Below are 69,934 nucleotides of genomic sequence, written 5' to 3' on the forward strand. Positions count from 1 at the left end.
ACTCTGTCTCAGTATTTGTTGTTTGAAAGAGAATGGAAAAGATTAGCAGTTGAAGAAGCAAATAAACATTTAATAGTAGGAGACCCTCTGTAAGGTATACAGGCAGACATGCTAACTGGGCAAGGACCCTATTCTAACACACAGGTTCAGCTACCATATCCTATTCAAATGCACCAAATTGCCCAGACTTTAGCCCACTGAGCTCTTTTGTCTGTACCTGATAAGAAAATCCTGCACCTTAGACCGCTGTCCGCCAGGGAAGAACAGAGCCCTGTGGACTATTCCTAGACCCTTTGTCAGCAGCAATAAAAGATAATGCAGATTTGCCTCCTGAACTCCAGGAACATATGTTCCGCACTCTCGCTTTTGAAGGAGCAAATCCCAGAACGAGAGCAATCCTGGCAACATTACCCCAAGGGAGCCCAGCTGACAAAATGCTTATGAGAGCCACTCGGGCAGAACAGAATAATCAGACAGCCGCCTTCACGGCAGCGATGGAAGAAACATTAAAGGAACAAGGTCATGTAATTGCAGCTTCTCTGTCTGGAAACAGAGGCAAGCAAGATAAAATAAAAGGTCAAAATAACAGAAAGATTAAAACTGCTACCTGCTTCTCATGCGGTGAATTTGGGTATATGTGGCGAAGCTGTTCCAAAACCGTTTGGTGTCATGTGTGTAACTCTGACACTCGTGCCACCGCTGCCTGTACTCACAAACCGTCAAGAAACATACAGAGCAGCGCGACCTGTCTCCGCACAAAGACACAAGTACAGACCCCTTCAACCCAACACAGCCCTTCGACACAGATGAAAAATACGGTTTCCTATACCAGCGCGTCCCAGCCACCCGAGGGAGTCTCGGAGTGGACGTGGCAACCACAGTAGAGGTAACCCTGAGCAACAAAGAGGTAACATTGATTCCAGCTGAAGTAAAAGGCCCTGTGCTCAGGGCTGAGTCTCCAGCCGGAGGGCTTTTACTTGGCAGGTCGTCAACAAGCAAACAAGGAGTAATTGCATTACCCGATGTAATAGATGCAGATTTCATAGGGCAAGTACAAACCATGGCCTGTGCTTTACAACCACCTGTAACAATTCCTAAAGGCAGCAAGATTGCACAAATACTTCCTTATGACAACTTTCTTACACATCGAGAATATTATGAAAAACTCAGAAAACAAGGCCAAGTAGCTAAAGTAAGAGGAAATAAAGGTTTTGGATCCTCTGGATATGATGTGTTTTTCACATTGGACCTTAATCAAAGACCATATCCAAAAATTCAACTGAAAAAGGGCAGTCAAAAAATTAGTTTAGAACCATTACTAGACTCTGGAGCAGATGTCACCATCATTAATCAACATATGTGGCCTCAGACATGGGAATTACAATCTCCAGTTGCCCAGGCAGTGGGGTGGGAGGAGCAAAAGCACCAAAACAAAGTAAAGGCTTAATTACTTTGCAGTTTGAAGACGGCCAAATAATTGTAATTAATTGTAATTGTAATGCAGCTTCCACACACTTTACCAGGATTGATTGGAAGGGATGTTTTGTCACAACCGGGACTGGTCCTGACAACAGATCAGCATTTTGTGCCACAGCCACTGGGCGGCAGCTGCCCATCCTAAAAATTACATGGTTAACTGAAAAACCAGAGTGGGTAGACCAGTGGCCGATGACCTCAGAAAGGCTGCGCATTGCAGAAGAGTTAGTGCAGGAACAGCTAAAAGCAGGTCACATTCAACCTTCCACAAGCCCGTGGAACACTCCTATATTTGTCATCCTGAAAAAAATCTGGCAAGTGGCGACTTTTGCATGATTTACGAAAAGTTAATGATCACATGTTAGGTATGGGTGCACTGCAACCTGGCCTTCCTGCTCCTACAATGATCCCACAAACTTGGCAAATAATAATAATAATAGAGTTAAAGGACTGCTTTTTCACAATTCCTTTACACCCTGATGATACACAGAGGTTTGCATTTACTCTGCCATCTGTCAACTGTGCAGCCCCTGCCAAACACTATGAATGGGTAGTTTTACCCCAGGGGTCCAGAAAGAGTCCAAGTATGTGTCAAATCTTTGTGGATTGGGCACTTCAGCCTGTGCGAAAGCGATGGTCTCACATGCTCATTTATCACCACATGGATGATATTTTGTTTGCTGCCAAATCTGCTTTAACAGATAGTGAATTTGAGTGGATCATCAACCATTTGCACTCCTGTGGACTGACTGTCGCCCCTGAAAAGGTCCAGCGTTCTGTACCATGGAAATACCTGGGTTGGCTCATCTCGGACGCTCAGATCAGGCCACAAAAGGTAACCATCACTGCACAGATCGGTACCCTGCATGATGCTCAAAGGCTTTTGGGAGACTTACAATGGGTTCGTAATCTAGTTGGCATCACCAGTGATGACCTCCTCCCCTTCCAGTCTTGGCTGCATGGCACCGAGGCACATAGTCCCCGCACCTGCTCACCAGAACAACAGGCTGCCCTGCACGCAGTAGCTCGTAAGATTCAAACAGGATGGAGTAATCGCCGATTGCCAGATCAGCCATTATCTCTTCTGATCTGCAACGCCACCACTTCTCCCCTTGCCATTATCCTACAATGGCAAAAGAAAAAGTGGGAGGACACGGCCATCATTCTTGAGTGGGTGTTTTTGCCAATGCAATTATGGCATCGTATTTCGTGTCGGTCAGAAGCATTAGCAGCTTTGGTAAGGAAAGGGAGGGACAGAATCATTGAACTAGATGGAGCTGAGGCTGCAGACATCAGCATCCTGGTCCATGGAGATGATTTGGAATGGCTCCTGTGGCATTCGATTGAAGTACAAGAAGCCTTGATAGGCTCTACAGGAACTGTACATAATAATCGACCAAAAGGGCCTCTTTGGAAGATGCTTGAACGATACGGGTCAAAAGAACACTCTGTTCTGAAAGGCCAGTCAAAGGGCCAAGGTGTTTACAGATGCAGGGCGAAAAATGAAGAAGGCTGCATGTGTGTGGCAATCAGAAAATCACTGGCAGAAGCACATCATCCTTGGGCAACAGAGACACAGCCTCCAAACCTTAGAACTGAAAGCCATGTGGTGGGCTTTGGAAACTGGAAAGATACGCCTGTAAACATAGCATCAGAGTCATTGTGTGTAGTCGGCGTAGTGCAGTGCATTGAAGATGCTTTGCTACGAGAAACAAAAAATCAGCAGCTTGGTGAACTGTTTGTACAGTTACATACCACGCTTCAGCAAAGAGAACAAGAATTCTGCATGATGCATATCAGAAGCCATCAGTGGAACATTAGATTAGGCGAAAGCAATGCACGAGCAGATGAAGCAGTCAGTTGTTTTGCAATAACACCTCCAAGAAACAAATTCGAAGAAGCCCAAAACAGCCACGAAATTGTGAAAATGCATCTTTTATGACTGGCTTTTCACAAATATTAAAATGAATATGATATGCGTAATAGTAGAAAGTTATGCTGTATTAATTCTCTTGAGTGGTGTGTTAAATATATTCAAAACATAATGTTAACATGGAAACTCTGCAATGTAAGATTTTTTACTAGCTCAAGAAAGGGATAAGATAATGGGGACACCAATATTTCCTGTGGGAACACGCCCAGGCTTGCCCCATTGCTGAGCTCAATGGCAACGCTGGGGAAGGGCTTATACATCTAGGAGGGAGAAGACACACCACAACAATAAGGTAATCAAGAAACTCCGCAGAGAGATAGCAGTGACAGGACACAAAGAGTTACGGACTCCTTATTGGAAACGACAAAGATCCTTCTACCTTCTCTCCATCTTTATGGAAGCACCAGGATTAAGGGGAAGAAGTTGACAAAAACCAGAAAAGTTCTTAATTTGCAAGGAATTTATGCATCATATATGAGATAGATGAATATGCAACAGGCTGTTGCTTTTAAGGGTTATTCCTTTGTTCGCAAGGCATGTTTTTGGCAGCTTAGTGCCCAAGAACATCCGGATGTCTGTAAGTCATTGCTTTCAATTGTCTTGTAATTGTCCCAACCCTAAATTTTTATTGCTCTAATTGCATTGCTATTTTTATAACCATTTTATTATTATTATTAAACTTTAAAAAATTCTAAAAACAAGTGATTGGCATTTTTCACAAAATGTTTCATCCAAATGCAAAATCATTGCATCGACAGAACAGAATCCCTTTGGCAGATGCAAAAGGAATTGTTCGTTCCTGTCCTCCGTGTAGTCATCGTGGTTCTGGTATAGCGTTTAAACCCAAAAGGTTTAAAAGCGTTCCAAATTTGGGAAATGGATGTAACACACGTTTCTGAATTTAGAAAGTCTAGATGTGTCCATGTAACAATTGATACATACTCTCACTTCATTTGGTCCACTGCCCAGGCTGGAGAAAAGGCAGTTCATGTTGAAAGACATTTAACAGCCTGTTTTGCAGTTATGGGAGTGCCTGCAGAAATCAAAACAGATAATGGCCCTACTTACAGTAGTTTATGGGTTGCTAGATTTATGAAAACATGGTGGGTGAAACATGTCAGGGGAATTCCACACTCCCCTACAGGACAGGCCATAGTCGAGAGAGCAAATCGCACAATAAAAGAATACTTGAGGAAAGAAAAGACAACAGAGATGGATGCAAGTAAACGGTTAAATAAAGTAATTTTTACATGGAATCACTTGTCTCTAACAGAAGGAAGAGAGGGGCCTCCTGTTGTTATACATCATCAGGCTATTCAAAACAGTCAAAATCAAACCATTCCAGGGATGCAAGTTCATTATAAAAACATGTGACTACGGGCAACTGGGAGGGACCAAGTCCAGTGTTCTTTATTGGTCAAGGATATTTCTGTATTTCCACAGGTAAAGAACCTTTGTGGGTCCCTAGCAGATTTGTCTGCCCTGCATGTCAACCTCAGAAGAATGAAGGGAATATCGATATCAACTCTACTTCTTCCCAATCTTCAAGAGACTCCACAAAGAACTCGGACCAATCCCACCTTCCACAGAAGACGTCATGTCAAAAGTCATAGCAGGACAATCATTTGGTCTGCTGGCTTGTAATGCTGTGTTAAGGAAGTGCTATAAAAATTCTGCTTGTGAGAATTGTGGAAAGCAAGCTGACATAGTGGTACATTGCAGTAGTTGTAGAAAGAATTTTGTTATACAGTGGAACCTCTTGCAAAATGATCATGCTTTGTGCTCAGACTGCTGAGATGTAATTGTTAGTATTACCTTTGAAGAACCTGGTAGGGCATTTCTGAACCTTGAGCCAGATCAGCCTTTTCCAGAAACATGGATACCAGAAAATATTGAAGGCCTATACGAAGCTTTCTTTTGGCATCTTTTAACCAAGGCTTACACTGTTGTCTTAGCCACAAAAAGAACGCAAGCTCTTAGCCTGTGGTGTTCATTTTGCCAGTTAGGAACAAGAATTACAAAATTCTTGTTTCATTTGATTATAGGGCTGTTAGGACTGACAAAACTGTCCTTGGAGAAGACAGCATGGATTAACAACCAAGAACAAATATGTGGGTTACCTGGGCCAATCAGACAGGGCAAAAATCATTCTGTTTATCACTAGCTACCCCCTCTGATCCCTTTTGTACTTGCTTAATCAGAGTTCCTTTGAACAATCTCACAGAATTCAGGCCTTGGACAAAAAGTAAAGTATATCCCAAGCCTGAACAAGCAGCAGAAGAGTTTTGTACTACCGCCTGTTGTTGTTGTTGTAGCAGGACAGGAACAAAGAACTCCAGTTCAGAAGGCGAGAAGGAAAACTGATTTATTTCAAATGCACCACTCTCTTTAGAGAGAACATTGTGCAGACAAATTTCATTGGTCTTAAAGTAAAATCATCTCACACCATTGGTGCGCTCTGAATGACGCACGGTGGCAGAATATATCTATAAACAATATGAACAACAAGAGACATAGTGAATTGTTTACATTCTTTTCCAACTCTCTCCCAGGCCCAGCCTGGTAGAAATCTCTCTTTTTCTCTCTGACTGAACTAAGAATATCCACAACAATGAAATGAAACAAAAGGCGTTCCAATTAATTGCTGCAAACAACTCAACATTTCGACCAACCCCCCTAGGGTCCCGAGCATTCTTAATTGCAAAAAGGACTGAATGTTACAGGTATAAAAAGAACCTCAGGAGCTTGACATGTTAGGGTCTGCTCCAGGAAATTACTGTCTAGTTTTTGGATTTCAGAGAAAGGACATTAGCTCCGAAAACCTTCAGGCATTCAAACCAAGAAGTAATAGTACTTGCATTGCCCCTGGATCCCCTTGGTACAACAACATTCCTGCTGTTTGTGACAATTGGATTTGGCCTGTTCCATGGTTTAGGGCCACGGCACAGATGTAACCTCCAGGAGTATTCCTCATTTGTGGGGATCGTGCCAGGCCTGCCATACCTGCTAATGCAGCAGGAGGACCGTGTTACTTTGGCAAATTAACATCATTTGCCCCCAGCATCCAACAGGTACTCAACATAAGTCACAAGTCTCAACGTGTTAAGCGTAGCGTACACCAATTAGAATTAGGACCTGACTGTAGAGATGATGTTCAATTGTGGGGACGACCATCTGTCATTTCAGCATCAATTTTTGCACCATGAGTTGCTTCTGCTCGAGCTTTTGAACTAATGAGACGACTGGCTTGTTGGACAGGGAAACAAAGTAATATCACCTCCAAAATATTAAGTGAGCTCACCACTGACGTTGGCAGTAGACGACACGCTGGATTACAGAATCGTGCCGCAACTGATTTCTTGTTACTGGCTCAAGGACATAGCTGTGAGGATTTTGAAGGAATGTGTTGCATGAATCTTTCTGATCACTCTGCTTCCATTCACAAGAGACTTTCCCTACTTCAAGAGAATATGAAAAAGCTTACTATTGTTGAAAATCCTTCTGACAAATGGCTCAAGAAATGTGGAATTAGTGGATGGCTGAAAACCTTCTTGATGGAAGGAAGTAGAATCCTTCTTGTCACTTTTGCTGTGCTTATTATCTTTGGCAGTATTTTTTTGTGTATGAAGAAAAGTTTAGAGTCTATTCTAAATAGAGCCTGGCTTGTCCAGAAAGAAAAAGGGGAATGTGTAGGGGAATTTCTCGTGGAACCAGGGCATGATATCCTAGATGATATTCATTTGCAGGAAGGTGCTGGCAAGAGCGTCCTGCAGGAACAAGGCTCTGGGCTCTGGCTGGAACAGCCTGGTTTTGCTGCCGTGACCCCAGGCAGGAGTTGAGGCAGGTGAAAAGGCAGGGGGCAGCTTGTGTTTGTAGAGGGCCTGGGGCTGCACCTCTGAACCTCCACCTGGAAACACACTTGGGGGAATAGGAGCTACAGCTGGAGTGCCTGTCCTGAAAGGACCTGAAGTCATTCAGCCTTGCCAGCTTTTCTTAAGAGTGTGTTGGTGTTCCCCAGGAAAGCTACATGTTTGGGGAAATGGCTTTGGAGGAAAGGGGCTTGCTTCTCAAGGGAAGTGCTTCCCAGGGAGGCAGGTGCAAGTGTCCCCCTTTGTCTCTCTGTGGTCCTTTCAGTCTTTGAGGCTCGTTGCACTTGGCAGAGGGGCAGGGCAAGGGAGAAGGCTGTGAAGAGCAGGTTTGGCATCCGCCTGGACCTATGGAGACCAACCCAAGCACCTGCAGCAGGGTGTGTTCCCCCCTTTGGACAGAGGTGTGAGCAGGAGCGCCTCTGTCCAGCCACGAGCCCCAAAGCTCTCTTTGAGAGCTGTGACTTAAAAGGCCTTTATGCACACACTTTTCACATCTTCCCTGTCTGCTGGGTTTCAACTCTTGGCAATATGCATTTGCCTCTTGCTTGGGGGATGCTGCTGTGGCCCAGGGCCAGCACAGAGCTGGGCTGTGTGGACCACGCAGCGTGGAGAGTCTTGTTTGATCTTGGTGTGTCCCTGGCCTCAGAAAAGGCTGGGAAGGTTTGCCTCCCAAGGCGTCCTGCTCATTGGCTCTCCCTGTGCATCTTGGAGAGAGCAAGGTAGGCATTGCTGGCAGCTGGGCATCAGCAGGCCTTAAAATGGGGCTGTGTTGTGGAGCGAGCCCAGCTGAGATACCCTGAGAGGAGCCCAGTGCTCCTTGCTCCCCTGTGCTGACACGTGAGCGTTTCTCTGGTTTCGGGATGACCCTGGCTGTGTCAGGGGGTGCTACGTGGACACGAGACAGCCGGTCCCGTCCCGCTGGGTCCCAGCAGTGCCTCGCAGCAGTCCTGCATCCACGTCAGGATCCTGGCCAAGAGAGGTCCTGCAAGCTGGGGCAGCTGATTTTAAGCTTGTGCAGGTGCCTACAGGTCAAGGCCAACGGTGTTCCCTCAGGATACAGCAGTCCTGAGGGGTCTCCCTTATTCAAAGAAATCGGCAGACAAATGCACTGTCTGCCAAAAGCCCTTTTACTGACCTGGCAGGAGGGCAGGGCTCTGCACCCTCCGAAATGTTTCTCCACCACCTATAAATTTCAGGGGGTTGATGTAGGAATTGTATCAAACATACCATCCATCTTTACACTGCTGAGGTGATTCGATAGGCAGGGGGTTAGAAATACATTGTGTCAGATTGCTGTACTTGAAGCTGATGTCCAAGCCCTGGCCAGGAGCCGTCTCCATGCCCCAAAGCAGCACAAAGTCTTCCTCATGGCTTCCCTGCACAGGGCTGACTCCACACTTGCCCTTAGTTCTTCTGGTAGACTATGGCTAAAGCTTTTTGTCAAGTCACTCAGGTCAAGTTAGGCCTGCCAGGTTTTTCTTATGCTAACTGGTGCTAAATACTTCGGTATGTCTGTGCTCATTACTTGTTTACTCATGTGAATTGCTTGTGCTTCCTTCTGTCAAACAAAGGCCTTGTTTCCTTGCCAAAGGTGCCTGAGGCCACCCGCTCCTTGTGGCAGCAGTTGCTTTCCTGTGGAATGTTCTACCTCCCCGAGAGTAAAGAGGGAGCTGGAGAAAGAGCTTGCCAGGCTGCTCTCCATCCTTCCCCAGCACTCGTGGTTCAGTGGAGAAGTCCGAGCTGAGCACAAAGGTGCAAATGGAACAGCCGTGCACAGGAAGGCTCGGTGGGAAGGATGATGCAGGAACCATAGGCCTGGCAGCCTGAGCTTGCTCCAGGGGAAGGCCTTGGAGCAGATCCTCCTGAGTGCCATCCCACGGCACCTGCAGGGAACCAGGGCGTCTGCTGGAGGCTGGGAAAGCTCTGTGGAGGGACGGGGACAGCTGGGGCTCCTGGCAGGGTGTTGAGGGCTTCTGTGCGGGAGTTTGGGGGGGTTGTTGCTGGTGGGGTGTTGGAGAAGGAGTTGTGTGGAAGGTGAGAGGTCTAGGCTGGAATTGGAGTCAGTTGGAAGGCAGCATCTGTGCTTTGGCACAGCTTTGGTTAGGGAGGGCAGAAAGAATATCTGTGACTTTTCCTCTTCATGCTCCTGATTCTGCTGCAGGGAACAAGAGGAGAGAGCTGCACTTTACTGGCCACTTTGATATCTGTACCAGGGGGAGGATTCGCCCTTTTGCCATCTACTCATTTCTCTGGGCTAATTTTGTACCACTGAGTGGACTTTGATTTCTTGAGAGCTTTTATTCCTTAAGAGAATTAGGATATTATCATCCCTTCATAGAAAACCAAAGAATGGCCCTTGTTTTTGCCCTTTTTTTGTGTAGTGTTAGGTTCTGTGAAGTGACCCTCAGTGGATGAGGTTAAGGCAAATGAGTTGCTGCTTTGAGATGGGAAGCAAAATTCCAAATCTTCACCTCCTCAGGCCATCCCAATTAATTTGGGAAGCTTGCAAATTTTTGGAACTACTTGAGTTGAACAATGGGAAGGAAAGCTTTCCTGAACAGAGGATTCTTACTTGCCAGATTCTTCCGTGCCTTGGCCACTAAGGTGTTTTTGTGCAGAAGGCAAGAACTTCAATGAGAAAATAATTTCAGCATGGAGTAAGAGCTTCTGACAGAGACCAAGTGTTGCCAGCAGTTGCTCCAGGTGCTCCTGCCAAGAGCCCCTGCAGGCAGGAGCGCAGCCCCCAATGCACGTGGGCTTTGGCTCCCTCTGGCACAGAAGCCCCCAACGGGCACAGGTCTCTGGGGCAGGAGAAGGGCACCAGAGCTACCAGGGCCCGGGGGGTGGCAGGTCTGCTTGGGCAGGGACTCTGCCACACCTGCTGATGTCAGCGGTCCCCGGGCCCCAGGGGTCCAAGCAGCATTGGTGCTCTGGCCCACACGTTCCTTGTCTGTGTCACACCCGCGGGTTTAGGATGGCCACCAGCCGGGACGTGTCCCAAGGAGGCCGTGCCAGCTTCTGTGGAAGGCCCCGTGCCCTTCCCAGCACAGCTGCGTCGGCAGCCCTAGGGGCTCCTTCTGCTGCCCTGAGCCCACAGAGCAGGGCAGCGTTTGCTGGTGGTTTCAGCCGTTCCTAAAGACCCTGTCGGGCTGTCTTAGACACTTGGGGCGAGGAATTCCTTCCAACCTGAGCCACTTTGGGTGGGTCAGGGGCGGCCCCAGGGCAGGGGGCAGTGTGTGCAGGGGCCCTTTGTGACACGGTGCAGCGTGGTCACCGTGTCATGGAACGGGACAGCGTGTCCAAGGGCCCTTTGTGACACGGGGTGACATAGGAGCTGGCGGTGACAAGACCACGCCAGAGTGCTTGGAGCACGCGACGGGACAGGACGGGACAGAGCGGTGCCGTGAGGAGCCCCCGCACAGCGCACTCGTTCGTGTCTGACCCGGAGCTTTTCCCAGGCGTTATTCCTGCAGCTGTCCTCAAGGCCAGACCACAGGACTTGGTGACCTGTGGCCTTCCCGAGGCTTCTCTTCTGCAGGTGCCCTTGAGGGCAGACCGTGGGACTTGGTGCCCCGGAGGCATCTCCCATCCCTGCCACCGGTGCCCTCGAGGCCTGACCACAATCAATCCTTGACAGGAGTCTCCTGTCCTTGTGGCAGCAGCCCTCAAGACCAGAGTGCAGGACTTGCTGTCCTGTAGCCTTCCTGAGGCTTCTCTCTTGAAGGTGCCTTCCAGGCACGACTGCAGGACTTGCTGACTCGGAGCTTTTCCGAGGCATCTCTCCTGCAACTCGCCTCAAATCCAGTCACTGCCATGGAGCAGAGATCCCTGAGAGGGCCCAAGCTGGCCTGGGTGCAGGAGGAGGAAGAAGGCCCTGGAGCTGCCGCAGTAGAGGAGATGAAAGAGGTGGTGCAGTTCAAGACTCTACAGGAGGGTGAGTGGCAGAGCTGGGCTTAGGGTTGGTGCCTGCAGCCAGCTTGGCACCATTCCATCCCATCCCACTGCATCCCATCCCATGGCATCCTATCCCATCCCATTCCATCCCATCCCATCCCCTGGGGACATGCCCACGGACAGGACAGAAGAGGGGCCGGGCAGACACCCCGCAGTGGCCGTGCTCCATCCCCTGGGGCATCCCGGGGCTGTCCCTGCCTGGGGAGCTCAGGGCTGGGCTGTGTTCTCCGGCCTCTCCCGCAGCCCCTCAGCTCTGGCTGCGCTTGCTCTTTGCCAGATGCAGCCGTGGACCGCACACAAGAGCAGGACCCCGCCCGTGGCCTCTTCCGCAGAACAGTGGAGGTACCTGCAGCCATCCCCACCTGGGCTGGGCCTGCTGGCACCGCTCAGCCGAGCACCGCGCTTGGAGCATTCCGTGGAACATCCCTGGCTTCCTGCCCTTCTCCTACACTTGGTTTGCAAATTCATCAAGAGGATTCAGGAGGAAGAGCCCAGCACCATGGGCAAAGGGCTCAGAGCATATTCACACACCTTCAAAACCAAGACCTCTGCTGCCCTGCTGGATATGCTCGTAGAGGGCGGGTTTTGCAATCCAAAGCAAATAAACGGCCTGTGGTTTGAGGGTTTGATCCTCCCAGGAATTGCCTGGCCTCCCAAGCCACATCCGCTGGTCCCTGGAAGCCTTTGAGGCCATGGCAGTGTGGTGGGAAGGGAAGCACTTCTCTGGGGAAGCTGGGGACATTCCTCCCTCTGGCAGCTTTCCAAGTCTCCCCGTGCCTTCTCCAGGTGCCCGCCATGGTGAGGTACATCCACGAGTGGCTCATGGACAATCAGTTTGCTGAGCAGAGGCTGATCAGGGCCCTGCTGGGTCTCACCGAAGAACAGCCTGCTGATGTAGTAATGACACTCCTGTGTGTGGCCCCATCCTGTGACAGGTATGGGGCCACCTGCCCAGAGGGCTCACGGCTCCCCAGCCCATCAGCCTGTACAGCCTGTGCCAGGTGTCTGACCAACAGAGAGTCCCCAGGGCCCTCTGGCTGCTCCCTTTGCCAGCCCTGGCACCTCAGCCCCCGAGCCTGCTGCCATGCTCCCTCGCTGCCCCTCAGGGGCCTGTCCCCACAGGCCTGGGCTGCCTGGGTGCTGCTGGCAAGGGGCAGTGGCAGAGGCAGAGCCGGCAGCCAGCTCAGGTCCCTGCTGCTGCCCAGGCCACGGTGCTGTGTCCCAGACCCCCCTGAGACAGAGCTCTAACCCCACAGAGCTGCTTTCACCATGTGGAAGAGCATCATGTGCTCGCCCAGGACTGCCGAGCCAGTGCAGCTGATACTCCTCGATGTGCTGGGGAGTTGGCCAGAGCACAGCACGTTCACCTCTGATGGGGGCAAAACGGGTGCCTTTGTCCTGGCTGTGAGTTTCTACAACTGGCCTTTGCTGGCCCCAAGGCCACCTGTCCAGCAGCTCTCCATCCTCCTTGCCCCACTGCATCTCCCTGCCTCAGGCGCTGGGCTGAAACCTGGCCTCGGGGCAGCTTCAGGGGCACCAGGCCCGCTGCTCCCCCTGCGTCTCTCCGGGCCTCTCCCTCCCGTGCTCGGGCCCTGCCACACGGACACCTCGGCACTGAGCGCTGTCTCCGGGGGCTCTGTCCTTTGCAGGCAACTGTGGTGATGTGGGAGATCCTCCAGGTGCCCTGTGTCCCACAGATGGTGACGGTGTATTTCCCCCACCTACTTGTGCATCTGCTCTTCCAAGTGTTCTTCAGCACTCTGGATATGCCAGAGGAGGTCGATACCTTCTGGAAGGGATGCCAGCAGCAATACGGCCTTGCCACCAGCCCCAACAGGTACTCCATCCCACTCCTCTGTCCCTGCCACATCCCTGGGCAGGAGCCAGTGCTCCCAGCCTGACCTGGGCTTTGCTCTGCACGCAGGTTTGCAGTGCGGACCCTGAAGTCCCTGCTCTGCCAAATGGAGCACGAGGATGTGGTGCTGGCAATGGAACGCAAGCGTGGCTGGGACACGCTGCTGTGTGCTGACACCCACCACTATGCCGTGGGTCTGCTGGCCAGGTGAGACCCCCTTCTTCCCGCTGCCTCTGACATTTGTGCTCTGTGCCCAGGGTGCCCCACACAGTCCCAGTGGTCGTGGGCCAGAGGGCCTTGTCACCGAGGCACAGCCAAGCAGACTGGAAAAGGCTGGCAGAGGAGGGTACCCACAAGGAGCCGCCTCCCAAATAGCCCAGGGCCCCTTGCAGGATGCTGGGGAAAGACCAGACCTCTGTGAGTCCGTCCTGGGAGAGGTTTGTCCCCCGATCCAAAGTCTTGGTTACTTTTTCTCCTGCCAGGGAGATATCCCGTGTCTCCATCCCCTTGTGCTCCCGGATCGCTCGCTACCTGCTCCAGCTGCTCAACACACTGGAGCCACGCTGGGAGCTGCCCGCCCTGGCGTTCCTTGTGGAGGTGAGCCTGATGGCCAGCGCTGCCTCGCTCAGCTGCCTCCCAGCTCTCTGTCCACTCGTAGCCGCAGTTGCCTGGGACGGGTGCCCGCGCCCTGTGCTGCTGCCTGGGCCCAGCCCTGTGCGGTTCCGGGCTCCTGCCGGCCGGGTCCCCTGTCACTGCCCTGTGCCTTTCAGGTCCTCGAGTGCCTGAACTTGAGTGGAGGCAGTGCTAACAGAGTCCTGCAAATCTTGTCAAGGCACCTGCACAGCAAGTGCAGGGACAGGCGTCGCCTGGCGCTCAGGGCCCTTCTCAAGCTCATTGACAATCCCTCGATGGTGAGAAGGGGGCAGCGGCTGAGGCTGCGCTCGGGAATGCAGTCGCTTGGGCTTTGCTGGGCTTTAGGCACTGGGGCAGCTGCTCCCAGCTCTCCTGCCTCCTGCTTCAGCTGCCCAAGTGCTCCGCAACAGCCCTTTGGCCTCTAGGCCCTGCGGCAGCAGGATGGCGTTTCACAAACTTGTGTTCCGCACAGAGTGAAAAAATGGGGAGCCTGACTGAAAGTCTTGTGGAGCTCCTGTGCGACGCAGATGGAGAGATAGTTAGCATGACAGTCACGCTCCTCAGCTTTATCTCCCGGGACAAGGACATGCTGATAGGCAGCTCCATTGCACTGCGGCTGGTTGAGGCGCTCCTGCCACTCTTTGACCACGTAAGGCTCGCTGCCTCCAGCTACAGCCACTGGCTGCTGCCCGGACACTTTGTGCCCTGTGGATTTCCAGGCCTGAGCCAAGCTGAGCCCCATGCAGCCGATGCTCAGGTCTTTTTTTCTTCCTTTCATACAGGACAATAGCCAGGTGCAGCTGCTCTCCATCCTGCTCTTCCAAACATTGGTGTCTCTTCCACTGCAAAAGGACAAAAAGGTCCTGAAGACACACGCGTGCCAGAGCCTGCTGCCACTCTTCTTCCACTGCCATGATGAGGATGGGCGTGTGGCACAGGTGAGGACTCGTGGGCTGCTGCTGTCCCCCTGGGAGGCGGCTCAGCTGCCTCTTGCCCTGGCTCCTGCTGGGCTGCAGCCTCCTCCAGGCCTTGGCACAGGGACACAGGTCCTGCGCCCTGGGCTGTGGGGCCATCTCCGTGTCTCTGCTGCTCTCCAGGCTTCTCAGGAAACGCTGCTTTGTGTGGCCCAGTTCCTGAAGAGGAGGGATCTGGAAAAAGTGGTGAAGAAGAAGAGGCTGTGGAAGTTCACCGAGTGCCTGGTAAGGATGGTCTGGAAGTGCCAGCCTCAGGCAGGAGAACCCCCCTGAGCGCGGTGCTCAGTGTGCGGGGCTGGCAGCTGTGCCCCTGCCCGCTGCTGCAGCCAGAGGCGGCGCGGGCTCTTCTCCAGGCTCCTGTGGGCCCGAGCTCACGGCGGTGCGGGCAGGGGAGGCTGGGGCTGGGCGCAGGGAGTGCCCGGCCCAGGGGCTGAGCCCGCGCCAACCCTTCCCTCCTGCCGGTCTCTCCAGCTGGCAGACGACAGCAGCAGAGCGGCCGAGCACCTGCGCCAGGCCATGCCCTACCTGGAGAGCCCAGAGGAGCCCCTGCGAGAGGCGGCCATCAGGTTCCTGGGTGAGCCGCGAGCCCGGGCTCCCTCCCCGCCCCGCCGCAGCTCGGCCCCAGCCCCGCCTGCTGCCCCGGCAGCGCCATCCGGGCCCGGCGGGGTGGAGCCCCGGCTGGCCTGGGCGCTGCTGCCGCCCTCTCGCAGCCGTGCCCTTGGGCGGCAGCGTGCGGCAAGGGCCCGGCTGAGCCCTGCCGGGCCAGGAGGCCGTGTGGCCACAGGGCTGGCAGCGCCGCTGGCAGGGAGCTGTGCCGCTGGGCCGTGACAGGCTCTGTGTTGGCAGGGATGGCCGGGCGGCAGCTGAGGGGGAAGAAGGAAGAGCTCCAGCTCATCTGTGAGGGTGAGTGAGGGCAGCGGGCTGTCAGCGGGGGCTGGCGGGGGAGCTGCAAGCTGTGCCCCGGCTGCGCAGGGCTCTGCTCCCTGTGCGGACGAGGGGCGGCGTGGGCAGAGCACACGGAGATTTCAGGGCCACCTGGGGGATTTGTGGCCAGCAGCTTCGGGCTGATCCCATTTGTCCCTTATTCCCTGCTGGCCATGGCCGGAGCCGGCTGGGATGGCCCTGGCAGGGAGGTCTCCTCGGGTCCCCTCAGATCCGGGATCTGACCACGGCTCTGTTGCTCTCTCTTTCAGCCCTTGAAGGCACGGCAAATGACATCAGCGTCGCCGTTGGAAGCCTGGCAATTCAAACATTGTACATCCTCCAGGCAGTAGAGAGAGCTGGATATTCCATCTTGGACAGCCTGCATGATCAGCTCCACAGGGCATGGAGGACACGGCCTCGTCTCTTGGGGCTCGGCTGGCTGCGCTGCTGGAGCTGTGCAGAGTGCTGATCCCAGAGGCTCTGTCTGCTGGGGCCACCTGAGCCAGCAGGAGTGTTTAATTTCGTCAAGATTGTTCTTTCGTTCTTTTGGCTTTTCTGTAGGATATAAATATAGGATGTGTTATAATAGACAGACTCGCAGGATCTTTCTTTTGCTGCCCAGGCTCTGCAGGGCATAGGGGAAGAGGGAGCAAAGGGTGCCTGGGCTCAGCAAGCTGCCCAGGCACGTGCAGGCTTGCAGGGAAAATGGCCAGAAGCCCCTTGGCCTTTGGTGGTTCTGCTGAAGCCTTTGTGCTGCCAACAGAGCCGGTGGGCAGGGGCCGGAGTTCCAGGGATCCCTGTGAGACCGGTGCCTGGAGATGGCCACAAGCCCTGTCCCAGGCAGGAACCGCCATCTGTGTCCTCCTGCCCGTGTGTTGCTGGCTGCATTGCTGAGGGCTCCGAGGTGCCTCTGGATGGGGCTCCTCGGGAGCTCCTGTGGGGCTGCGGCACTGCTGCCGGGCAGGTTGGCCGGGCTGAGGGAGACCCTGAGGGGATGGGGCCACCAAGGGATGAGGGGCTGCGAAAGCCCTGACAGGACAAGGCAGTGGGAAGGCACGGGGGGGATGTGGGAGGCAGTGGGTAACGTTGGCTTGAGGAGGAAAGTGGATTGGAGCCAAAGAGACCACTCAGCCCGATGTTCATGGGGTAATCAGAGAGGGTTTGTGCTCAAGCCCTTCCTTCTAAGGGGCCTTTGAAAAAGCCAGTCTGGATAATTTCACTGGTCTGACCTCTGCGCCCCTTCAGATTCTGGCCTGTGAAATGTCTGCAGCCTTGGGAGAGATGTGATGGGCGAGGCCCCTGTCAGTCAAAGCAGGGGCTGGTCCATTCACCCAGTACAAGGCAGCCTGCACTGTGACACACGGCAACAGAGTGCCAGGCACAGCTGCGGGTGCTCCCCATGAACCTCAGCTCTGGGACCACTGTCTGCCCCAAGCTTCAGGGCTGCAGTGGGAGCTGGGCTCTGCCCTGGGGCCATCCTGCAGGGACAGCTGCAAACAGGGAGCATTCCCTTGCCACCAAGAGCCAAGCCAGGGCTGCAGGGCAGCTGCTCCAGCCCGGACGGCACTGTTGGGTGCTGCGCTCTGGGGCTGGGGCTCCCCGCACAGGGGACTGGACTGGTGTGCCAGAGGAGACAGAGAAGCTGCAGCTTCAGCCTAACTGAGGTGGGTGCATGGGCTGGGAAGAGTGGGGAGGCCCAAGGGGATTCACAGAGCTCATCCTGCTGAAAGGACAAGGAAAAGGGAGTGGGAGCTCAGCAGTGAGGAGAGTTGAGGGCTGGAGAGCAGCTCTGAATGCCACTAAAATCCAACCAGACCTCTGAGACATTGCTGCTCCTCAGCCAGTGACAGGATGAGTCCCTAAGCTGGGGGCTCGGCCTTCCTCGTGGTGAGGGGCATCAAGGAAGGCAGAAGTTTGATGGAGACTGCCACAGGCTGGGAATTCACTGGGGGAAAAGAGGGAGCAGTTGGGAAGTAAAATGCAGGTGGGGGAGAGAACTGTTCAGAGAAGGGCTGAGCTACAGCTTGAGCAAGCTGCAAAATGTCATTTGGGGTCATCCCAGATTGATTTCATCTCAGAAAAGTATTGAACAAGTTTAATTTTTGGGTGGTGGCATGTTTTCCCTTGGAGGTGTACACTCTGCAAACTTGAGCTGTGTTGCTGGAACGCTCAAGCAAGTCTGTGCTGCAGGTCACACCATTTCTTCTTTGGCTGATTCTGGCCTGGTGCTGAGCCCAGCAGAGCCCTGGCAGAGCCCAGAGCAGCCTCAGCACCCGCAGAGCCCGGCTGCAAGGAGAGAAACCAGAAAGTGCCCCTCAGCTGAAGGCTCCTGTCCCCTTGTCCCAGCCGCCCGCGGTGCCCAGGCCATGCTGGCCGTGCCCAGAGCGGTGCCCAGAGCTGCCCATCACTGCTGCCTTTGGCAGCAGAGCAGGAGGGCAGGACATGTGCCCAGCCTGCAGCCAGCCACGGCACATCCAGCCCTCAGCAGCTGCCCAGAGCAGGATGCTCCTGTGCTTGCTGCCATCTCCCCAAAGCTCTGATCCCACCATGCCAAGCAGACGGGACCCACCTGACGCCATCCATCGCTGGAAGAAAAGCTGGTCCCAAACGATGTCCTCAGCCTTCTCCAAGGGCACGGCCCATCCACGCCGCAGCTGCTCCCAAGCACTTCCCCATCCAGACTGGACCCCACCTAGAACGCTTCCTCTAGAAAAACACACAACAAATGATTGAAAGTAGATTACAGACAAAAAGGGGAAACAAGAAAAAAGGTCAAAAATCATATCTCTCTCTGGGGCTTGAGGAAGGCCCAAGCCCTGCATGCCAGGGAAAAACCCACCCACGGGTGAAGGAAGCCCAGGCTTTCTCCCTTCCCCCTGCACTGCCCCCCAAAATAAGAGTGATCCCAAAGCAAACAAGGGCAGGGGAGCAGCCCAAGCCCTTCCTTGCCTGCAAATCAAAGCAGCCCCTGCACAGGTTCTGGAGTCCCACCTCTGCTCCCACCATGGGGGTTGGTTTGTGTCGGGCTGGCTGCCCCAGCCCCAGCCCCAGCCCAGGGCACGGTGGGTTGTGGGGGCTGTTGGCAGGGCCAGGAGCCCACTCCCATTTCGTACCCACCCCAGCCCATGCCCCGAGCCCTGCCAAAAGCAGCTGGGCAGCCAACTGAAGGATCCCAGCAAAAGGGGAACCTTCTGTTCCCGGCCAGGCTGTGCAATGCCCAAATCTGGGAGCATCCCCTGTGTGTGGACTCATCTGCAAATTCCCTGTGGAGCCTGGCTTTGGAGAAGGTGCCAGAATCAAAGTGACGTCATCTTCAGCTTGCCGATGACCAGGTGGAGCAAGAGGTTGTCATCCTTGATGTTGTCCTCGCTGTCTCCAGCAGCAGCAGCCCCACCTGGTACAGCTTCTCCAGGGCCTCCTTCTCCTTCCCTGGGGCTGAGACCAGGCTGTCAGGGTTCTGCCCAGGGCCCCAGCTGTCAGGGAACCAAGGACAAGCAAAACCAGCTCAGATGGCGGCCACCAGTGCTGGGCAGAGCAGCTCCGCTCCAGCACAAGGGCTGCGTGTTCCCATCTGATGAGCCCTGGGCAGTGACACAGGCAGCACAAAAAAGTCTGGGTTCCTGTGCTTCTGATTGCCAATGCGTGTGTGGGGCTGTAACTTACCAGGTCCTTGCATCAAAGCGTGCCTGTGGCTCTCTCCCTTCTTCTAGGGCAGATGAACATCCTGCATCCAGGGATCACACAACAGCTCTTCTAACGAAGGCCTTTCCATGTCCAGCATGGATAAACACCTCCTGATCAGATCTTGGCACTCTGGGCAGAGAAACCAGAACCCGCCGGTCAGTTGGAGAAGGCTCCTGTTGGCTTTGCCCCACTATTCCCGTGCCCAGGCCATGCTGGATGCGCTCAGAGCTGGGCCTAAACTTTCCCATCAATTCCCTGTTTTGGAGGAGAGCAGGAGAGCAGGACATGTGCCTCCTCCTCAGCAGCTGCCAGAGCGGGATGCTCACGAGCTGCTGCTGTCTCCCAGCACTTGTATTGCCCCTGTGGCCAGAGATGAGGATCCACCTGGAGAGAGCCGTTGTGGCAGCGAGAGCTGATGGTCCCAGCTGATGTTCTGGCAGCCCCTGAAAGGGTGCTCCCCGCAGACCATCTGGTGCAGCACGATGCCCAGGGACCAGACAGTAGCTGGCTTGCCGTAGTACCAGCCAAAATGCATCCATTCCGGGGGGCTGTATGACCGTGTTCCTATGGAATAGAGATGGGCTTCAGCAGGGGGATGCTGCTGCTCCCAGAGCCTGGCCCCAGCATCCCTGGGCATGCAGGGGCTGCCCCAGTGGCACACGGAGTGACTGCTGCCCTCTCGCCAGCACCTGGGACTTGTGTACAGACTTGGGGTTGGAAAAGAAGCCACTGGTCTTGAAAGAGGGCAGCTGAAGCCCTGGCAAGGCCCAAGTATGACAAGGAAAAACCCACTCAGTGCTGGGGACAACCATGCCTTCATCCTCCCTGCCTGCATTGCCCCAAGAAACATTATGAATCCAAAGCAAACCAGGTGAGTGGAGCAGTCCAAGCCCTTTCTCACCTGCACACCAAACCGGCTGGGGCACAGGTTCTGGCCCCCCCTCTCTGCTACCCCCACCCATGGGTGTTTTTGTTGGGCTGGCTGCCCCAGCCCCAGCCCTGGGCAGAGTGGTGGGCAAAGGCTGCCAGCAGGGCTGGAAGCTGGCTCCCCACCCAGCCCTGCTGAAACGCAACTCGGCTGAAATCTCAGTGCCATCAAGGGCAGCAAAAGGGACAATCCCCGATGCCACAGCCAGCTTGGGCTAGGAGATGTTGGGCCGTGAGATGCTGGGACCGGGAGCACACCCCTGTGTGGACTCACCTGCAAAGTGAGTGTAGGCTGTGTCTTGCAGGTAGGTGCCACAGCCAAAGTCGATCAATTTAGCCTCCCCGGTGGCCAGGTCAACCAGGATGTTCCCTGGTTTGATGTCCCTGTGGAGGACCCCGCAGCTGGTGCAGTGCCGCACGGCCTCCAGCACCTGGCGGAACAGCTCCCGCGCCACCTCCTCGGACAGGAACCCCCGTGCCCGAATGAAATGGCGCAGGTCCTGAGACCGCTTTGGGCGCTCCAGCACCATCAAGATGTCGTTGGGGAGCTCAAGCCACTCCAGCAGCTGGACGACACCGGGGAAGCCAGTGGACACCTTGGCCAGCAGCACGACCTCCAGGGGTGCGCTGGTGCCGTCGGGCTGCGGGAGGAGCGCGATGCCGTCAGTGGGGCTGAGGCCGTGCCGGGGCTCGGGAAGCCCTCGCCCGGGATGCTCTGCGCCCTGCGCTGGCCCCACGCCCGTTCTCCCTCCAGGCGTCCCGGTGGCTTCCACCCTGCCGGGCCCCGGCTCATCCCCGCCCGGCACGCCCCGGCTTCTGCCGCTGGCCCCGCGCACTCACCAGCTCGCCCCAGTGCAGGACGCGGTTCTGTGGCACCCTTTTGATGGCCACCTGCAAGCCAAGAGAAGCAGCGGGCTCAGCTCGCCGCCTGCCCTGCCCAGCCCCATCCTCCTCCTCCTCCTCCTCCTGTTCCTCCTCCTGTTCCTCCTCCTGCTCCCGCCGCCGTCCCTGCCGCTCACCGGGGCGCCGTCCGAGAGCCGCGTGGCCGCGAAGACGCTGCCGAAGCCGCCGCGGCCCAGCAGGGAACCCAGCCGGTACTGCTCCTTCAGGCCCTGCTGCGCCTTCCTTGCCGGCGGGACGCGGCTGTCAGCGCTCGGCCCGGGGCCAGGAGCGGCCCCCGAGCGCCCCTCAAGCGCCCCGGGCCGGCCATCCCCAGGCGTTCGCTCCTGGCAACGGGACAGCGGCGGCTCGGGGCCAGCAGCCGCGCTGCCGAGCGGCGGAGCTCGGGCCGGGGAAGCCGCAGCGGAGGCGGCGGCAGCGGCCGCGCCTCCTGTGTCCTCCGCGGGGCCCGGGAGGAGCCGGCGCCGGGGCCGGGGCCGGGGCCGGGGCCGGGGCCGGGCTCGGGCCAGGCGGAGCCAAAGGGAGGCGATGCCGCCCCAGCCCCAGGCACTGATGCCCGCCCAGCAGCGCCAGCGCCAGCACGGCCAGAGCCGGGCGGGGGCGAGACGGCGGCGGGACGGCCGGGGACGGGGACGGGACAGCCCCGCCCGGGGCCGGGGGCGGGCCGGGGGCATGGCCCGGCCGGGCATGGGGAGAGAGAGACCGGGAGAGGAGGGGACAGGGGGAACGGGAGAGCGGGAGAGGCTGCGGGACAGCGGGAGAGGGAGAGGAGGAGCCAGAGGGACTCCACAAAGTTGCTGCTTTCGCTGCTCTGCTGCTGCTGCCGCTGCTGCCGCTGCAACTGAAGCTCCGGGGCCGTTTGTCCCCGTGTCCGTTTGTCCGTTGCCCGCTCGCCCCCGCGCCCAGCCCCGCGCTCCCCGGGGGCAGCCCCTGAGCCTGTCCAAACACGGGAACTTTGCGCTGTTCAGCCCAGACCCAGAGTCTGGACTCCTGCACAGGGGCACAGGGATCCCCTCGGTCGCTGCTGTGCATTGTCCCTGCTGAGGATCAAACCCTGTCGGGGCACATTCCCTGAATGCAGAATTTGTACCTGACCCAAGCACTGCATTTAGTTTACAGCATTGCTTTCCAAGAAAACCAGGGGAAGGCACACTGTGTCTAGCTCATGGTATTTGCCAGTGTCTAGACCTTGCCATGTCATGGATCTTAGAGGTGAGATGCATTTGGAATTCATGGCATAGAGAAGTAGTGCAAGATGGAAAAGGGGAGCATGAAAATAAATAGAGAAAAACATCTTGTATTGTTTCTTTCCATTTTCATTTCATTTCCTAAAAGCTGTTTCAGTTTTCCCGGACTCTACTCCTGGGAGTCCTGTTTGCTCTTTCCAAGAACTTTTCCTGGGGAATGAGGTGCAGCTTCTGTCACAAGATGTGCCACCAACTGCAGCTTCTCTTGACTTTCCACACTGTGTGTGCAGCACAACTTTTGCAGCAAAGCAGGACAAATGTTTGCGAAACTTGACAGCTTGTTCTTTCTCTTCCTTGTGGGCTGGGCAGCTGTGCCAATTCCTCAACGCGAGTCCACCCCAGCCAGGCCAGAACTCCTGTCAGGGGTCTGCAGGGTCCTTGTGACGGCCGTGAGGCAAAAGAAGGAAAGTTTGGACTGTCTCTTACAGGGGGATGGCATGAGGTGGGTCCTGTCTGCTTGGCATGGTGGGATCAGAGCTTTGGGGAGATGGCAGCGAGCACAGGAGCATCCTGCTCTGGGCAGCTGCTGAGGGCTGGATGTGCCGTGGCTGGCTGCAGGCTGGGCACATGTCCTGCCCTCCTGCTCTGCTGCCAAAAGCAGCAGTGATGGGCAGCTCTGGGCACCGCTCTGGGCACAGCCAGCATGGCCTGGGCACCGCGGGCGGCTGGGACAAGGGGACAGGAGCCTTCAGCTGAGGGGCGCTTTCTGGTTTCTCTCCTTGCAGCCGGGCTCTGCGGGTGCTGAGGCTGCTCTGGGCTCTGTCAGGGCTCTGCTGGGCTCAGCCCTGGGCACAGCTGGGCTGGCTCTGCCCTCACATTGCTCTGACAGCTTTGTATCAGACGAGCCCCTTCTGAGCACAGCCCTGAGCTTTCTGCTTTGGCAGGTGAGCGAGACTCTCCTGCAGGCCAGGAGATTGCGCTTGGGGACACACATCCCATTGGCAAGGACTAAACTCTCCATAGTCCCAGCTGAATGCCTGGATCTCCCCAGGATGTTTTGTCTGTCCCACTCTTCATTCCTTTTTGGCTGGAAAGGTGCAGTTGCACTTTCTTCCTCCTCTAGAAGTGCCATGAGTGGGCCAAACCTGGCGAGTGGGCCGTGTTCCTGAGGCAGTGCAGGCTGGAGCTGATGGATGGAGAATTGCCCTTCCCACTTCCAAACCAGAGCAAAAAGCTCTAAGTGGGACTTTGTGTCTTTAAGAAACCCCTGACAGTTTCAAAGGGAATGTGCAGCTCATTCATTGGGTGAGAAGGAAGGGCATCTTCTGAAGGGTTTGTGATTTGATAGAGTTTAGATTCCCAGTCCTGCTTGGAGCTGGAAGGGCACAAAGCAATTTCCTCTTGCTTCAACCACAATTTAAAATAACAATGTTGGAAACAAACCCCTAAAACTTTTAAAAAGTCTGCTGAGGTCAGTTAGATGGATCCATGCCATCAGCTCATTCATAAAGTAAATAACTGAGTTCTCTTTTTCATAAGATCAGTTACCCCTTAATCCTAAGCTAGAGAAGTTTTTTCACAACACACTTAGGTTTTGTTTTTATCTTTCACATTTATATAGTTTTTTATTGCTTTTTCTTTTTTTTTTTTTTTTTCTTTAAATAGAAAACATGTCCTATAAAAGGAGTGTCCTTTGCTCCTGGTTCCCATGGGGAGCAGCTCCCTTCAACCTGGCTGAGCTGCTCAGGCAGAGCCCGGCAGCTCCTGGCCCTGCAGGGCTGAGGCTTTTCCCCGTTGCTGGGCACAGACTGATGGAGCAGCACTGCTGAACACGGGCACACAGAGGGACCAGCAGCAGCTGCCTTTGGCCACCTGAGGCTCCAAGGCCCAAACTCGGAGCAGACAGGGCTGGAAGAGACTCGCAGGCTCCCCGCTGGCTCTGCTGCCCCCCTTGTGCCTGGCCCAGCTCTGGGTGAGGCAGGGGGAGAACAAGGGGCAGCTCCCTCCCAGCCCCAGCCCAGGGACCCCTCTGGCCCCGGGGCTTGGGGCACTGTCAGCACCCGCTGCTGCAGCCACTGCTCCTGCTGGCCCTGACAGCAGCACCCAAACTGGGGCTGATCCCCAGGGAGCAGCAGCAGGGCCTGGATCTGACCCCTGACTCTGGGGCAGGGCTGGACAAATGACCCCCCAGCAGCAGCAGCACATGGAGCTGACTTTCAGCACAGCCCCTGCCACTCTTCCCTCCCCTGTGCAGCGGTGTCACAGCAGCCTGAGGCACCTGGGAGCCCCCAGGGCCAGCAGGGACTTGAGGTGGCAGCCCTGGGCTCCTGGAGGTTGTTCAAGGAACGGAGCTGGGGACAGCTGTCCATGGGGAGCTTCCAGATGGAAAAGGCTGCTGTGCCCAGGCAGCTCCAAGGGCAGAGAAAGGAGGGTCTCGCCCACTGGATCTGTGCCAGTCCCACAGTCCTGGGCAGCAGCCACCGAGCCCTGGGGGAGCAGAGGGCACAGCAAGAGGGACAAAAGCAGGCAAGGTGAGAGACTGGAGAGAGCCAGACCGGGGAGCAGGAACAGCTGCTCCATTGCACTCTTGGAGAAAGCTCTGGGCTGGTTCAAAGCGCTGAAAGGCGTGAAGGGCAGAGAGGAGGCCACAGCAAACAATGCTCCTGTTTCCACAGCCTCCCCTCTCTGTGTCCCAGAAGGAATTGGATGGACTGTGTTCTTCTCTCCGACTCATCTGGTTCAGCATGAGCAGCTGAGCACCAGGAGCTGAAGGGGCTGAAGCCTCAGGCCTCAAGGGATGAGCAAGAAGAAACTTTCTGAGCAATTTAATGCTGCTAACATGGAGCTGGCTGAATGCAGCAGATGGAATCATGGAATTATAGAATCCTTTCTGTTGGGAAAGTCCTCTGAGCTCATCCAGTCCAGCCGGACACGCAGCACTGTCAAGCCCAGCACTAAACCACGTCCCTGAAGTGCCAAGGCCTGGACAACAGCCCTGAGTGAGGCCTGAACAACAGGCCCTGAGCCAAAGGTGGCCTCTGGATGAACCTTCCAGCCAAAGGTTGTCTTTGTATCTGCTCATTAATGAAATATGCATGGTCATTAGTGCTGTGATAGATGTATCCACTCATTAGTGAAACATGTATTGACCTTTCTGTGTTTAGAAGCAGGACAAGGCCATGAAATCTGGCATCTGGCCTTGTCTGGAGCTGTATGGTCAAAGTCACCTCCCTTGGTTCCTCTTGGGCCCTGGCCAGGCTTTGGGAGGAACCTAAGAGGAGAATGAAACCAGATGTTCCCACACCAGAAGTGCTGTCAGTTTGTTCATTCGGCACTGTCAGAGCTGGGCCCTCTCACAGCGAGGCTGGAGCCTCACCTGTGGCTGGAGGCACCTGCAGGAATTGCCAGAGTCCGGGAGTGGCTCTGCAGCCCTTGGCTGTGACAGCTTCCCCAGCTGCTGTGTGGATCTGGGGGATGGTAAAGCCTGAGGGTAACTGGGGCTGGATCTTTCTTAATCACTGCTGCAATCTTTGGTGGTGATGGCTGGGTGCATTGCTCAGCTGCTCCTTTTGTGATTCTTTGCTGCTTTGAGCTACAGGAACTGATACTGATTCCTTCAGTTGGTGTCTGTGTCTTTGGTGCTGACCCTGCCTGTCAGAACCCAAGGTGTCCCTCAGACACTCTTAGATGTTCTAGGCCCAGGGCAGAAGCCTCTAAGACCCTGGCAAGCAGCCAGAGACCCCTGTGGTCTTGAGCTTAACCCATAGAACAATTTACCAACCTTGCAAGAAGAACAAGAAATCACAAAAGTTTAGATATTATAATAGAAGTAGTCACAAAGTGAAAAGTAAGATTTTTGAGTGCTGTACAGGGGGGTTTTAGGCCTTGTACAGGGGGGTCTGAAGTTTGTACATAGGGGTCAGAAGTTCTAAGATAGAGGGATTTAGGCGTGCCCTGTCCTCCTTCTTTCTTCTTCCTATTCTCCATATTCTTAGTAGTGTTGGCACTCACAGATTAGTTTAGAGTAAAAAGTCACTGTTCAACATAGGTAGTAAGCATTAAAGAAAAACTATAAACACCTAATACGTAATGTGTAATATAAAAGATAGCACCAGCCCCTCGGGGAAGAGAGACGGGAACAACCAAAGACAGAGACAAACAGAGTCAGAGACAATGTCAAAGAGTCTGTGTACCTTAAGATAACATGCAATAAACTGCCTTAAAACCAGACGACTGAAGACTACTAAATCTTTCTTTGAAAGCACAAGTTAAAAGAGAAACTTTACCACCAACCAGAGTCACCCCAATCCAGAGAAAGCTCCGTCACCTGGCGTCCCTGGGTGGGCACTGACAAGAGACTAATTTACCAGACGACCTCCAACTTCCACCCAAGAAACAGGCACACCCTAAAAACTCCAAAGAGAGAGAGAGCGGACAGCTCCAGACGAAACATCCTGACCTTCACCAAAACAAATCATCCCAAGGACAGCCCGGAGAGGAGAAAAACCAGAAGCGCGCCTAGAATTTCTCGCCTGTGAGCTGCTAAACAGTAATCAAGATCATCTCCAGACCGACCTTGCGCTGACTCGGCTTTTAGTGAGATCAGTTGAGATTAAAAACATAGGGGGGGGATACTCCCAAGAGCAGATCCAAGTTTTATCAACCCTACAGAGGGTGGCATCCACACATCCTGTAGAAATGACTCCAAAAGAGCTAAAGGCTCTGTTGTTGTGGGTGCGGTGTAATTACCCGCACATAGAGACACATCTCTTGTTCGAACCAAATTTCTGGCAAGAGATCAATAGGCATTTGCATTATCTGGCCACAAAAAAAGATAAGAATGCCACAAAACTTTTACCTTCCGCGAAAATAATGTTAGAGTCGTTTTCACAACGCGACAAAGGGTCTCTTGTTTTACACCAAATAGCTCAAGCTCCTAGAGGAGCACAAGGAGAATTGCCCAACCAACAGCATAGAGCAGCTCTCTTCACCACAGATCAAGAAGAAGCAGAATCGCTTCCCGTAGAAAAGCAAAAGAACGATTTTCCAGCACGCCCAAGATCCCCAGATTCCCACAGGTCCTCAGATTCCCCTGAACCCCCAGAATCTCTAGGGTCCTCCAATGCAGAAACCCCTCAATCAGTTACAGATCAGCCGGGGACAGTTGTCACCCTCAGTGAGAGAAGAGATTGGGAATACCCCGAGTCTACACTCACAGGGGAGGGGGCTGTAGCAGCACAGGCTAGGGAAAGTGCAGATGGGAGTGTAAAACCCAGAGAGGAGGGGGAGCCGTCTCTCACAGCAGCGGCGGCGGGCAGTTTGCAACAGCCCGCAGTGCCAAGGAGAGCGGGGGGGACTGTGAGGACAAAGAAGACCAGTAAGAAGGCAGGAGATGCAAGCGCAACAGTCGTGCGTCCTGAGGGTCCCATAACGCGTGCCATGGCGAGAGCCCACGCTGCCGCAGCGGCAGCCACCCAACAAGCACAAGGTGAAAGCTCCCAAACCACAGCAGCGGCGTTAGCCAAACAACAAGCTGAGACAGAGCAAAAAGCTACGGCAGATGCTCATCTCGCAGCAGCGACAACGCGCATGCGTCTAGTAGAGAAGCAAAACCCAAAAGCCGGGGCAGGGGAAGGCACCTCGCGTGCAACAGGCGCGACACAAGCACAGACGAGACAGAAGCGACGCGCCCGGGTTGTAGGCGTTAGCACAGAGTCAAAAGAAGCATGTCCCAGTGATAAGCAGTATAAAGTAGATACATCAGAGCCAGAGTAAGATCAAGAAGGTAGCGACGTCAGTCTCAGAGAAGATGAGAGCGCTCCCAAGATCGCGGCTGCGCTAGAAAAAGCAAAGAGGCGCGGCCAGGGTCGGGGCGGGAGCGTCCACACCCCCGTAGTGACACAGACAAGGATAGAGCGTGTCCAGAGTACAAATGTTTGCCAGAGCACCGCCTCCACACCGTTCCCACGGCAATCGACTCATGCGCACTCAGCCTGTGCCCACAGCCAAGCCCAGCCAGTCTCAGACATTATAAAGCTAAAACAGTTGATACAGCGAAAGTCGACATCCCAGACTGCAAGATTTGCAAGTGTAAATCAATTGTTACAAGAATTGCACAAGGATTTATCAGAGATACAGATAAGAGAACAAACGTCCGAGTCTTTTGCAATGCCGACCTCAGCCGGTCAGACGACAGCGCCACCCAGTGGCGAGACTACAATATTGCAAGAGGTTTTGCCAAAACCAGTTACCCAAACCATCGCGCCACCCAGTAGTGGGTCTGTAACATTGCAACACTTTTTTCCAGTTTTATATAAGAAGTCTAGGGCGAAGAAGACTACACCTACACAACAGCAAAAACCTTCGCTGATTCCAGAGCGACATAAGACTCAAGACACTCCTGCTGAAGCGCAGCAACAAGATGATACTGTATGTATTACTGCTTCAGAGAGTGTCCCAGTCTAGACAATTCCAACATCAAAGTCTGCTGATTCCTCACGTCAAAGAGAGTCAATTATAATATCAAAAGAAGTTGTTGAGTTTCTTTTACAGTATCTGACCACAACCTTAAAGTCACATTCAGAGCTGCTAACTCATCTTTCGAAAATTTCTCAAACAATACAAGGCAGCCGTGTGTTTTCCTCTACAGCAAACGTTCCATTTTCATCCGCAATCACCCAGTCCTCATCCTTGCAGATGCCACAGATGTCAGTAAGTTCTGCTGCACCAAAGCCTCGATCACAACAAATAACTCCACTCTACAAGCAAGTACCCACAAAATTTCCAGCTTTACCGAACGCAAAGCTAGACTAGCAAGACATTCGAGCAGAATTAGAAAAAGAAAAAAGTCTATTACAAGGCTCAAGAAACATCATGATGCCAGTGAACTATGATGCTCAGAAACAAAACCCAAAGTGAGAACGCCTAGATCGTAGTGCAATCAAAGATTTAGCCAAAGCCATCCGAGACAACGGGTTGTCATCACCGTACTTCAAACAAATGTTAAAGAGCATCTTTAGTATGTATAATTTAACACCCTATGATCTTAAATATCTTGCAACATCAGTTCTTACAGACACCCAAGCTCTTGTATAGCAAAAAGCATAAAAGAGATCCCTAGAAGAGCTGAGAGCCAGATACCAAGGCAGACCAAACGCGAACCTCACCATGGTGCAGCTTACTAGTGATCCTCCCAAAAACGACCCAATTCAACAAGCAGTGAGGCTCCCACAGAACGTACTCAGCGACATCAAGGAGGCAGCACAGAGAGCAATCCTACAGATTGCTCCGGCAGAAGTCCAAGACAGCATTTACACAGAGATCAAGCAGAGTCCTTCAAAACCATTCTCCTCATTTATAGATCATCTTTCCCAAACAGTAGAACGACAAGTAGTCGAAGAGGGGGCGAAACCACATTTGATCAAAAGCCTTACGTTTTCCAATGCCAACCCAGAATGCAAGCAGATCATCAGCCTGATGCCACATCAGGCCACCTTAGCAGACATAATAGAGGCATGCAGCAAAGTAGAGACACCACAACATATAGCATCCATCGTAAAAGAAGACTTAAGAGAGCAAATTAAAAACAGTGTCAAGAAAGTTCTTACAGATTACACAAAGAACAGTAGCAACACAGGGAGGCGATGTTTTAGATGTAAGACACAAGAACATATTAAAAAAAATTACCCACAATTTGCAAAATCTAATAAATCATCAAATCTTTGTCCCCAATACAAGAGAAAAAGACATCTTGCGAGTGAATACCATTCGCAGACAAATATAAATAGAAGACCTCTACCACATTCGAGAAACAGGAAAAAGAGCGCGAATCATCACCAGCGCGCTCCAACACAAATCATAGCAGTGACGCAAAACCAACAAGAGCAACCCTCAGAAAAGAACAAACAGATCCCCTCAGCAGAACAATCTCCAAAATCCCCAGCAACCCAGACTTAGTACCACCCAGATTCCAATGCGTGCTAGCAACCACCAAATTAACGTGTTTTTTAAACAACAGCCACACAGTGATACCCACAAGTATAACTAGGACTTCCTAGAAAAAGCAAGATTTTTTGATAATGGCCAAGGACAGAAGCAGTATTCTTAGACTTGTTATTTATCCATCCTTAATTTCAGCAAACTACAAAGAAAAGCTGATAGTCACGGCAAAAGCCCTTCAACCACCTTTGACAATTCCAAAAAATACACCAATAGCCCAGGCCATAGCTTTACCGTCCCATGCAGAAAAACAAATTATACCAGTGCTTGACAAGCAAGGCTTCTTTTCTAGTGATCAAGCAGAAATACATGCATCCTAAGTGAAACATTTGAGCCGAGACCGACCCATCATTACTTGTCGGTTGACTTACAACGAAAAGACAGTCATCATTACAGAGATGCTCAACACAAGGGCAAACGTCACAGTTATTTCATACATTTTTTAGCCCCAGGAATGGGACTTAACCATACCTTTGGGTTCTCTCGCAAGCATAGGAAGAAGTTCTCTATGCATGCAGAGTAAGAACGCAATTGTCGTCACAAGTCCAAGAAAAAAAACAACAATCATTCGTCCTTTCATCGTACAAAAACCCATTACAGTGTAAGGAAGAGACCTCTTAACACAGTAGGGACTGAGATTAGAATTAAATTTTTAACAGGAGTCACTGTGGCACTCACCACTTTGAAATTAACTTAAAAAACCAATAATCCTGTTTAAGTAGATCAGTGGCCCCTTAAACGAAAGAAATTGAGTGCCTTAAAAAAGTTAGTCCAAGAACAACTGCAAAAAGGACACATCAAACCAACAAATAACCCATAAAATTCCCCAGTGTTTATCATTCACAAAAAAACTTCAAGATCTTAGAGGCTACTTCACAATCTCAAGAAGATCAACGAAGTCATCGAAGATATGAGGCCACTCCAGCAAGGACTTCCATCTCTCTCAATGATCCCGAGAGATTAGTCGCTTATCATCATCGATCTCAAAGACTATTTTTTCAGCATTCCGCTTCATCCAGATGATACTCCACGTTTTGCATTTTCCGTCCCAAGTTTTAACAAAAAGGAACCCCTACAAAAGTACCATTAGACCGTTCTTCCACAAAGTCTCAAAAATTCTCCGACCATTTGCCAATGGTATGTAGCTCAAGCTTTGCATCCAGCGCAGGAGAAACATCCAAAACCAAAAATTGTTCATTACATAAACGATTTACTCATCGCAGCACCAACAAAACCAGAGTTGCAGAAAGTCCGCGATTGTGTGATCGCAGAAGTTCAAAAAGCAAGAATAGAAATTAGTGCCTCAAAAATACAAGAAATTACGCCTTAGAAATATCTGAAATAGAAGATCACAAAGCAAACAATAAGGCCACAAAAACTAGAGATCAACACAAAAATCGCCAATCTGCAAGATTTACAACAACTTTTAGGAAAAATCAACTAGATGAGACCGATCTTAAGAATCACAAATGATGACATTTCATCACTACTCAATCTCCTGAGAGGAGACAATAACATCAAATCTCCCAGAACTCTCACACCTAAAGCACAGAAAGATCTTGAAAAGATCACAGACATAATTCAACACAGACAGGCGCATCGTTTTGCAGAATCACTGCCTTTCCACTTAGCAGTGTTAGGAGAAACAACACAACTGTATGAGTTGATTTTTCAATGAGATTCATCTCTAAGAGACCCTCTACTGATAATAGAGTGAGTTTTTTTAGCTTACAAGCCCTCAAAAACAATTCTCACAGATTTAGAAATGATAGCTCAAATCATCATCAAAACAAGAACAAGGTTGCTGACAATGTCAAGCAAAGATTTCTCAATCATTCATTTACCTCTAAAGAAAGATTATTTTAAATGAGCAATGCAAAAATCACAAAATATCTCCATTGCGTTGTTAAAGTATCCAAGAGTTTGCACAGTTCATTTCCCACCTCACAGAATACTAAATGCAAAAATAAGTTTTAAAAAAAAACCAAAAATAAGTCAAGAACCAGTAGAAGGTGTGACAGTGTTCACTAATAGTTCAGGGAAAACCCACAAATCAGTGATCACATGGCAAAACCCAAAAACAGAAGAATAGGAATCAAATATTAAGACAGTACAGAGTTCACCACAAATTGTAGAATTAGCAGCAGTAGTCAGAGCTTTTCAGTTGTTTCCAGAACCTCTCAATCTAATCACAGACTCAGCATATGTTGCGAATGTGATCAAACTATTAGAAAGATCACTTTTAAAGCACACAGATAATGAAATCTTATATTCATATTTGTCATGCATAAGAACAATCCTAAAAAATAGGGAACACAGATACTTTATTACACATATCAAAGCGCATTCCTCACTTCCAAGGTTTTTAGCAGAAGGGAATGCTCACGCAGACAAGCTCACAATGCCCATCTTGCAGACATTGCCAAACATTTTTAAGCAAGCAAAATTGAGCCATGCATTCTTCCATCAAAATGCTCAAGCATTGATGGAATCCTTTCGCCTTTCAAAAAGCCAGGCGAAAGAAATCATCAGTGCTTGCCCAAATTGTCAACTTGTACAGCCACCTACATCCACAAGAGCAGTCAATCCAAGAGGATTGCAAAGTCTCCAGCTGTAGCAAACTAATGTCACAAAATACCCATCTTTTAGACGGCTCAAAAACATCCATGTTTCAGTTGACACATTCTCAGAGGCAACATTTGCATCATTACATACAAAAAAAACCGCAGAACATGCCTGCAGACACTTTTTACAAGCATTTGCATCATTAAGAGTGCCACAAGAAATAAAAACAAATAATAGACCAACCTACACAAGCAAAGTGCTTGACAGATTCTTAAAAAGATAGAGAGTCAAACACATTTTCAGTATTCCTCATTCTCCCACAAGTCAAGCAATCATTAAAAAAACACATCATACCCTGAAATCCCTTTTAGATAAACAGAAAAGGGGGGAGGCAGGTACAACACCTTATATACAGTTGAACAAAGCTCTGTATGTGTTAAATTGTAGAGGGAGCTTTTAAAGATAACATTTTATATTCTTACAAAGTTTCTAATTCTCCTGCTTGTTCTGCCGTGCATTTTTCTATGCACTCGGCAGGTCATAGACAAAGTAGCAAAACAAGTCTTCTTAGTGCAAACAGGAGGGGGAGATGTCAGAACCCAAGGTGTCCCTCAGACACTCTTATATGTTCTAGGCCCAGGGCAGAAGCCTCTAAGACCCTGGCAAGCAGCCAGAGACCCCTGTGGTCTTGAGCTTAACCCATAGAACAATTTACCAACCTTGCAAGAAGAACAAGAAATCACAAAAGTTTAGATATTATAATAGAAGTAGTCACAAAGTGAAAAGTAAGATTTTTGAGTGCTGTACAGGGGGGTTTTAGGCCTTGTACAGGGGGGTCTGAAGTTTGTACATAGGGGTCAGAAGTTCTAAGATAGAGGGATTTAGGCGTGCCCTGTCCTCCTTCTTTCTTCTTCCTATTCTCCATATTCTTAGTAGTGTTGGCACTCACAGATTAGTTTAGAGTAAAAAGTCACTGTTCAACATAGGTAGTAAGCATTAAAGAAAAACTATAAACACCTAATACGTAATGTGTAATATAAAAGATAGCACCAGCCCCTCGGGGAAGAGAGACGGGAACAACCAAAGACAGAGACAAACAGAGTCAGAGACAATGTCAAAGAGTCTGTGTACCTTAAGATAACATGCAATAAACTGCCTTAAAACCAGACGACTGAAGACTACTAAATCTTTCTTTGAAAGCACAAGTTAAAAGAGAAACTTTACCACCAACCAGAGTCACCCCAATCCAGAGAAAGCTCCGTCACCTGCCCACTGGTAAAACAAAACTGGCACAGTCTGGCCAGATGACAACAAAATGTCACTTTTTAAATGTAGATGTGAGGAATCAGTCCCATCAGGAATTCCCAGATGGGAAGCCCTTCCCTGGAGTTCCCTGGCTCTGGAGTGGGCTGAGGTGGGAGCACCGTGTGAGCAGTGGGGCAGTCGGTTAAAAGAGGCTGAACCCCTGGATGTCTTAAAATGCATCCAAAAATTGCATATGGGAAAAGGAAAAGATCTTGTGGGTTTGGGAAGACGGAGATGGATTTTGTTAACAGCACATTGGAAACAGCACCAACAGAAGGAAAAACTGTTGTTAGAATACTCCCACATGGAGTGACAGAAGAAGGTTTAAATCATGAACTCAGGTTCATTTGTTCAAATGATATAATAATAATAATAATAATAATAATAATAATAATAGCTATATATAATATAACCCAATTATCTGTATTGATATCTGTATAATTTAAAATTGATAATGTGAAATAATGCTGACAATACTAATTTGACAGCTTTGACTGCTCACTGTGACACTGAATACCCCACAGAAAAGGACTGGCCAAGACCCAGCTGTCAGTGGTAAACTTTGTGAATTGTGTACAATGAAGAAAGGAGGAAGGGATGAAATTGGCTGGTTTTATAGGATTTGCTGATACTGTGATGCAGAATGCTTTTTCTATTACTGTGAGAAATAAAGTGATTAAGACTGCTGGGTTTTTCATGTCCCAGACAATCTCCAAGCTGCAGGATTGGTTGAACGGGTGAAGGGATTGCTAAAAGAGCAGTTGACAAAAGCAGGAGATGGGAACCTGTCCCCATGGAGAAGCCATCTCCCAGATGTGCTCCATGCCCTTAACAATGGTCCCCTGGGGAAATGGAAACCCCCTGGCTGTGCACAGCTGCTCCCAATTTGCAAATACAGCCATGGACAGTGAGACTTGGACTGCCTGGGAAATTGTTCTGGCTGTGATGGCCCTGGCAGGGCCAGCCCAGAGGCTGCAGGGCTGGACCTTCATGCATTGGAATTAGTTAGGATAAATCAGAAGCAAATGAGAGTTAACAAGACAGGAACAGGAATCCAGATTCCTCCAGGACACTTTGGTTCCATAACTGCTCACTGGAGCTTGGCCTTGCAAAGTGCTCATGTCATGGGAGGAGGAACTGATGCAGATTTTCAAGGAGAAATTGAAGGAAATTGGTTAAACAATAGTGAACAAGATTGGATTATTCAAACCCATGACAGGGTAGCACAATTATTGATCTTGTCAGTTTTAAAAACAATTGGGAAAAAGGAGATCCACCTCAAATCACTGCTGCTGGTGGAGATAAAGGGTTTGGATCCAGCAGTGCTAAGAATGGAACCAGAGTGTGGGTCCAGAGGCCAAAAGGCCCTCCCGAGGCAGCTGAAAGGACAGCTCCTGGGAAAGACAGCACTGGTTGAATCCTGAAACCTGGGCAGGAACGATGGGAATGTGTCCCTGCAGCCAAGTGCTCTGTGTGAGAACAAGTAGATATTACAGGAGATTGTTTTACACATGCTGCCAGACCAAATCTCTCTGCCCCAATGGACAAGCAAAGGACCTCGGGGGCATTATTCTGGAATTAAAAAGGTGCCAGCTTCATGGACAACAGAATTATTGTCCTTATCCTGCATGAGATTGAGGAAAAAGAATGATTAACCTTGTCACTGAAGTACTGCTGATATCTGTAAGTTGTAACTTGAGAGTCAGCCAGAATCTTTGCCACAAACACCTCTAGAGGTTCACCAAGGATTAGTCATGGAAACTGTTTTGAAAATTTAAAGCTCAAAGTAGCCAAAGTACTCAATGTCACTGATGGCTGGGTGTGTTCTCAGCTGCAGTTGGGAGGAATGGGGTTCCCTTAGAGGGCCCACCCTGTGGGGTGGCCAGAACTCTGTCCATGGGCTCTGCCTGGTAATGGAGTCAGTGCAGGGACAGTTACAGAAAACTGCTGTGGAACACAGGGATACAAGGATCAGTTTGACAGGATTCACTAGGATTTCCCTTCCGGAGAAACCAAACCCTGTTCTAGTTCTAGAGGCCACGGTGTGAGAGGATTTCTCTGCTTTACCATCACTCCCAATGCCAGTAGAACTCGGAGTGCTGGAGCTGGTCAGTGTCAGTGTCACACCACTCCCAGCTGCAGGGCCACCATTTCGGGTCCTTCAGCAACAACCACCAGGAAAAGCTGGCGTAAAGAGAACACTTTCCCCCCAGGGAGTGCCGTGGGTTTCAGAAAGCAAAAGGATCTGGTTCACCCTGTGCCCCACGTGCACTGCCTCGTCCTGTGGAGTTTGCATGAATGAGCTAAATCAACTATTAGAAGAAATAGCAGATGCTCCTGTGAAAATATCCAAGAGCACATCCCGTGAGCTCCAACAAACACGAATAGGGCTCTACAGAAGTGCATGGCCTTGGACTATCTGCTTGCTGGCCAAGGAGGAACCTGTGCTACCATGGGACAGGAATGTTGCAGGAATGTCTATAAGTGCTGGGTTTGAGGTCCAACAATCAGGAATGGCCTCAATAGAACAATCAGTAGAAGAGTGGCAGCAAGAAGAAAATTCTTCATGCTGGGATTGGCTTCTAAGTTGGAGGCTGCTGTGAAATGAATTCATGCAGTCACTGTGATCCTTGCAGTGTGAGCACTTGGTGTGTTATGATTCTGTATTCGAGTTGTTGTGACACTTCATGCTGGAAATGGAGACTTGTCTAAAAAGAGACACAGTCTCAAGAAAAAAAGGGGCATTTGCTAAAGAAGAGAGAATAGCATCTAACTAGGCATGTTTTAAAAGGAATCAAATGATAGCTCTGAGTAATGAACTTGAACAGCACTTAATTGAAGAAGAAGAGGCACTGCCTTTATGCATAACACCTAAATCTAAGCTCTGTTATCCAAAGAGTTGTTATGAACCTTGTACCTCCTCTATAGATCAAAGCACTGATTGAAGTTCCAAGGCCTGAGCACCAGGCCCTGACTGAGGCCTGAAGAACAGGCCCTGGGCCAAAGCTGAGCTCCACATGAGCCTTCAAACCAAATGCTATATTTGTGCCCGCTCATTAACAAAGTCTTATTAGCAATAGGATCTATGTATCTGTTCCTTTCTGAAAGACGTATTTTTCTTCCTGTATTTAGAAGCAGGACAAGGCCCCATCTGGCTTTGTTTGGGGCTGTAGGATCAAAGTCACCTCCCTTGGTTCCTCCTTGAGTCCTGGCCAGGCTTTGGGAGAAAGCAAACAGGAGAATGAAACCACAAGTTCCCACACTAGCAGTGATATCAGCTTGTTTGTTTAACAGTGTAAAAGCTGGGCCCTCTTACAGAGAGGTTGGATCTGGGGGATGGCAAAGCCTGAGGGTGACTGGGGCTGGATCTTTCTTCATCACTGCAGGCAATCTTGGGTAGTGATGGGTGGGTGCATTGCTGAGCTTATCCTTTTGTAATACTTTGCTAATGACAATGTGCTTTGCTGAGCTTATCCTTTTGAGATTCTTTGCTGTTTTGCATGATATAAATGACACAATTTCTTAGGTTGGTGTCTGTGTCTTTGTTGCTGACCCTGCTCTCTGGTGAAACGTGGCCCCATCCTGCCAAGTGTTACCTGGGATGACAAAAACCCTCACTCCAAATGTCCCCCCTTCCTCCTTGTTCCCCCACTTTATACACAGAGCAGGATGTCCGATGGTCTGGGGTATCCCCGGGCTCAGTTGGGGTCACCTGTGCTGGCTGTGTCCCCTGCCAAGCTCCCCACAGCCCCAGCCCCTCCCCAGCATGGCCGGACGAGGGGCAGGACAGGCCTTGGCTCAGGGGGAGCTCAGCAAGAACAAAACCATCTCTGTGTGCTCAGCCCTGTGCTCAGCACCCGGCCCAGCAGTGTCTGAGTGCCAGGGTCTGTGCCATCAGTGCCTGCCAGGGGTTTCCATGGCAACTGCCAGGACAGGTGACCCAGGTGTCACAGCCAGTGAGGGTTGCCATGGAAACAGTGCCCAGCACGGCCCCTTTCTGTCTGGCTGACCTGGCCTTTGGCCCTGGCACTGCCCTTTGCTGCTGGTTCCGCGGCGCCTGAGCGGCCAGCGCGGCACAGGGCAGGTGGCCGTGGCACAAGGCCCCAGCACGGGATCCCCTCTGGCTCTGGGCAGTGACAGCAGCCCTGAGCAATGTGCTGGCACCGTGGGGTCAGTGCAGTGACCATGGCCACAGCCCCTTGCACTGGCCCAGGGCAGGTTGGCATGATGATCCACCCTCACAGCTGGCCCAGGGCAGCTCTGCAGTGCCCTTCCCCACAGCCTGTCTGCACAGAAGCACTTCCAGGGCTCTCTGCACTTCCCTTTCCTCACTCTTGGGTCACTCCCACACCTCCCAACAACCCACTGGATGCTTTGGAGTTCCAAGCTGCTCTGGCCTCCAGGAGCTGGTCAAATTCTGCCCTGAGTCAACTCTGCATTTGTGTTTATTGCAGAAATCCCTGCGTGTCTAAATCATTCCTTGCATATTTCTGCCTTGGGGAAGGGGAACCACCTTGGAGGCACCTCGGGCTTGGCACAGCCTTGGAGGAGGGTGTCTGTTTTCAGTGGGGAAACTCAGGAGTTTTCTATTGCTTGAAAAAGAAGAAGAAAACCCCTCTTTGGCTGTGCACAGCCACTTCTCTGAGCAAAGCAGGTCTCGGGTGAGTGAGGAGAGACAGGATGGGCTTGGGGAATGTGGAGCAAAGTTGTCCCCACTGGGTCACATCTCAAGGCACAGCTTCTCTGAGCAGGCCAGACCTCGTTAGGAAAGACCCTGGATCAATATCAGTCACAGAATACTGTAGTCATATCTTCTCACAAAAGAACAGGAATAAAATGCATCCTTTATAAGAGGAATGTGGCTTTTTTAGAAGCTCTTTGAAACATTTCTCCATAATTGCAGTAGGAAAGCTTACTGATGAACTGCCCTAGGCCAGAGGGAAATCAAGGCAGAGCCATGGTTTGTCAGGACTTGCTTGATCCTTATGAGCCCCGTGGTGCATTTGGAGCTGAGCCCTGGAACCTCAGGGCCCGAGAGGAGATTGCACAAACCTTTCCAGGAGTCCAAGTCAGATGAAAACCCCAAAGGGTCTCAAAGCATAAATGGGATCCACTGAGGTCCATCCCTAACACAGGCTCCTGATGGACCCCTTGGAGGAGAGAACTGGAGGCCAGGATGGCACAAAACCTCTCAGAGACTCAAAATGACACAAAAAACCTCTCAGTGTGGAAAGGAAAATCCAAGGTACCTTAAAAATCTTGAGTATCTCAAAGCATTATTGAGCCCCACTGAGAGTCAATACAAAGCTCTCAAGGGACTCGTTAAAGCAGATAATTGGGGCCATGATTGCACAAACCTCTCACAGAGTCTGTATCCAAAGGGAAACACCAAGTCCCTTAAAAGAACTGAAGTACCTTGAAGCATTCATGAGCCCCACTGAGTGCTGTTCCTGACAAAACCTCTCCAGGGACTAATTACATCAGATAATTGGAGGCCACGATTGCACAAAGCTCTCAGAGACTCCAAGGCAAAAGCCAAAGCCAAAGTCCTTTGAAAAACCTGCAGTGCCTGGGAGCATTGTGGAGCCCCCAGGGCCATTCCTGAGCAAGGCTCCCCAGGGACTCATTCCAGCAGATCCTTGAGGCCACTGGGATGTGGGCTAGGAGGGGATGCTGAGGGCAGGACAAGGGGCTGACAGTGGCCAGCCTGGCTGGGGCTGTGCCAGGAGGCCCCAGTGCCTCAGGACAAGGTGTCTCCTCACAGCCCTCGGTGGCACAGACCCTGCTGTGCCCCGGGGCACCCAGACTGGGCTTCTCCTGGGCACTGCCAGCCCTGCCAGGGCCCTTGGCCATGTCCAGCACAGCTTGTCCTGCATGTCCCACAGCTGCTGCTGTGTCCCTGCAGGCTGCACACTCCCATCTCGCTGCCCCCGGCTCTGCCCTGCATTTCCCTTTCTCTTCTCCCTGATATCTAGTGTTGGAACATCTGAGAAAGGTTCAAAGCTGTACCGGGATGCTTTAGACTGGACAGGAGAAAGGGTTTCTTTACTGAGAGGGTGGTCAAGCACTGGAACAGGCTCCCTGGAGAGGTGGCTGATGCCCCAAGCCTGTCCGTGTTTAAGAGGCATTTGGACAGTGCCCTAATGCCTGCTTTAACTTTTGGTGACCCTGGAGGGGTCGGGCAGTTGGACCAGACCCTCATTCAGGTCTGAACTGCAGATCATTCCCAGCGGGACTATCCTGGTCCAGTCTGTCCCATTCCATAGTCATACCTGTGCACGGATCCCTGCACAGCTGTGCTCGGACACTCGTCTGCTCAGCAGCTTCCCCTGGATTCCAGTCTCACAGCTGAGGCATTTGGGCATCTGAGCCCTGAGCCCACAGCCCAATTCCAGGTGCTGGTGCAGACCAGACACACCCCACACCCCCAGACCCCTAAGTCCAGTCCCTCCGGTCACTCCGTGGCCAGCACCGTTGGCAGGTGGGCTCTATGGTGCCCTCCCCCAACTGCTGCCCTCACACCCCCAGGCTCCCATGCTCAGGCAGAACAGAGATTTGCTCACACAGGGGGAGAATTCAAGTTTAATGAGAAGACAGGACAGACTGCTCTGGTTGGGGTCCTCCCCTCACCTTCCCACAAGTCCTGTGCTATCCAAAACTGCTCCTCCCCTTCATCCCAAAACGTCTCCTAGACGCCAGGGCAGCAATCCCCTTAGTCCAAATGGTGACCTGCTCTCAGTGACTTTGGGGTTTCAAAGGTGGACACGAGGGCTGATGGCTGTCCCAGGAAAGGAGCTGGGACAAGGTGTCCATTGCTCAGGAGCTGTAATTTGGATTGCCACTTGCCACTGTTCCGCTGAGCTCTTCTCTGTTTTGGAGATGGGCTCTTAATGAGCTGGGGGCTCTCCAGTGATGGGCCTGGCAGCAGCCAGGGCAGAGAATGAACTGAGTTTCTCCTCCTGCCATTGTTGGTGCCCTGTCTGGGTGTGCAGATGAGTCTCTTATCTCTTAACCTGACGCAAGCTGGCAGGAGCATCAGTCTCCTGAGGCAGCCCTGTTTGGAGGCTGCACTCACAGGCACTGGTAGTGTGCAACAGATGACATCAGATTCTTGGGATGGCTTTCCAGAAATGCACCATGGTTAGGGGAAAAGCTTTGTTCTTGCCTTGGCAATGGATTTGTTCAGGGCCAGGATCACAGATTTGTTCCGAAGGCTGTAGATGAATGGATTTAAGAATGGGTACAGGACTGTGTTGAGCAGAGCTACAATTCTGTTGGTCCTCAAGGAAACATCTTCTGCAGGACACGTGTAGAGAGCAATGCAGCTCCCATAGGCAATGGACAAGGTGATGAGATGGGAAGAACACGTAGTCAAAGCTTTCTTCCTCCCAGAGGCTGCTGGAAGATGCAGAACACAGAAAAGGATGCAGGTGTAAAATGCCAGAGTCAAACATAAGGAACCCAGCACGACACACGCTAAGAAGACAGAGTCTATTTTCCAAAGCAGGCTGGTGTCAGAGCAGGACAGTCTGAACAAGGGGGAGTTGTCACAAAGGAAATGGGGGATCTTGGAGCCACAGAAAGACAGCTCCGAGAGGAAGAACAGCCGGTAGCTCAGCAGGGCAAAGCCGAGGACCCAAGCAGCAACAACCAGGTGGACACAGAGCTGAGGCTTCATGATGGCAGCATGGAGCAAAGGTTGGCAGATGGCAACATAGCGGTCAAAGGACATGAGAACGAGCAGGATGAACTCTGTGCAGCCCAGGGCAAAATAGAAATAGTTTTGGGCAAAGCAGCTGCTTCGTGAGAGAGTGTTCTGACCAGAGCTCAGCATGACAAACAATTTGATGCTTGGGGAGGATGTAAAGCAGATCTCCAGGAAGGCCAGGTTGCTGATGAAAAAGTACATGGGGCTTTGCAGCTGGTGATCCACACACACGAGGAAAATGATGGTTGCATTCCCCATCACTGTTGTCAGGTACATGAGCAGAAGGACCCGAGAGAAAAATAGCTGCAGTCTTGGATCAAGCTCTGGGAAACCCTCTAGGATGAACTCAGTAACTGCTGTTTCATTTTCTGGTCCCATGCTGAATTCCAGCTCATCCTGCTGAGACAGGAACATGGCAAAACCAAGTGGGATCATTTCACAGTCTGGACAAACATTTCTATCCTTCCTTCTCTGCTGCTTTCTTTTCCTGCACTCTTGCTATAGAGCACAGAGATTGTGCTTCAAACAATTCTCACACCCTGATTGTTCTCTTTCCCATTTCAGGTAGAGACCTCAGAGATTTTCTTGTGTTCTTTCTACCTTTTCCAAACACTCCCAAAGAATTCTTTCACCAGAACAGAGGATTCTAAGGAGCTATTGGCTATTTCCCCCCATTCCTGGGAAATTCCCAGCTCACTCAGACCTACTGCAAACATCTGTCACACCCATGCGCCAAACACCTCTCATCTACAGCACAAACACTAAACGCTGAAATTACACCAAATCTGTGCATTGAACTTCCTTGTTTCTGCTTTTCAGTACTTGCCTTTGGACCAGGAGTCCCTGAGGAACTGTTGCTTCCAAAAGAAGCAATCCCAAGTATCTCTTTTGCAACCCTCTGCTTTCTTCCACAGCTTTTTCCTCTCTGTCTCTTCAGGAAAGGAATGGGGAGGGCAGAATAGGGACCAAGTAGAACTTGGATTTTTAGTACTCTAAATGAGGACTGGAATTTATTATGGATCCACACAGAGTGTCACAATCTGAGCTGTCACCTGTCTGCACCAAAATGAACCTGTGCAGAGCAAGGGAAAAGTGCCAGCAAGAGATTTGTAACTTTTGTTTTGTGTGCCAGTTGGTAGTACCCAGCCTCCAAATGTTCTATTGTCTCCACTGGCTACAGAGGGAGCCCCGAGAAAACAAATTCTCCTGGGTGCCTGCAGGGGAGTAGATGAAACTCACTTTTCAAGTCTCAAATCCCTGATTAATTAAGTAATTAAGTTACTCTGTTTTGAAACCAAAATACACAGCTAAGAAAAGATGCATGAGAAAAAATATATGCAATAAAGACTGGTGTTCTCCTTTTCAGGTTTTTTGATTTGCTTTTCAACATGGAGAAGAGCAGAGCAGATGACTGTGAAAATAGGATTCTTTAAAATGCCAGGGGAGAAGAGGAGAGAGAGGGTCTGAAGCAGTGAAACAAAGCTCTGTTCATGTGCAACCAGAGCACTGAAGTCATCGGTCCCCTGGGTGGCCCAAGGGCTCTCCCATCTCATTGTCCACACAGAGCAGAGGAGAGCCTGGTCTGAGACAGGCCATCAACTTGAAACCAAGTGACTGAGTTCAGTCAAGAGCCCTCAAAATGAACCAACTCTAAAATGAGCAAAAATGAGTCACCTTCAAAATGAACTGTGGGACTGAAATGTTTGGGAGCTCTCCAGGTGGCGACTCGGGGCAGCCCTAGAGATGAGCAGATCCTGCTGTGCCCAGGTTGATTCTTGTGCATAAATGCAGTGATCCCCACCCTGGGTGGAGGCTCTGACTGCTTCAGAGACCCCCCTGTAGCAGCTTCTGCTGCACAGCTGAGTAAAATGGAGCAAATTCCAATTCCATAGGATGCTTCCACACTCCAGAGACCACAGGGCAGGCGGATTATCAGAAGCAATCGGAACAGCTGTAAGTGAAGCCACATTTGATGCAGTTGAAGGCTCTGTTGCAAAGGACACTCTTCCAAAGTGAGTTATTCCACAATTCAGTCCATCTTTCCCCTGAGGGCTCATCAAAGAAGAGCAGAGGAAGGAAGAAAAGAGACTTGCTGTTAATCAATGTGCACACTGTAAGAAAGAGAGGCGTTTGAAAAGGGACTGTCCGCAGGTACAACACAAAACTCCCCTCTCGTGGCCATCACCGATGGTCACTGCGGGGGACCAGAGGATTCTTTCCCAGCAGAACATCCGGTCACAGCTAAGCTGGGACAATGAGGAGTTAGGATTTTGAGTGGCTACAGGAGCTGGTTGCTCTGTGCTAAATACAGTAAAAGGAAACTTGAGTAATGATTCTATAACAATCATTGGTGCAACAGGGAATCATGAAACTCAGCCATTTTTCCAGCCCATTGATTTTAAATTAGGAAAACAATGGGTGACTCCCCAGTTTTTGTATCTACTCCATTTACTTAAGCCTCTCCTTGGACAATTTCTTGGAAAACCTGAATGCTAAAATCAAGATTAAAATGGCAAAATGCAGGTTATTACTCCAAAATCTAATTATGTGGAAGCCTCTGTTTTTGCACTCCAATCTTCAGATGTGATCCATCTGCCATCTGTATCACTTGAGGATGCAGTAAATCTGGTAGTCTGGACTGGAGAGGTGCCCCAGTGACCCAGAAAAGCAGAGCCTGTGAGAAACAAATTGAAACCCTGAGCAGGACCAGTAAGGCAGAAGCAATACCCTTTGAGAAAAGAAAGTTGTAAGGGGTTATTATCCCTTGGATAGATTTATAAAAGAAAAGAAAGATTAGATTTATAAAAGAAAAATTTATAAAATGAGGCCTGTTGAAGGAATATGAATCCAAATTTAAGAGCCTTATTTTGCAGTTAAGAAGGCAAATGGAGAGGATTAGTGGCTGGTACAGGATCCTAGAGCCATACATGAGACAGTAGAAGATATACACCCGTCCGTAGCAAATCCTTGTACCTTGCTAACAAGCTAGAGTGAAAAATTAAAATGGTTGAGAGTGTAGAATTTGAAAGTGGCTTTTTCTGTATCTCTTGGAGTAGTGAAAGTCAAGAACTATTTACTTCTGAATGGGACAGTCCAAACACAGTGAGAAGAGCCCGGCTGACTTGGCCAGTTCTACCACAGGAGTTTAAAAATACCCCCATGATATATGGAAACCAAGTGGCAAAAGAACTGGAGGAATGGAAACATCAGAACCCTCTTTGGAGTCTTGTTCCAGTCTGGAGATGGCATTCATCTCTGAAACTGAAACTCAGCAGCAGTTCAGGGACCAGACTGTGGCATTGTGAAATTTTCTGGGACTAAGTGGATACAGAGTACAAACAGTCCAGAGCACAGAAGCCTACCTGGGATTCAAAATCCTCCAGGGACAAAGGAGGTTGGGACAGGAAGGAAAAGAAGCAATTTGGCAAGTCCCACAGCCATGAACAATGAGAGAGTCACAGGCATTTCTCGGGGTGTGGAATGATGTCAGCTGTGCATCAGCAATTATGGGCTGCTGCTAAAGCCTCTGTGTGAGCTCAGGCAGCTCAGCAGGGCTTTATAGTCTGGACTGGTGTGGCATGGGCTGCCTTTTCACAGCTCCAGCGAGCCCTCATGCGGGCCCTGTTTTGGGACTCTCAAACCCCATGGACCCATTGGATCTGTTTTTTCCATGTGAGAGACAAAGCCCAGCACGGGGAGTGCTGTCACAGTTCCTGGGGACTGGAGCAGGGCTGTGCCTACTTTTCACAGCAACCAGACAATGTCAGCCAGAGCTGCTGGGCTGTCTGAGGGCAGTAGCAGCTATTCTTCTCTTCATCCAGAAAGCTAAAGAACTGACTTTGGGACGGAGTGTTATAGTTTAAAAATTCTTTCAACGCACAGCTCAAGATGAAACCTCCTGGGGATTTAAAGAAATCTGGGACAAATTTCCTTCATGGTTACCCAGCTGGGTTCGGTTAAAACATCTGTTTATACTGGTCACCACAATAATTGCTGTATGGATTTAGCTTGCATCACGATTCATTGTTATAGTGCCCTACACTAGAAAACAAAATAGAGATATTGAGAGACCGGTGCCCATAAGGAGCTGAGTCTCAAGAAAAGGGGGGACTTGATGAGGGCAGTAGAACAGAACAGCACAACCTTGGAGAAACAGATAAAGGATGTAACTCATGCAAAGCACAAGCAGGATGCCAGCTCTGCTCTGCAAGGCTGACAAAGCAGAAGTTATGCAAAAGAATGATATTGCCCTTACTCAAAAGCAGGAGTTGAGGAACAGCCATCTATAAAGGACACTGGATGTTGGAGACAGACCCCAAAGAACCACATAAAGACTTCTGATAAGGGGTGCAACTATGTCAAATAATGTCAAAGGAAGTGGGGATAGCTCATGAATATGTAATCAGTGTGTCTGCAAAAAATTCTTCACGCAATGTTCACTGCACTCAAATGGATGTAGGATCAGCCAAATGACTGCCATGCTGTATGTAATGAATAATATCTACTTTCAAATACTCAGAACTGTGTGAGAAGGTTTCTACCCAGCACATTTCAGTATCAGTGCTGTCCTTGACTCCATTATGCCCCACAGTTTCACAATGGCCCCTTGGTTCCATCAGGCCCTGCTGTATAACAATGGACCCTTGGTTCTGTACTCTTAAAATGGCCTCCTTGGTTCTGCACTGCCACAATGCTCTCCTTGGTTCCACGAGGCCTTGGTGTGTCACAGCAGCCCTTTGGTTCCATGAACTGCCATCGTGTCACCCGCTCTCTTGGATCTGCAGTATCACAATGGACAATTGGTTACAAGCAGCCCTGCTGTGTCACCATGAATATTTGGTTCTATGGGGCCCCACAGTGTCACAACGGCCCCTTGGTTCCACGAGGCCTCGCTGTATAACAACGGCCCCTCAGTTCCATGAGGTTTTGTTCTGTCAGCAATGGTCTCCTTGGTTCTGTAGGGTGAAAAGGGCTGCTTGGTTCCATAAGGTTCTCAGTGTCACAGGGGTCTCCTTGGTTCCATGAGGCTCTGCAGTGTCACAATGTCCCATAGTTTCCAGGAGCTTCTGTCCTATCAAACATGTCCTTTGATCCAAAGACGCCCCACAATGTCACAGTAGCCCCTTAGCTCCATGAGGTTCCATAGTGTAAGCCGGTTGCCTTGATTCCAAAAGATTCTGCTGTATCACAATGGCCCCTTAGTTCCATGAGGTTCCACAGCATCACCATGGTCTCCTTGGATCCGCACTATCTCTGTAGACCGTTGGTTCCATGCAGCCCTGCTGTGTCATATTGGTTCCTTGGTTCCATGAAGCTTCACTGCACAGAAATGGAGTCTTGGTTCCACGAGGTTCCATGATGTCACAATGGTCTCCTTTGTTCTGGAGGGTAACAATGGAGCCTTGGTTCCACGAGGTTCCATGATGTCACAATGGTCTCCTTGGTTCTGGACGGAAAGAATGGAGCCTTGCTTCCAAGAGGTTCCATGATGTCACAATGGTCTCCTAGATTTTAGATGGTAGCAATGGAGCCCTGGTTCCACGAGGTTCCATGATGTCACAATGGTCTCCTTGGTTCTGGACGATAACAATGGAGCCTTGGTTCCACTAGGTTCCATGATGTCACAATGGTCTCCTTGGTGTTGGAGGGTAACAATGGAGCCTTGGTTCCACGGGGCTCCATGATGTCACAATGGTTTCCCCAGACCTGAACGGGAACAATGGAGCCTTGGTTCCATGAGGTTCCATGATGTCACAATGGTCTCCTCGGTTATGGACGGTAACAATGGAGCCTTGGTTCCACGAGGTTCCATGATGTCACAATGGTCTCCTCAGTTCTGGACAGAAAGAATGGAACGTTGGTTCCACGAGGTTCCATGATGTCACAATGGTCTCCTTGGTTCGCGACTGTTAACAGTGGAGCCTTGGTTCCATGAGGTTCCCTGATGTCACAATGGTCTCCACGCTTCTGGACGGTAACAATGGAGCCTTGGTTCCATGAGGTTCCATGATGTCACAATGGTCTCCTTGGTTCTGGAGGGTAATAATTGAGCCTTGGTTCCACGAGTTTCCATGATGTCACAATGGTCTCCTTGGTTATGGACGATAACAATGGAGCCCTGGTTCCACGAGATTCCATGATGTCACAATGGTCTCCTCGGTTCTGAATTGTAACAATGGAGCCTTGGTTCGAAGAGGTTCCATGATGTCACAATGGTCTCCTCGGTTCTGGACGGAAAGAATGGAGCCTTGGTTCCAAGAGGTTCCATGATGTCACAATGGTCTCCTAGATTTTAGACGGTAGCAATGGAGCCTTGGTTCCACGAGGTTCCATGATGTCACAATGGTCTCCTCAGTTCTGGACAGAAAGAATGGAACGTTGGTTCCACGAGGTTCCATGATGTCACAATGGTCTCCTTGGTTCGCGACTGTTAACAGTGGAGCCTTGGTTCCATGAGGTTCCCTGATGTCACAATGGTCTCCATGCTTCTGGACGGTAACAATGGAGCCTTGGTTCCATGAGGTTCCATGATGTCACAATGGTCTCCTTGGTTCTGGAGGGTAATAATTGAGCCTTGGTTCCACGAGTTTCCATGATGTCACAATGGTCTCCTCGGTTCTGAATTGTAACAATGGAGCCTTGGTTCGAAGAGGTTCCATGATGTCACAATGGTCTCCTCGGTTCTGGACGGAAAGAATGGAGCCTTGGTTCCAAGAGGTTCCATGATGTCACAATGGTCTCCTAGATTTTAGACGGTAGCAATGGAGCCTTGGTTCCACGAGGTTCCATGATGTCACAATGGTCTCCTTGGTTCTGGAGGTAACAATGGAGCCTTGGTTCCACGAGGTTCCATGATGTCACAATGGACTCCTTGGTTCTCGACTGTTAACAATGGAGCCTTGGTCACATGAGGTTCCATGATGTCACAATGGTCTCATTGCTTCTGGACGGTAAAAATAGAGCCTTGTTTCCACGAGGTTCCATGATGTCACAATGGTCTCCTTGGTTCTGGACGGTAAAATGGAGCCCTGGTTCGACGAGGTTCCATGATGTCACAATGGTCTTCTCGGTTCTGGACGATAACAACGGAGTCTTGGTTCTACGAGGTTCCATGATGTCACAATGGTATCCTCGATTCTAGACGGTAACGATGGAGCCCTGGTTCCATGAGGTTCCATGATGTCACAATGGTATACTTCGTTCTGGACGGTAACAATGGAGTCTTGGTTCTACGAGGTTCCATGATGTCACAATGGTCTCCTCGGTTCTGGTGGGTAACAATGGAGCCTTGGTTCCACAAGGTTCCATGATGTCACAATGGTCTCCTTGGTTCTGAATTGTAACAATGGAGCCTTGCATCCATGAGGTTCCATGATGTCATAATGGTTTCCTTGGTTCTGGTAGGTAACAATGGAGCCTTGGTTCCACGACGTTCCATGATGTCACAATGGTCTCCTTGGTAATGGACGGTAACAATGGAGCCTTGGTTCCACGAGGTTCCATGATGTCACAATGGTCTCCTTGGTTTTGAATGGTAACAATGGAGCCTTGCTTCCATGAGGTTCCATGATGTCACAATGGTCTCCTTGGTTCTGGATGATAACAATGGAGCCCTGGTTCCACGAGGTTCCATGATGTCACAATGGTCTACTAGATTTTAGACGGTTGCAATGAAGCCCTGGTTCCACGAGGTTCCATGATGTCACAATGGTCTCCTTCGTTCTGGACGGTAACAATGGAGTCTTCTTTCCACGAGGTTCCGTGATGCCACAATGGTCTCGTTGTTCTTGACTGTTAACAATGGAGCCTTGATTACATGAGGTTCCATGATGTCACAATGGTCTACCCGATTTTAGACGGTAGCAATGGAGCCCTTATTCCACGAGGTTCCATGATGTCACAATGCTCTCCTTGGTTTTGGTGGGTAACAATGAAGCCTTTGTTCCACGAGGTTCCATGATGTCACAATGGTCTCCTTGGTTCTGGACGGTAAAATGGAGCCCTGGTTTGACGAGGTTCCATGATGTCACAATGGTCTTCTCGGTTCTGGACGATAACAACGGAGTCTTGGTTCTACGAGGTTCCATGATGTCACAATGGTATCCTCGATTCTGGACGGTAACGATGGAGCCCTGGTTCCATGAGGTTCCATGATGTCACAATGGTATCCTTCGTTCTGGATGGTAAAAATGGAGTCTTGGTTCCAGGAGGTTCCATAATGTCACAATGATCTCCTTGGTTCTGGTGGGTAACAATGGAGCCTTGGTCCCACAAGGTTCCATGATGTCACAATGGTTACCTTGGTTCTGGACTGTAACAATGGAGCCTTGCATCCATGAGGTTCCATGATGTCACAATCGTCTCCTTGGTTCTGGATGATAACAATGGAGCCTTGGTTCCACGAGGTTCCATGATGTCACAATGGTCTCCTTGGTTTTGAATGGTAACAATGGAGCCTTGCTTCCATGAGGTTCCATGATGTTACAATGGTCTCCTTGGTTTTGGAGGGTAACACTGAAGCCTTGGTTCCATGAGGTTACATGATGTCACAATGGTCTCCTTGGTTCTGGAGGGTAACAATGGAGCCTTGGTTCCACGAGGTTCCATGATGTCACAATGGTCTCCTTGGTTCTGGACGATAACAATGGAGCCCTGGTTCCACGAGTTTCCATGATGTCACAATGGTCTCCTCGGTTCTGGATGGTAACAATGGAGCCCTGCTTAGAGGAGGTTCCATGATGTCACAATGGTCTTCTCGGTTCTGGACGATAACAATGGAGCCTTGGTTCTACGAGGTTCCATGATGTCACAATGGTCTCCTCGGATCTGGACGGCAACAATGGAGCCTTGGTTCCACGGGGTTCCATGATGTCACAATGGTTTCCGCAGACCTGAACGGGAACAGTGGAGCCTTGCCTCCATGAGGTTCCATGGTGTCACAATGGTCTCCACGCTTCTGAACGGTAACAATGGAGCCTTGGTTCCACGACGTTCCATGATGTCACAATGGTCTTCTCGGTTCTCGACTGTTAACAATGGAGCCTTGGTGCCATGAGGTTCCATGATGTCACAAGGATCTCCGTGGTTCTGGTCGGTAAGAATGGAGCCTGCTTTCCATGAGGTTCCATGATGTCACATTGGTCTCCTTGGTTCTGGACAGTAACAATGGAGCCTTGGTTCCACAAGGTTCAATGATGTCACAAGGGTCTCCTTGGTTCTGGACAGTATCAAGGGAGCCTATCTTCCACGAGGTTCCATGATGTCCCAATGGTCTCCTCGGTTCTGGATGATAACATTGGAGCCTTCGTTCCATGAGGTTCCATGATGTCCCAATGGTCTTCTTTGTTCTGGAGGGTAAGGATGGAGCTCTGGTTCAAGGATGTTCCATGATGTCACAATGGTTTCCCCAGACCTGAACGATAACAATGGAGCCTTGGTTCCATGAGGTTCCATGATGTCACAATGGTCTCCTTGGATCTGAATGGTAATAATGGAGCCTTGGTTCCATGAGGTTCCATGATGTCACAATAGTCTCCTTGGTTCTGGATGGTAAAAATGGAGCCTTGCTTCCATGAGGTTCCATCATGTCACAATGGTCTCATTGGTTCTGGACAGTAACAATGGAGCCTTGGTTCCACGAGGTTCCAAGATGTCACAATGGTCTCCTCGGTTACGGAAGGTAACATTGGAGCCTTGGTTCCACGAGGTTCCATGATGTCACAATGGTCTCCTCAGTTCTGGATGGAAAGAATGGAGCCTTGGTTCCAAGAGGTTCCATGATGTCACAATGGTCTCCTTGGTTCTCGACTGTTAAGAATGGAGCCTTGGTTCCATGAGGTTCCATGATGTCACAATGGGCTCCGTGGTTCTGGTGGGTAAAAATGGAGCCTTGGTTCCACGAGGTTCCATGATGCCACAATGGTCTCCTTGGTTCAGAATGGTAACAATGGAGCCTTGCTTCCATGAGGTTCCATGATGTCACAATGCTCTTCTTGGTTCTGGGCGATAACAATGGAGCCTTGGTCACATGAGGTTCCATAAAGTCACAATGGTCTCCTCGGTTCTGGACGGTAACAATGGAGCCTTGGTTCCATGAGGTTCCATGATGTCGCAATGGTATCCTTGGTTCTCGGCGGTAACCATGGAGTCTTGGTTCCACGAGGTTCCATGATGTCACAATGGTATCCTCGGTTATGGATGGTAACAATGGAGCCTTGGTTCCAGAAGGTTCCATGATGTCAGAATGGTCTCCTTGGTTCTGGACAGTAACAATGGAGCCTTGGTTCTACGAGGTTCCATGATATCACAATGGTCTCCTCGGTTCTGGTCGGTAACAATGGAGCCTTGGTTCCAAGAGGTTCCATGATGTCACAATGGTCTCCTTGGTTCTGAATAGTAACAATGGAGCCTTGCTTCCATGAGGTTCCATGATGTCACAATGGGCTCCTTGATTCTGGAGGGTAACAATGGAGCCTTGGTTCCAAGAGGTTCCATGATGTCACAATGGTCCCCTTGGTTATCGACTATTAACAATGGAGCCTTGGTTCCATGAGGTTCCATGATGTCACAATGGTCTCCTTGGTTCTGGACGGTAACCATGGAGCCTTGGTTCCATGAGGTTCCATGATGTCACAATGGTCTCCTCGGTTCTGGTGGGTAATAATGGAGCCTTGGTTCCACGAGGTTCCAGGATGTCACAATGGCATCCTTGTTTCTGTACTTGACAATGGAGCCTTGGTTCCACGAGGTTCCATGATGTCACAATGGTCTCCTTGGTTCTCGACTGTTAACAATGGAGCCTTGGTTCCATGAGGTTCCATGATGTCACAATGGTCTCCTCGGTCCTGGACGGTAACAATGGAGCCCTGGTTCCATGAGGTTCCATGATGTCGCAATGGTATCCTTGTTTCTGGACGGTAAAAATGGAGCCTTGGTTCCACAAGGTTCCATGATGTCAAAATGGTCTCCTTGGTTCTGAATGGTAACAATGGAGCCTTGCTTCCATGAGGTTCCATGATGTCACAATGGTCTCTTTGGTTCTGGACAGTAACAATGGAGCCCTGGTTTCACGAGGTTCCAAGATGTCACAATGGTCTCCTCGGTTATGGACGGGGTACAATGGAGCCTTGGCTCCACGAGGTCCCATGATGTCACAATGGTCTCCTCAGTTCTGGATGGAAAGAATGGAGCCTTGGTTCCAAGAGGTTCCATGATGTCACAATGGTCTCCTTGGTTCTCGACTGTTAAGAATGGAGCCTTGGTTCCATGAGGTTCCATGATGTCACAATGGTCTCCGTGGTTCTGGTGGGTAAAAACGGAGCCGTGGTTCCACTAGGTTCCATGATGTCAAAATGGTCTCTTTGGTTCTGGATGGTAACAATGGAGCCCTGGTTCATGGATGTTCCATGATGTCACAATGCTCTTCTTGGTTCTGGACGGTAACAATGGAGCCTTGGTCACATGAGGTTCCATAATGTCACAATGGTCTCCTCGGTTCTGGACGGTAACAATGGAGCCCTGGTTCCAAGAGGTTCCATGATGTCACAATGGTATCCTTGGTTCTGGACGGTACCAATGGAGCCTTGGTTCCACAAGGTTCCATGATGTCACAATGGTCTCCTTGGTTCTGGTGGGTAACAATGGAGCCTTGCTTCCACGAGGTTCCATGATGTCACAATGGTCTCCTTGGTTCTGAAGGGTAACAATGGAGCCCTGGTTCAAGGCGGTTCCATGATGTCACAATGGTTTTCTCGGTTCTGGACGGTAATAATGGAGCCTTGGTCACATGAGGTTCCATGATGTCACAATGGTCTCCTCGATTCTGGACGGTAATGATGGAGCCCTTGTTCCATGAGGTTCCATGATGTCACAATTGTCTCCTTGGTTCTGGACATTAACAATGGAGTCTTGGTTCCTTGAGGTTCCATGATGTCGCAATGGTCTCCTCGGTTATGGACGGTAATAATGGAGCCTTGGTTCCACGTTCCATGATGTCACAATGGTCTCCTTGGTTCTGAATTGTAACAATGGAGCCTTGCTTCCATGAGATTCCATGATGTCACAATGGTCTCCTTGGTTCTGGACGGTACCAATGGAGCCTTGGTTCCACGAGGTTCCATGATGTCACAATGGTCTCCTTGGTTCTGGACGGTACCAATGGAGCCTTGGTTCTACGAGGTTCCATGATATCACAATGGTCTCCTCGGTTCTGGTCGGTAACAATGGAGCCTTGGTTCCAAGAGGTTCCATGATGTCACAATGGTCTCCTTGGTTCTGAATAGTAACAATGGAGCCTTGCTTCCATGAGGTTCCATGATGTCACAATGGGCTCCTTGATTCTGGAGGGTAACAATGGAGCCTTGGTTCCAAGAGGTTCCATGATGTCACAATGGTCCCCTTGGTTATCGACTATTAACAATGGAGCCTTGGTTCCATGAGGTTCCATGATGTCACAATGGTCTCCTTGGTTCTGGACGGTAACCATGGAGCCTTGGTTCCATGAGGTTCCATGATGTCACAATGGTCTCCTCGGTTCTGGTGGGTAATAATGGAGCCTTGGTTCCACGAGGTTCCAGGATGTCACAATGGCATCCTTGTTTCTGTACTTGACAATGGAGCCTTGGTTCCACGAGGTTCCATGATGTCACAATGGTCTCCTTGGTTCTCGACTGTTAACAATGGAGCCTTGGTTCCATGAGGTTCCATGATGTCACAATGGTCTCCTCGGTCCTGGACGGTAACAATGGAGCCCTGGTTCCATGAGGTTCCATGATGTCGCAATGGTATCCTTGTTTCTGGACGGTAAAAATGGAGCCTTGGTTCCACAAGGTTCCATGATGTCAAAATGGTCTCCTTGGTTCTGAATGGTAACAATGGAGCCTTGCTTCCATGAGGTTCCATGATGTCACAATGGTCTCTTTGGTTCTGGACAGTAACAATGGAGCCCTGGTTTCACGAGGTTCCAAGATGTCACAATGGTCTCCTCGGTTATGGACGGGGTACAATGGAGCCTTGGCTCCACGAGGTCCCATGATGTCACAATGGTCTCCTCAGTTCTGGATGGAAAGAATGGAGCCTTGGTTCCAAGAGGTTCCATGATGTCACAATGGTCTCCTTGGTTCTCGACTGTTAAGAATGGAGCCTTGGTTCCATGAGGTTCCATGATGTCACAATGGTCTCCGTGGTTCTGGTGGGTAAAAACGGAGCCGTGGTTCCACTAGGTTCCATGATGTCAAAATGGTCTCTTTGGTTCTGGATGGTAACAATGGAGCCCTGGTTCATGGATGTTCCATGATGTCACAATGCTCTTCTTGGTTCTGGACGGTAACAATGGAGCCTTGGTCACATGAGGTTCCATAATGTCACAATGGTCTCCTCGGTTCTGGACGGTAACAATGGAGCCCTGGTTCCAAGAGGTTCCATGATGTCACAATGGTATCCTTGGTTCTGGACGGTACCAATGGAGCCTTGGTTCCACAAGGTTCCATGATGTCACAATGGTCTCCTTGGTTCTGGTGGGTAACAATGGAGCCTTGCTTCCACGAGGTTCCATGATGTCACAATGGTCTCCTTGGTTCTGAAGGGTAACAATGGAGCCCTGGTTCAAGGCGGTTCCATGATGTCACAATGGTTTTCTCGGTTCTGGACGGTAATAATGGAGCCTTGGTCACATGAGGTTCCATGATGTCACAATGGTCTCCTCGATTCTGGACGGTAATGATGGAGCCCTTGTTCCATGAGGTTCCATGATGTCACAATTGTCTCCTTGGTTCTGGACATTAACAATGGAGTCTTGGTTCCTTGAGGTTCCATGATGTCGCAATGGTCTCCTCGGTTATGGACGGTAATAATGGAGCCTTGGTTCCACGTTCCATGATGTCACAATGGTCTCCTTGGTTCTGAATTGTAACAATGGAGCCTTGCTTCCATGAGATTCCATGATGTCACAATGGTCTCCTTGGTTCTGGACGGTACCAATGGAGCCTTGGTTCCACGAGGTTCCATGATGTCATAATGGTCTCCTTGGTAATGGACGGTAACAATGGAGCCTTGGTTCCACGAGGTTACATGATGTCACAATGGTCTCCTTGGTTCTGAATGGTAACAATGGAGCCTTGCTTCCATGAGGTTCCATGATGTCACAATGGTCTCTTTGGTTCTGGACAGTAACAATGGAGCCCTGGTTCCACGAGGTTCCAAGATGTCACAATGGTCTCCTCAGTTACGGACGATAAGATTGGAGCCTTGCTTCCATGAGGTTCCATGATGTCACAATGGTCTCCTAAGTTCTGGACGGAAAGAATGCAGCCTTGGTTCCACGAGGTTCCATGATGTCACAATGGTCTCCTCGGTTATGGACGGGGTACAATGGAGCCTTTGCTCCACGAGGTTCCATGATGTCACAATGGTCTCCTCAGTTCTGGATGGAAAGAATGGAGCCTTGGTTCCAAGAGGTTCCATGATGTCACAATGGTCTCCTTGGTTCTGGATGGTAAAAATGGAGCCTTGGTTCCACGAAGTTCCATGATGTCACAATGGTCTCTTTGGTTCTGGATGGTAACAATGGAGCCCTGGTTCCATGAGGTTCCATGATGTCACAATGCTCTTCTTGGTTCTGGACGACAACAATGGAACCTTGGTCGCATGAGGTTCCATAATGTCACAATGGTCTCCTCGGTTCTGGTGGGTAATAATGGAGCCTTGGTTCCACAAGGTTCCAGGATGTCACAATGGTATCCTTGTTTCTGTACTTGACAATGGAGCCTTGCTTCCACAAGGTTCCATGATGTCACAATGGTCTCCTTGGTTCTCGACTGTTAACAATGGAGCCTTGGTTCCATGAGGTTCCATGATGTCACAATGGTCTCCTCGGTCCTGGACGGTAACAATGGAGCCCTGGTTCCATGAGGTTCCATGATGTCGCAATGGTATCCTTGTTTCTGGACGGTAAAAATGGAGCCTTGGTTCCACAAGGTTCCATGATGTCAAAATGGTCTCCTTGGTTCTGAATGGTAACAATGGAGCCTTGCTTCCATGAGGTTCCATGATGTCACAATGGTCTCTTTGGTTCTGGACAGTAACAATGGAGCCCTGGTTTCACGAGGTTCCAAGATGTCACAATGGTCTCCTCGGTTATGGACGGGGTACAATGGAGCCTTGGCTCCACGAGGTCCCATGATGTCACAATGGTCTCCTCAGTTCTGGATGGAAAGAATGGAGCCTTGGTTCCAAGAGGTTCCATGATGTCACAATGGTCTCCTTGGTTCTCGACTGTTAAGAATGGAGCCTTGGTTCCATGAGGTTCCATGATGTCACAATGGTCTCCGTGGTTCTGGTGGGTAAAAATGGAGCCTTGGTTCCACTAGGTTCCATGATATCAAAATGGTCTCTTTGGTTCTGGATGGTAACAATGGAGCCCTGGTTCATGGATGTTCCATGATGTCACAATGCTCTTCTTGGTTCTGGACGACAACAATGGAACCTTGGTCGCATGAGGTTCCATAATGTCACAATGGTCTCCTCGGTTCTGGACGGTAACAATGGAGCCCTGGTTCTACGAGGTTCCATGATGTCACAATGGTATCCTTGGTTCTGGACGGTACCAATGGAGCCTTGGTTCCACAAGGTTCCATGATGTCACAATGGTCTCCTTGGTTCTGGACGGTACCAATGGAGCCTTGGTTCCACGAGGTTCCATGATGTCATAATGGTCTCCTTGGTAATGGACGGTAACAATGGAGCCTTGGTTCCACGAGGTTACATGATGTCACAATGGTCTCCTTGGTTCTGAATGGTAACAATGGAGCCTTGCTTCCATGAGGTTCCATGATGTCACAATGGTCTCTTTGGTTCTGGACAGTAACAATGGAGCCCTGGTTCCACGAGGTTCCAAGATGTCACAATGGTCTCCTCAGTTACGGACGATAAGATTGGAGCCTTGCTTCCATGAGGTTCCATGATGTCACAATGGTCTCCTAAGTTCTGGACGGAAAGAATGCAGCCTTGGTTCCACGAGGTTCCATGATGTCACAATGGTCTCCTCGGTTATGGACGGGAGCAATGGAGCGTTGCTTCCACGACGTTCCATGATTTCACAAGTGTCTCCTTGGTTCTGGACGGTAAAAATTGAGGCCTGGTTCCACGAGGTTCCATGATGTCACAATGGTCTCCGCAGTTCTGGACAGTAACAATGGATACTTGTTTCCAGAAGGTTCCATGATGTTACAACGGTCTCCTCGGGCCTGGAGGGTAACAATGGAGCCTTGGTTCCACTGAGTTCTATGATGTCACAATTCGCTCCTTGGTTTTGGACGGTAACAATAGAGCCTTGGTTCCACGAGGTTCCATAATGTCACAACGGTCTCCTTGGTTCTGGACGGTAACAAAGGAGCCTTGGCTCCACGAGGTTCCATGATGTCACTATTGTCTCCGCGGTTATGGTTGCATCAATGGAGCCTTGGTTCCACGAGGTTCCATGATGTCACAATGGTCTCCTCGGTTATGGACGGGGTACAATGGAGCCTTGGCTCCACGAGGTTCCATGATGTCACAATGGTCTCCTCAGTTCTGGATGGAAAGAATGGAGCCTTGGTTCCAAGAGGTTCCATGATGTCACAATGGTCTCCTTGGTTCTCGACTGTTAAGAGTCGAGCCTTGTTTCCATGAGGTTCCATGATGTCACAATGGTCTCCTTGGTTCTGGATGGTAACAATGGAGCCCTGGTTCCATGAGGTTCCATGATGTCACAATGCTCTTCTTGGTTCTGGACGACAACAATGGAACCTTGGTCGCATGAGGTTCCATAATGTCACAATGGTCTCCTCGGTTCTGGACGGTAACAATGGAGCCCTGGTTCCATGAGGTTCCATGATGTCGCAACGGTCTCCTTGGTTCTCGACTGTTAAGAGTCGAGCCTTGTTTCCATGAGGTTCCATGATGTCACAATGGTCTCCTTGTTTCTGGTGGGTAACAATGAAGCCTTTCTTCCACGAGGTTCCATGATGCCACAATAGTCTCCTTGGTTCAGAATGGTAACAATGGAGCCTTGCTTCCATGAGGTTCCATGATGTCACAATGGTCTCCTTAGTTCTGGACTATTAACAATGGAGCCTTGGTTCCACGAGGTTACATGATGTCACAATGGTCTCCTCGGTTATGGACAGTAACAATGGAGCCTTGGTTCCATGAGGTTCCATGATGTCACAATGGTCTCCTTGGTTCTGGTGGGTAACAATGGAGCCTTGGTTCCACGAGGTTCCAGGATGTCACAATGGTATCCTTGTTTCTGTACTTGACAATGGAGCCTTGCTTCCACGAGGTTCCATGATGTCACAATGGTCTCCTCGGTTATGGACGGTAACAATGGAGCCTTGGTTCCACGAGGTTCCATGATGTCACAATGCTATCCTTGGTTCTGGAGGGTAACAATTGAGCCTTGGTTCCACGAGGTTCCATGATGTCCCAATGGTCTCCTTGGTTCTGGACGGAAAGAATAGAGCCTTGAATCCACAAGGTTCCATGATGTCAGAATGGTCTCCTGAATTTTAGACGGTAGTAATGTAGCCCTGGTTCCACGAGGTTCCATGATGTCACAATGGTCTCCTTGGTTCTCGACTGTTAATAATGGAGCCCTGGTTCCATGAGGTTCCATGATGTCACTAGGGACTCCGTGGTTGTGAAAGGTAACAATGGAGCCTTGAATCCACAAGGTTCCATGATGTCAGAATGGTCTCCTAAATTTTAGATGGTAGTAATGTAGCCCTGGTTCCACGAGGTCACATGATGTCACAATGGTCTCCTTGGTTCTCGACTGTTAACAATGGAGCCCTGGTTCCATGATGTCACAAGGGTCTCCACGCTTCTGGACGGTAGAAATGGAGCCTTGGTACCACGAGGTTCCATGATGTCACAATGGTCTCCTTTGTTCTGGACGGTAACAATGGAGCCTTGGTTCGACTAAGTTCCATGACGTCACAATGGTCTCCTCGGTTTTGGACGGTAAAAATGGAGCCCTGGTTCAAGGAGGTTCCATGATGTCACAATGGTTTTCTCGGTTCTGAACGATAACAATGGAGCCTTGGTTCCACGAGCTTCCATGATGTCACAATGGTCTCCTTGGTTCTGGAGGATAAAAATTGAGCCTTGGATCCACGAGTTTCCATAATGTCGCAATGGTCTTCTTGGTTTTGGAGGGAAACAATGGAGCCTTGTATCCAGTAGGTTCCATGATGTCACAACGGTCTCCTCGGTTATGGTGGGTAACAATGGAGCTGTGGTTCCACATGGTTCCATGATGTCACAATGGTCTCCCAGGTTTTGGAAGGCAACAATGGAGCCTTGGTTCCATGAGGTTCCATGATGTCTCAATGGTGTCCTTGGTTCTGAACGGTAATAATGGAGCTTTGGTTCCACTAAGTTCCATGATGTCACAATGGTCTCCTTGGTTCTCGACTGTTAACAATGGAGCCTTGGTTCCACGACGTTCCATGATGTCACAATGGTCTCCTTGGTTCTGCACATGAAAATGGAGCCTTGGCTCCACGAAGTTCCATGATGTCACAAAGGTCTCCTTGGTTCGGGACGGTAACAATGGAGCTGTGGTTCCACAAGGTTCTATGATGTCACAATGGTCTCCTCGGTTCTGGAAGGTAACAATGGAGACTTGGTTCCACGAGGTTCCATGATGTCAATATTGTCTCCTCGGTTCTGGACGGTAACGATGGAGCCCTGGTTCCATGAGTTTCTATGATGTCACAATGGTCTCCTCGGTTCTGGAGGGTAACGATGGAGCCCGGCTTCCACAAGGTTCCATGATGTCACAATGGTTTCCCCAGACATGAACCTTAACAATGAAGCCTTGGTTCCACGAGGTTCCATGATGACAAAATGGTCTCCTTGGTTCTGGCGAGTAACAATTTAGCCCTGGTTCACGAGGTTCCAAGATGTCACAATGGTTTCCTCGGTTATGGACGGTAACAATGGAGCCTTGGATCCACGAGGTTCCATGATGCCACAATAGCCTCCTTGGTTCTGGACGGAAAGAATAGAGCCTTGGTTGCACAACGTTCCATGATGTCACAATGGTCTCCGGCATTTTAGACGGTATCAATGGAGCCCTGTTTTCATGAGGTTCCATGATTTCACAATGGTCTCCTTAGTTCTGGACGGTAACAATGGAACCTGGGTTCCACGAGGTTCTATGATGTCACAATGGTCTCTGCGCTTCTGGACGGTAAAAATGGAGCCTTGGTCCCATGAGGTTCCATGATGTCACAATTGTCTCCTTGGATCTGGAGGGTTAAAATGGAGCCTTGGTTCCGCAAAGCTCCATGATGTCACAATGGTGTCAGTGGTTATGGACGGTAACAATGGAGACTTGGTTCCACGTGGTTCCATGACGTCACAATGGTCTCCTTTGTTCTGGAGAGTAACAACTGAACCTTGGTTCCACGAGGTTCCATGATGTCACAATGGTCTCCTTGGTTCTGAAAGATAAAAATGGAGCCATGCTTCCACGTGGTTCCATGATGTCACAAGGGTCTCCTTGGTTTTGGAGGGTAACCATGAATCCTTGGTTCCACGACATTGCACGATGTCACAATGGTCTCCTTGGTTGTGGACTGTAACAATAGAGCCTTTTTTCCAGTAGGTTCCATGATGTCAGAAGGATCTCCTTGGTTCTGGACAGTAACAATGGAGCCTCGGGTCCACGAGGTTCCATGATGTCACAAGGGTCTCCGCGGTTCTTTAAGGCATAATGGCGCCATGATTCAACGAGGTTCCATGATGTCTCAAGGGGCTCCTTGGTTTTGGTATGTAACCATGAATCCTTGGTTCCACGAGGTTCCATGATGTCACAATGGTCTCCTTGGTTCTGGAGGGTAACAGTAGAGCCTTGGTTCGAGAAGCTTCCATGATGTCACAACGGTCTCCCCGGTTATGGTGTGTAAAAATGGAGCCTTGCTTCCACAAGGTTCCATAACGTCACAATGGGCTCCTAGGTTTTGGAAGGTAACAATGGAGCCTTGGTTCCAAGACGTTCAATGATGTCACAAGTGTCTCCATGGTTCTGGATGGTAACAATTGAGCTTTGGTTCCACTAAGTTCCATGATGTCACAATGGTCTCCTTGGTTCTGCACATGATAATGGAGTCTTGGTTCCACGAGGTTCCATGATGTCACAAAGGTCTCCTTGGTTCTGGACGGTAACAATGGAGCCTTGAATCCACGAGGTTCCATGATGTCACAATGGTCTCCTCGGTTCTGGCGGGAAAAAATGGAGCCTTGGTTCCACGAGGTTCCATGATGTCTCAATGGTATCCATGGTTCTGGATGATAACAATGGAGCCTTGCTTCTACGAGGTTCCATGATGTCACAATGGTCTCCTTTGTTCTGGACGGTAACAATGGAGCCTTGGTTCCACGAGGTTCCATGATGTCACAATGGTCTCCTCGGTTCCCGACTGTTAACAATGGAGTCTTGGTTCTACGAGCTTCTATGATGTCACAATGATCTCCTTGGTTCTGAATGGTAACAATGGAAGCTTGGTTCCACGAGGTTCCATGTTGTCACAATGGTCTCCTCGGTTCTGGACAGTAACAATGGAGACTTGTTTCCACAAGGTTCCATGATGTCATAAGGGTCTCCTCAGTTCTGTACGGTAGCAATGGAGCCTTGGTTCTACGAGGTTCCATGATGTCTCAATGGTCTTCTTGGTTCTGGACGGCAGCAATGGAGCGTTGCTTCCACGACGTTCCATGATTTCACAAGTGTCTCCTTGGTTCTGGACGGTAAAAATTGAGGCCTGGTTCCACGAGGTTCCATGATGTCACAATGGTCTCCGCAGTTCTGGACAGTAACAATGGATACTTGTTTCCAGAAGGTTCCATGATGTTACAACGGTCTCCTCGGGCCTGGAGGGTAACAATGGAGCCTTGGTTCCACTGAGTTCTATGATGTCACAATTCGCTCCTTGGTTTTGGACGGTAACAATAGAGCCTTGGTTCCACGAGGTTCCATAATGTCACAACGGTCTCCTTGGTTCTGGACGGTAACAATGGAGCCTTGGCTCCACGAGGTTCCATGATGTCACTATTGTCTCCGCGGTTATGGTTGCATCAATGGAGCCTTGCTTCCACGAGGTTCCATGATGTCACAATGCTCTTTTAGGTTCTGGATGATAACAATGGAGCCTTGGTTCCACGAGGTTCCATGATGTCACAATGGTCTCCTAGATTTTGGACGGTAGCAATGGAGCCTTGGTTCTACGAGGTTCCATAATGTCACAATTGTCTCCGCGGTTATGGTTGCATCAATGGAGCTTTGGTTCCACGAGGTTCCATGATGTCACAATGCTCTTTTAGGTTCTGGACGATAACAATGGAGCCTTGGTTCCACGAGGTTCCATGATTTCACAATGGTGTCCTCGATTTTGGACGGTAGCAATGGAGCCTTCGTACCACGAGGTTCCATGATGTCACAATTGTCTTTGAATTTATGGAATGGATCAATAAAGCCTTGGTTCCACGAGGTTCCACGATGTCACAAGGGTCTCCTTGGTTCTGGAGTGTAACAATGGAGCCTTGGTTCCACGAGGTTCCATGATGTCACAATGGTCTCTTTAATTCTGGACGGTAACTTCTGACTGTCTGGGTCCTTCCAAGTGATCACCGATTTTTGGGATCTGTCCGACCCATCGGTGAACACCGTGCGAGCACCTGGAATTGGTGTTTTACTTTTAAACATTCTTGGGGTCAAATGCAATGTATCCTTAAACAATTTATGCTTAGGATAGCGAACCGAAATTTGTCCGGGGAATCTGTCCAGAGCAATGAGCAAATTTTTATTAGTTTGCAACAACGAGTCCAATTGATCTAATGTAACAGGTAAGTAAATGCACGCAGGGTCACACCCTGCGAGAGTTCGGAGGCAGTGTCGTGCCTTCATTATTAAAGTGGCTAGCAATTCTGCAGGGGTCGTGATCGTCCTAGAGGGTTGGTGTGGTAGGAAGAGCCACTCTAAGATGACCAGGGGATCAGATGCTCTGTTATCCCACTGGAAGAGAAGTCCATGGAGGTGGGGCCACTTACCCAACACCGCGAAGTTCACGGGAAGGGTCCGGACCACACGGTGTGCCTGGCGAGACTTCAGAGCAACAGCAACCTGTTGCAGGGCTTCCCGCGCGGCAGGTGTCAGCTCGCGTGGTGAGGCGAGGTCTCCGTCGCCTCAAAGCAGACAGAAGAGAGGTGACAGCTCCTCAGTCGTCAGTCCCAGGAGGGGGCGGATCCAGGTGATTGTTCCGCACAGCTGCTGAAGGTCTTGCAGAGTCTTCGGATCCTCGTTGATGGTCAGTGTCTGTGGCGTCACTGTCCTTCCCGTGATGAGGAATCCGAGGTACCTCCATGGTGCTGAGAATTGGATCTTCTCTTCCGCTATCTGGAGCCCTGCAGTTTTGATAGCCTTAATAGTCTTGTCCAGTGTTGCCTTTAGGTATGTCGAGTCGGAAGCACAAACTAGCACATCATCCATGTAATGCAGGATGATGGCCTCAGGGAAAAGCCGGCGCACAGGTGATAAAATCTGCGCTACAAAAGTCTGACAGAGCACAGGGGAATTTTTCATCCCCTGAGGCAGGGATGCCCAATGATATCTTTTAAAAGGTTCAGCCCTATTCAATGATGGTACAGAAAAGGCGAACCTGGGAGCATCCCCAGGGTAGAGCGGAATGTTAAAAAAGCAGTCTTTAATGTCTATCACTGCTAGCTGCCAGTCTCTGGGGAGCATAGAAGGTGACAGAAGGCCTGGTTGAATGGGACCCATATCTTCTATCACATCATTAACCCTTCGCAGGTCTTGGAGCAAGCGCCACCCGTCTGTGCCAGGTTTTCTAATTACAAAGACAGGGGTATTCCAAGAGCTTGTAGAAGGTGTTAAATGCCCAAGTTTCACCTGCTCCTCTACTAATTTATGAAGCGCACTCAATTTTTCTGATGGAAGGGGCCACTGATCCACCCAGACCGCTGTGTTGGTTTCCCAGGTCAGGGGTGGGGAAGTGCGCTCTGCAGTGGCCCACACTAAAAATCCCATGAAGGGCTAGGGATGTCGAGGCGGGCTCCCCATTGGGATAAAACATCCCTTCCTAATAATAGTATGTTTGAAGAGACAACAAAAGGTCTCACCGTTGCCAATTGTCCTTCCGGACCTTCCACGCACACAAGATGCCTACTCCTCAGAGAGTGGACCGCTCCGCCCACACCGGAGATCCTGCCGCAAGGGGGCACAAGCTCCCAGTCGCTGGGCCACCTCGCCTGGGGGATGATGGTCACGTCAGCTCCTGTGTCTGCCATGAGCCGCATCTGCACCGACTTTCCCTGGAAAGAAAGTTTGGCATCAATTAATGGTCTTTCTTTACATACATTTTGGGTGAAGAAAACATGTCTCTCTGTGTCTGGATCATCGTGGGTGTCCAGTACATAAAGCAAAGCAAAAGGATCTCCTTTCCTTAAAGTAAATGGCGGGTGGTTACAAATGACGGAGACGGTGATCTCCTCTCCTGGTGGAAAACACACTACCTCAGGTAAGATGGTGATTTCATTCGGCGTGTTGAAAGAGTCTTCTAAGATGAGCACGGTGGTGTCCCAACAGTCTTGGAGGGGGCCCAGGAACCCAGCAGGAATTCTCGTCAGGTCCTCATCCTGGAGAGAGATGGTGACGCTGCTGCGGAGAACCCGACGATTGCCCTGATTTAGGGTACCTGTCCGGCGGAAGAGGCGGAGTCCGTCCTCGTGGCTGCGCTGAACTGCTGGACTTGGCCGCGCGGCCACTCGTCCTCCCTGATGGTCGGAAGGCTGGGATGCTGAGAAGGGCCACTTGGTGTCGTCGCGCGGCCCTTTCTCGCGCTTCGCCGCCAGTTTCCCACTGGCTGGTACCCTTGTCGCTGTAGGTGAAACTGGTGATCTTGATAAAATGGGTTCCTAGGATATGGTCTTGGGGGGGGCAAGATAGGTTGTTGAATCTGTGGCCAGTGGGGACAGTTCACCTGGATGTGACCCAGCTCACCACAGTTAAAACAGCGCGTATTTTGTAAGTTTATCATGGCCTCTCCCACCCCTTTGCTGACAGCCAGGGCCACCATGTGCTCCATTGACATTGCCTTTGTGCAAGCCTCCACCATCTGAGAGATGGTGGGCTCGGGGTCCTGAGGTAGTGCACGGAGAATCTGTTTTGTTTCCGAATTAGAATTAGAAATGGCCATCTTTCGTAGAAGCTCTGCACGAGCTTCTACGTTGTCTATTTGTCTCTTAATGGCCTCTTTCAGTCTATCAACAAAAGTAATAAAAGTCTCCTCAGGCCCTTGCATGATGGAAGAAAAGTTTTGGAGGGGGGTCTTACCGTCCGGTATCTTCAGGAGTGCCTCCTTTCCTGCTGCTGCTATGTCCTGAAGCAGCTCCTGTGCTAGTAGAATTTGGTCCTCCGGACGGCTGAACTCCCCTTCTCCAGCAAGGGCTTCCATTGCCTCATCCTCCTCTCCCACCACCTCTGCGAGATCATACTTGCGCAGGAGTGGTTTCAACAGTTTTTTCCAATGAATCTCCCAGAGGTCGCATTCGGTGGGAGAAAACAGTGCCTTAGCAATATACCTTAAATCATGGGGGACTAGCAAACATCCAGCAAATGTTAAGTCCAGCACATTTTTAAAGAAAGGCGAGTTTCTGCCATAATCTTTGGCAGCCTTCCTTAACTCCTTCACCTCAGCGTATGGAATTTGCTCCCACTTTGCCTCCCTCCCCCGCCGGAGGATGACCGGTGCCGCAAAGCTGCCCAAGTCCCGTGCCAATTCGAAATCCCCATCCTTAATTGCCTCCTCTCTGATCTTTGCCCAACTCCCCCCCGACTTGTTGGAATGCCGGGGGCTGCCACTCTCCTCATCCTGTTCCGAGGATGAAGCAGGCCGGGTTAGGGCACGGTGCCTCTCCCTGGCCGGTGGGTCCCGGAGACAGTGGGCCCGGCAGGCCAGGATGGCCTGCTTCCGGCCAGGCCTCCTCCCGGTTCCGGTAGCGTGGGAACTGGCAGTGGCAGGAGAGGAGGAGGCGTGTCCCGACCCACCCACTGGGGCGTGACTTTCTGGTGGGGGGGTTCCCACCCACGGGGGCTGGGCCCACTTGGGGGCTGGTCTCAGCCACAGGGGGCCCACCCAGGGGTGTGGTCAGAGGGAAGGAGGGGACGGGTCCCGACGCAGGGGCGGCACTTGACGGAGTGGGGGGAGGAGGCGGGGGCGAGACGGCGGGGATTTTCTGGGGTGAAGGAGAAGAAGGGGCGCCATCGTGGGGCTGGTCTTTTTTTGCCACGAGGCAGGCGCCATTTTGTCCCATTTGTTCAGTTAAATCCTCTAAAGAGCAACAGGGTTTCAAACTAGGATTAAGGTCTCTGGTATAGAGGGAACAGGAATGATGTGTGTTGGGGTGGCCAGTCCCAACACACGAATGGGACAGGGAGGATCGGGAAGCAGCAGAGAGACGGCAGCAGCTCTGTGCTGATGCAAAGCAGGATCTGTCTCCCGATCCGCCCTTAGGGGAAGAGGGAATAGGATTGGGGAGGGAGGAACACGAGGTAGGTGAACTGGGGACCCAACTCTCCCCCTTCTTTTATAACAAATTAAGAATGGAATGAAAAAGCGGAAAAAAACGACCGACTGAAATCCTCCCCTGAACTTGTAAATCGTAAATATTTCTCCCAACTCTTCCCCAGAAATCAGGCACGAAAACATCTTCCCGTGTAGTAGCAGGAAAATGTTCGAAAATAAATTTAACAAAAGGCTTTAAATCTCTCTTATTAAAAGAAATGTTCCCTAAAACAAGGTGGGACTTAACTTGGATATAAAACTCCCGTTGAGCTGGAGACAGGCGGTTGCCCATTATATCAGGTCTCACAGCTAAATCACCCTCTTCGAAAAGGAAAAAAAAAACCAAAAAAAAACAAAAAAGGGAGGTGAAGCCTAGTCAGGCGTAAGAAAAAGCGAGATAAGCATACCTCTGAAGGACTCAGGCATAAAACGGGGACATTGAAGAGGGGTCTGGTGGAACTTCTGCTGGTCCGAGGGCATCGCCGCTGCCGCGCAGCTCGAAGGTCCGTCGGTTATCAGCAGAACCCAGGAGACAGAAGCCTTCCGAACTGAAAGGGCGACTGTCCCTGGAACTGGTCCCAAACGCCGCTTGCAATCCTGGAGAAGGCTGGTCACAGAGCAGGCAATCTCCAGGAGACGGTCAAGGATTGGACTCGCTGGTGTCCGTCCCTGTTCGGGCACCAATTGCCGAGCCGTGGGGGCTTGTAGCCACTCGGCACAAAGCTCGGATAGCTGGTACATCTGAGGGTCCACCAGAAGAACGGGAGGGACACTCAGGCTGCTGAAATCCTGCTCGTTTATTGAAGGGTCACAGAAGGGGCAGACAGGGAGACAACGAAGCAGAAGGGAGGTAGATTCCGAGAGCCCCAAAGGGCAGGGTGAGGATTCTTTTACTGCGTAGGGGTAGGAGGGTTTAGCATTCGAGGGTACAATCGGGAGAAGGCTAAAGGGAGGGGAAATATAACATTAACCAGTGGGGAAAAGGGAAAGGAGTGTTCTTGGTGGAAGAACCAAAGGGAAAACGTGGAACAGAGAAGATTCTAGGCTAAGGGGCAGACTTGAACAATAACTGACAGGACAGGGGGAGGGTACAATTCTCTTACAAAAGGGGGTGGAGAACTCATACAACTGCTGTTTCCCATGGCAACCCTAGACTGCATTCCCCAACCCCTCCTCCTACAGAGAGGTTTCTGCAGCTCCCTCTCAGGGCCTGATGTTCAGGGCCTGAGCACAAAGCCCCAGAGGGTCATTCAAGTCCTTGTGCTGTGTCTGTGCTGCTGAGCTGGGCCAGGCTCCTGGCACAGAGGATGATCCTGGCAACCAAGAAGAGCTTCAAAAGCACATTTCTCTGGATGAGCAGCTCTTCTCCCAGCCCAGCAGGGCTGGGGCACTGCCTGCAGCCAGCCCGGGCACAGCCCAGAGGCACAGAGAGCTTCAATCAGTCAGGGCTGGGAAGGTGCTGAGAAGTGCCTGGGGCAGAATCACTGCCAGCCCTTGGCATAGGAACCTCTGGCTGCAGGACAAGGCAGCTGCAGCTCCTGCAGTGATCTCCTCAAGCTGGAACATCCCAATGCCCATAGACCCTGTGAGTACAACTCTGAGTATTTCTGGTGCAGGACAGGTGAAATGCTCATGAAGCTCTGACATGCTGGGGGGGTTCTGATCAGTCATGGAATATTTCCAAGGCAAGGATTTTGACAAAAATGAGGAAATAGGCTCCTAAGACTTTGTATTCAGTTTCCTGCTATTGGAGAATGACAGGGAAGGGGGATAAATATTAAAGGTTGATTGTGAATTTTGAAAAGCACCTGAGACATCTGAACTGTCACTTTTAGTGATCAATAGGTTCACAGGAGATCCCTAATGTGCTTTCAGCCACTCTGCCCATGGACAGCACCAGCATCACCTCTGCTGGAGCCATCAGGCTCAGTCTAAGCTCTCCTTTCTCCAAGCTGCAAACAGAAGCTGCCCCCAGCCAGTGCCCTGCAAACAGGCAGGGTTCTGTCAGGCCAAGGAGAGTGCACAGAGATTTGGGGTCTCTGAGTGCTGGCACGGAGAGATCAGGCACAGGGAAACACTTGCAGGAGGAAAATCTCCAGGAAGCAGAGAGAAGATCAGGCAAAGAGAGAAAACAAAACCCATTAGTGCTGTGGCAGGGAGAGTTTAGAGATTTGCAGAGGATCCCCTCCAGTGCAGCCCCTCCCTCTGCACAAGCCCCCTCCCTCCTGTGCCCCCAGCCAAGCCTCTGCCCTCAGGGCCGGGGCTCCAAGGCGTGCAGCCCCTCCTGTGCAGGCAGAGCTGCAGCAGAGCCGTGGGGCAGCTCTGCAGCCCCGGGCCCAGTTCCCTCTGCAGAGCACAGGGCTGGGAGCAGCTGCCCGGCACTGGGGGCTCTGGCAGGGGGCACAGCTGGCTCAGGGTGA

At 50.7% G+C, this 69,934-nt stretch overlaps 4 protein-coding genes across 4 annotated transcripts in view; 2 read left to right on the forward strand and 2 right to left on the reverse strand.

Annotated features, from left to right (window-relative positions):
* Positions 1-11,091: 11,091 nt before the first annotated feature.
* On the forward strand, positions 11,092-16,183 carry LOC128820929 (uncharacterized). The gene is made up of 14 exons (XM_054001769.1): positions 11,092-11,212; positions 11,510-11,574; positions 12,019-12,167; positions 12,489-12,636; positions 12,882-13,069; positions 13,157-13,294; positions 13,570-13,684; positions 13,858-13,998; positions 14,193-14,369; positions 14,503-14,658; positions 14,818-14,919; positions 15,166-15,268; positions 15,541-15,597; positions 15,888-16,183. The coding sequence occupies exons 1-14, from the start codon at positions 11,092-11,094 to the stop codon at positions 16,085-16,087; spliced, it is 1,860 nt and encodes a 619-aa protein (XP_053857744.1). The 3' UTR covers positions 16,088-16,183.
* Positions 16,184-19,281: 3,098 nt separating this feature from the next.
* Positions 19,282-22,151, reverse strand: LOC128820892 (serine/threonine-protein kinase pim-1-like). Its single transcript, XM_054001732.1, has 5 exons — positions 21,249-22,151; positions 21,070-21,120; positions 20,504-20,870; positions 19,687-19,866; positions 19,282-19,431 (listed from the first exon to the last, which is right to left on the reverse strand). Exons 1-5 carry the CDS (start codon positions 21,816-21,818, stop codon positions 19,325-19,327), a joined length of 1,275 nt encoding a protein of 424 aa, XP_053857707.1. The 5' UTR covers positions 21,819-22,151; the 3' UTR covers positions 19,282-19,324.
* Positions 22,152-41,218: 19,067 nt separating this feature from the next.
* LOC128820897 (olfactory receptor 6M1-like) lies at positions 41,219-42,465 on the reverse strand. The gene has a single exon (XM_054001739.1). The coding sequence runs from the start codon at positions 42,325-42,327 to the stop codon at positions 41,326-41,328; it is 1,002 nt and encodes a 333-aa protein (XP_053857714.1). The 5' UTR covers positions 42,328-42,465; the 3' UTR covers positions 41,219-41,325.
* A 25,743-nt stretch (positions 42,466-68,208) lies between these two features.
* LOC128820930 (olfactory receptor 14A16-like) overlaps positions 68,209-69,934 on the forward strand; it is a 3,340-nt gene continuing 1,614 nt past the window's right edge. Inside the window, exon 1 of the mRNA XM_054001770.1 lies at positions 68,209-68,392. The gene's annotated coding sequence lies outside the window, so the exon portion shown is untranslated. The remainder of the gene's footprint in view (positions 68,393-69,934) is intronic.

This window comes from Vidua macroura, chromosome 32 (genome assembly GCF_024509145.1).
Source record: "Vidua macroura isolate BioBank_ID:100142 chromosome 32, ASM2450914v1, whole genome shotgun sequence".
Lineage (NCBI taxonomy): Eukaryota > Metazoa > Chordata > Aves > Passeriformes > Viduidae > Vidua > Vidua macroura.

Coding starts and splice junctions, on each gene's coding strand:
- LOC128820897 (XM_054001739.1), bottom strand. CDS start 42,327: ATGATCCCACTTGGTTTTGCCATGTTCCTGTCTCAGCAGGATGAGCTG.
- LOC128820892 (XM_054001732.1), bottom strand. CDS start 21,818: ATGCCCGGCCGGGCCATGCCCCCGGCCCGCCCCCGGCCCCGGGCGGGG. Junction 20,871..21,069: donor TCCTGCACTGGGGCGAGCTG/GTGAGTGCGCGG, acceptor CTCCTCCCGCAG/CCCGACGGCACCAGCGCACC. Junction 19,867..20,503: donor AGCCTACACTCACTTTGCAG/GTGAGTCCACAC, acceptor TCTATTCCATAG/GAACACGGTCATACAGCCCC.
- LOC128820929 (XM_054001769.1), top strand. CDS start 11,092: ATGGAGCAGAGATCCCTGAGAGGGCCCAAGCTGGCCTGGGTGCAGGAG. Junction 11,575..12,018: donor TCTTCCGCAGAACAGTGGAG/GTACCTGCAGCC, acceptor TGCCTTCTCCAG/GTGCCCGCCATGGTGAGGTA. Junction 14,920..15,165: donor GGAAGTTCACCGAGTGCCTG/GTAAGGATGGTC, acceptor CGGTCTCTCCAG/CTGGCAGACGACAGCAGCAG.